The sequence below is a fragment of the Eucyclogobius newberryi genome, unplaced genomic scaffold (assembly GCF_026437365.1).
Source record: "Eucyclogobius newberryi isolate DKJ021-1_F unplaced genomic scaffold, fEucNew1.0.hap1 SCAF_9, whole genome shotgun sequence".
Lineage (NCBI taxonomy): Eukaryota > Metazoa > Chordata > Actinopteri > Gobiiformes > Gobiidae > Eucyclogobius > Eucyclogobius newberryi.
The window spans coordinates 7,812,554-7,868,515 of record NW_027316532.1 but is presented as its reverse complement, the minus strand read 5'-3'; the positions used below and the strand labels follow the sequence as shown (position 1 = coordinate 7,868,515).

Here is a 55,962-nt window from a genome sequence, read left to right as displayed (position 1 = left end):
GTGATAAAGTATACCCATCCGACACCTCCCAGTGCGAAACCAAACATGATTTTAGCTTACCGTCACACTCAAACTATTAATTATTTTAAAACCAAGTCTTATGAAATGTTCTTGTTAAGCCATAGAAATCACATGAGAATGAATTTGACAGAGATATGTTGATCATCTGTGTCCAAATAGAGGTTGGAGCAATACTGAAAGCTGGCTAAAATTGTAAATTCAGTTTTCTGGAGATTTGCTAAAATACAATGTTGAGTAGGTATTTTGTCTTTAGTTAACATTATTTACAATAGAGACAAAAGATTAGTGTAATTTCCCAAACTAAATATTTCTTTAGTGATACATTTAATTGTCCGTGTATGTTTTTTACGATTCTAGCAGCTCAACCGAGACTACACGTAACGTTTTTGCACATTACTAATGCGTTGTTAAAATACGACTATTATTGAGATAATGCAAAAAAACAAGAGATTCAATTTTGTCAAAAGTGCACACCCCATGTTTCTTTGATTCGTTTTTATGGATGATTCACATATTTTCATTCGTATAATGGAAGCTTTGAAATGGAAATGACCCGATTTGAATTTCCAATATTTTGTTGCATGATAGTATAAACATACAGCCTAATATGTTTTAATTGCTCTTTTTTTTCCACATTTACTCAAAAAGACAAATCTGACGGGCCTCCACAGACTGGGCCACTGCAAAACATAATATCCGAAAGATTTTAATCGATATATTGCGCATCCATCCATACTAAAAGAAGCAAATGTGTTTTTAGTGCTTTATTTTGCGACTGAAATACTTGCACTGTATTTCCATTTATGTGACTCAGTAGTTGCAATTTAATTTAAGTTAGATTTACACTCTAATGCAATCAAATACAACCTATAAATCAAATAACGAATGAAGCTTGTTGAATGTTTATAATAATAATAATCATCATCATAATCATCATCTTTAATTTCCTCTTTCATTTATTATTGTAAGTTGAGTTTACCATTCGTATACAGCAGAGGGCGCCATTTCATGCCAGTAACAGGACGCTCCAGTAAAGTTGGAACAGGCAGCGCTCGCCTCAACAGCAGCGGCACAAAAGCTCCTCATGTCGGCGCCTCTTGTCCCTCCATGAGCCCCAGAGACGTGGTTGAAGATTTCCACTGCCAAAAACAGCCATTTGAATCCAGAGACTTCTCTACGGATGATATTTTACTGACCTGAAAAAGGACAGGTGAGTAAACGGCCTCATTTACGCACGACATGCGCGCGCGCCACGAAAAAGCATGAACAACTTGCCATAATTCTATTGATTAATAAGAAAAATATCGTTTGTAGGCCTTGAGCGCATTTTTTATTTTTTCCTTTTTCTTTTTGCAATCGACACATGTATGCATCCGGGGCTCTAGTTGTAAATATGTTGTGGGTCATAGATATTCTAGATGTAACACCACCGAAAGTCAGGGTTGTCTAACTGCCCTCAAGTGGCCGCCATCGTGTACTGCACGTTCGCAGCATTTGGTTTGTTCACCCTCAAAACGGATTTAAACGTATAATTTATTAATAACTAGATTAAAATCAATGATAGCAATCGTATTATACCACTCACGTTTTATTTATTTTACGCACAGTCTTACTATTGTAAATCTTTATTTGGTTGTCTTTACTGGGGTTTTACTTTTACATTTTAATTCATTGAATACTAACACATTTGGAACAGTAAAGTGAGTGTACTGAACCTCACTTAAGAAAAGATTATACACTTTTCCTGTCTTCATTGTTCATAGTGTTAAAAGCAGCGGCCATCTTGGAACGGCCTGTCGCTAACGAAGCTCCTGACAACCATTTAATTGGCTTCTATTATCTCTATAGCAGTCAGGAGTCATAAAGTGAGGAACAGACTCAATGACTTCAAATCTTTTAAATTGTGTTGCTTTTTGTAGCTGTGAAATGAGTTGATTTGCATTGTAGTTATGTTTTAATATTATAGCTACAAAGCCCTATTCTATACTGATATTGAGCATGTGGGGGGAAAAAGCCAATATTTGCACCTCTTTTTTCTAGAGCTTGTGCAAGTGATGTTCAAATGTATCAGTAAATTGATAAAATGTGTGTGTAGCTATACATCCTGCAGAAGATGTAACCTGTTTAACCATGTATTATTCACTTTTTACTCATTCTCAGTAGTGCTCACAATGCTTAAAATTCTAATTAGAAATACAAAATGAAAATTAAAATACTCTTTAGGCCAAGGTTTTAGACAATAAATAAAGTAAAATAATAATTTCTTACTACTAGGTCTATACTAGTTCTCATAACTCTTCAAGGCTTTATAAGAACAGTTTCTTTCCATCTGCCGTTGGACTCATGAACACTTCTTAAACACTGTCACTTTAACCATAATTTAATCACTCACTGCACTGTTCACTTCTGCACTACATATGTAAACTCAACTGTAAATGTGTGTACATAGTAAGCCTTTTTTTTTTTTAATAAAATTCTTATTCTTATAGCTTATTGTTATTTTCATCCCATAGCTATTTTTTGTATCAATTAGAGGCTGATTCTTGATACTCCAGAGGCCAGACTAGCACTGATTCATGACTGGAGCAGATGCTGAGGTTTGGGTGGTCACCATGCACATCAGAGAGAAGATGGGATTATTTCCAACTGGTCTTGTTGCCAGTCCTCTACGGGAAGTTAACCACAGATGGATAGGAGCCAGTTTTGTGCCTTGACCAATTCCTCAATCTGCCCAAAGGTGTTCAACGGCTCAAGTTACTCACAACGCTGCTGGTGTGAGCGTCATGTGAGGCTCATTCTGCTTTTTGTCTTGAGAATCAAAACACCATCATTATAAAGTCAACTCGGCCAAAAATTGTTTTAGTAGTCAGCGATCATTTATTTGATTAGTCGACTAGTTAACTGATGGTTTTTACATCGAGAATATTATTGTATAACTTACTACTACTTATTACTGATTTAACTCAGAACTAGTTTATTATTTTTGGACATTTTGCTTGAATGATGCCACCGTCTTTGTTGTAAAAGGTATGTGTTTTAGAGTCTGTATAGTCCAGGATGATTACAAAATAAGGCTATTTTTTTTATAGTAAACACCGTGATGATCCTGTCCAATGTTTTTTTAATTAATACTTCAACATTACAATGGTAAAAGTAATATTAGATTTCAACATGTTTAGCACATATCATGCCACGGTCAGTTAATACTCTAAACCGTAACCGTTAATATGCCAAATCTCTAACTTGAACCCAGTGCTCGGCTTTCTTCCAACAGTCGACAACACATTGCTGCCCATTGCAAACCCAGATGGTCTCACTGGTGTTCTTGTCTCAGTGGGTCTTCTTGGATCATGTGGTCTGGACCTGTTGCCTGGAGACTGTCCCAGACCTGAACTATTTAATCTTATGAGTGCCCCCCCCCCCCTTCCTTCCATCCGTCCTCCTCCTCCTTTAGCCCTCTCTCTGTCTCCCTCAACTCAAATTCCACACTTGTCCTCCAGAGAGCTGAATACGTCACTATCCAGACCACAAAAGGCCCAAAGAAAACACAACTAGAATCTCACTGGACCTTACCTCTGTCCACTGATTCCTTTATACAAGCAGGAATTGATCAAGTTTAAAACCACTCGACATTCATCGACCGTTCTCCCGCACCCATCTTTATATTATTTATCTCTTTGTTATGATGAATTGTTCTAAAATGGTGCAACTAATCTGTGTAATTGATGCAAATATGTTCTGATTGTAGGGCTATAAGTTGATCTCTTTCTCCCCTCCGACGCCTCTTATTGGTCAGCCGCTGCACGTCTCTGAGTGAGTGACAGCTGGATTTAATTGTGAAGTGAGAACTTTCCACCCCTGTTTGATTGCTCCCTTTTACTGCCACTTTATGGTGAAAATATAAACAAATAGTCAAATCACACCTTTTTAAAAAAATTATATAATATGGAGAATAATGTCTGTTTTTTGTTTGTTTGTTTGTTTTTCTGTCGGTTCTTTGAATGTGGCAATAGTGACTGATTTGCTTTCTTTTTTGGTGCATAAGCTTGCTCAGGACACTCAATTGGACATTTTTTAAGGCATACCACCCCAGTTTCTGAATACAGCACACAACACCGGCATATTCTGTTCATTTAGTCCAAGGTCTGTTCAATTTGTCTAATTTCAAATCTAGTCCAAATACAATTTTCTAAATATTTTTAGCGTCAATTATGTCTGTCCAGTGCTTGATCGTCGGTTCAGTTTGTATCATTCATTTCTTTATGATGGCCTTTTTCCTTGTAGCCAGAAGTATGCTCCAGAGGTATGTATTTATTGTGTCTATGTTGTGAGTTTTGAGGCCCAAATACATAGTTCTGAAGTGCCGAAAACAACATTTTTCTGAGCATTAGGACAGTCCCAAAACACATGGTAAAGGTGAGCTACAGTTTCTCCAGCAGTGGGCACTTTGACATGGTGTTATAGTCTTCAAATGGCATTGTGAAAAACCCAGATTATCTAACGCAGTTACAGTATCAGCCAAACTAAATACAGCCAGTGTATTAGTGGTTGTAAAGGGCTTGTGTCGTTGCTTGTTCTGAATGAGCCCATGCTGCGTCTGCCTGTGCCTGTGTTGTCATAGTGTGTGTGAGAACAGCTGTCACCATAATTGAGACAAGGATCAGGTTCCACTTACAGCTTCCCGAGGGCATTCATTATTCAGCACAGGAACAACATTAAAACTCATCATATCCTCACTTAGGCAGGCTGTGTGCACAGTGCTGCCACCTGCTGGACGTAAAGACCAAATCTTACAGGCATTTGCCACAACTAAACACAATTATAGTTATAATGTTCCAAAAAATGTGCCTAGTTTTCCCCAATTTTAGAAAAGGTTACAGTATAATTTTACTCTCTGGTTGGACACAGGCAGCAGATTTGACATACTGTTACCTAGCAACCGCATTGTAAACATTGGCCAAATCTATAAAAACAGCTATTTTCCTAAAGTACTATGATGTAACTTGGAAAGTCGGGGACACATTTTAAGTGCAATTAAAAAAACAACAAGAAGTGGCTTAAAAGTTACGTACGGCGTCTTTAAATGGATGGTTAAATTGTGAGAAAAATGTGTGCAAATTGTCCCTGCATTTTGGACAGAATGTCACTTTGAGACATTTTTAAACTCCGCTCTACTTCCTGTAATTTGCTTCTTTCCCCCCCTTTTTCTATAAACATTTCCTTCACAAACTGCAACTTCACTAATGCAAAACTATGATATAAATATTTACCATAATTGCTATCCCACCAAATGAAGTAATACATAAACATGTAAACCTGTAATTTGCCCTTAAAGTGTTTTTAAAAAAAAATAAAAAATTCTGTAGCCACAGCTGCCCTGGGCCCAACCGACAGAAATATAAATACAAATCTTATCACCATTTGCTGACAAGTGTCTTGCCCGAAGACACAGCAACAGATTGAACCACCAACCCTGTGTTCAGGATTAGCTGGAATAGTAGTATTTTTCAGAAGTGGGGTGAATGTGGTTTTTGGCTCTGTTTCACAAACAGTTTTAGTGGTGAGAGCTTAAACTTTGAATGGCTCCATTCAGTGATGGCTGCCGTCTTCCCTCAGATGAACTCTAGAGTCTGAACAAGCTCCTCTTTGATGCTGCTCTGAGGGGCAATGTTTCAAGACCACACAGGAGCTTCATTATTGCTCATTGTTATATGCTACACCGAATCACCAAAGCAAGTTCTTAGCCTGTGAATTTTGTTCACTGACAATGACATGTTCTCATTCTGATCAGTGCCGGTACTTCTCATATCCACCACCAGATAGCGCCAGTACAGCCTATCCTTTCCTTTTTTCTTCTGCAGGTGTTTTCTCTTCATTTCCCACATAAAGGAGAGATCATATTCCCATCCTTTGGGAGTCACGTTCGTGTCATTGACCAATCATGAGGCACAGAATATTCCTGGCGTCCTTTTGTGTCAGACCATCACATGCTGTCATTTCCCCCTCACTTATAATTAGATGCTTTCCCTTGTGCTTTGTAGATGTGTTGTTTGATGGATAAACACATTCTCGTGCCCTTATAGAGTTCATCGTGTCACGAGTGTTGAATAAAAGGGTTGAGTTTAGGCTGAAGTGGGACGTCTGACCGAAAGTCAACTAAGGATAAGATAAATAGTTTCATTATGTTTCTATTTTCTAACCCTGAAAAACACTTTTAAACTGTTTTTGTTCTAAATTTCAGCTGCAGAATTGGCGTGTTTTTCTCAAAATTCAGAATGAAAATTTTTTAAGTTTAATTAACAGCATATATTTTCAAGCTCTCAAATTCAACAGTTTTATTTCAGAGTGTAAAAATGTCACGATGCCAAGATGCCAAGGTTTTTTGCTCACTTGGATCAACTGTTTAATGCCTTAATTTGTTCAAAAACACAACAATGCTTGCTGCAAAATTCTGCAGCTGAAATTACACAATAGAAAAAAATCAAGCATGTTTTTTCTGTGAATTCACCAGCATTTTAAATTCAAAATCTGAGACAAATTAAAAGGGCAAATACTTTGGGGTCCACCTTTTTCAGTAGCAGTGGGTACAGTACAGTACGGGTGACAAAAATGTAAATCTAAATATTTATAGCATTATCTTGATGGCAATATCCAGACAATATTTTAACAATGCATCACGAATGTGCTAAAGCGTACCTCAGATGTCTTTGTTGAAGTATTGCTCAAAACTTAAATTAACCATAAAATTAATCACAAAACGGAAAAATAAGGTGTCTAAAGATAGGGACATATATTATAATAGAGCGCTTTTCCACCTCCATTCACAACTCAAAAATCAGTTTACATTGTTCATTGTTTTGAATGATTATACAACGTAGCAGGCTTTATTATACATTATTGTAACTCCCATTGTTATTCGTCACAGTTTCCTCTACCTGCTTTTTCTGTTGTTATCGAAACCCACATTGTACAACCTGCTGACTGTTAATGCCCCGCCAATTTTGCAACCCTATTCTCCTCCTCCACTTGTTGGAAAAGGCTGATTCTTGCACAAGTCCCAAGGTGCATTTACTGTTACCGAACGCTCTTATTCAATGGGACAGCTAGCAGGGCGTGTGTTTCTGTTTGCCCGTGTAGGAGGTGGTGGATACACATTTCATTCATTATTGACGTGCCCATAGGGAGATCCCGGTCCTCTTTCTGAAGCCCATATAAGGACGTACGGTTTCCTACTTAATGCCGGCTACAGCCCTTTACTTCCTGTACTCTCCTCCCCCTCACTCTCTCACATACAGACACACTCCCACTGCTGCCGGTTAACAGGAAGTCATGTGGTCCATTTGATCACCTCTTCCCATATGACCACAATGGGAGGTCCAATTATGGGCATATAGTGAACTTCCTTATAGGAGCGGTGAGCAGGGTTAGAACCATAGAATGTCTATTTATAGCATATATTTTGATCCATGGACCAAAGTGCAGGTTTGGCTTCTGACACAAATAGTTGTTCCACTGACTTTGAAGGAGGGATCAAATATAGAGCGCTAAATTACTGAGTTTGCATGTTCTCCTCCTTCCTGTTTGCATGTATTGGTAGGTAGGTTTCTTCTGGGTATTTCCATCAAAACATGCACACAGGCACATCATGCTCCTCCAAACCATTGAGCTGTGCCCAAATGCATGTTGTTGTTGGTCCTTACGCCAGGTCTACACTGACTGTAAGGCAGATGCGGCTCGGGACGGGGGATGTTTTCAGGTCATTGGACAAGTGTTATCGCGGAAACCCTCTTGAATCTGCACTATGTTTGTCATGTACAGACCGCAGTGCGCCGTAGTTTGTATAACAGTCTGCAACCAACCCGCTCATAATACGCGCCAAACCAGCCTCGCGTTGAGGTGTACACACGGTGTTAGGCTGAACTGGCCCAAATGACCACTAGCAGTACTTTTTAATGTGCAATTGAAGAAAACTTACACCATCATAACCTTAGTGACAAATGGTTTGGTGTGAGAAAGGCTTTATGTTTATGTTCCAGGTGAAATAACAGTGGTGTGGCTCAGTCTAACCTCTGCTAAAAGCACAATTTTAAGTTAGTGTGCCCTTGATGAAGCAGTTTGGACACCCATGACATACAGGCTAAATATCCCTCTTGGTACTTACACTTATGTTTGATAGGGAGGAATCCTGTTGCATTAAAAGATGGGTCAAATGCATTACCAAACAGATCACAACTTAATACCGCTGCAGCGATCCCTGCTTTAAACCCTAATTTGTTGTGTCGTTTGGCAAAGCACTTCACCTCGCCGTTATCACCCTTGATTGAGAACAGGGGCACATGGTTCTTGAAATGCATTATTCAAGAGTACTTTAATATTAAATACAATACTTCAATGTGTTTTTGTCCTAGTGGTAAAGCAATGTGTAACTGTACATGAATATCTGTATAAAGTAAGTGATTGACTGTAAATTACACTGTAAAGCCATTGTTGCTTCCTTAGCTGTCAAAGTTTCCAGGAAAGTTTCATTATATTGAATGCGCCCACATCTTCCCACAAGTGTCCAATGTGCTTTTTCTTTGGCCCTGATCTAAAGCATGTGTTCACTTCAAACTGTACAGTCTTGGCTCCTGAAGCTATTTGTGTCCTCACTTTATCCTTTTCTCGCAAGCAAAACATCTAAATAGTTGTTTTCTTTGTATAGTTCATCGTCGAGACGGCTTCAGTTCTCGTGTGAAACATCCTGCCTCCCTCAAGTCACCCTCTGCCGGCTGTTAGCAGTCTAAATAATTGTAGGGATTTCCATATTTCTGTGTTCGCCTCTCACAGGAAACAGAGGATGGATAGGTTGGGTCTAATGCACATGTGCCTTAAGTGCGGTACAGTGAATGCACATGGTCAAGCTGCTCACACACCTGTTTCCTCAGGGCAAGAATTAAGGCTTAAAAATCTATGGCAACCAACCCAAGTGCTATAGGCTTTGTGCAATCATTTCAAAGCTAATGCTAATTTTTACTAAACATGAAATTTAGATTAAAGTTAAAACCCCACAATTGTTGTACGCATTTAAGTGAATTAGATAACTTCAGATTGTGGCACTCCCGTAAAATATTCATCTCAATTGTAAAGTCTTTAATATATTGTCCGTGACATCCTCCCTCAGCTCGCTGTTCACTGCCTGATCTGTGATTTATTGATTTTAGATGGTCTTAGCCAAAACCCCAGAGAGATAGAATTAGGCAGGAAACAGTGACACTAACACTGAGGTAGATGAGTATCGTTGTGCACAGATCCTCTGCGAAAAAAATAAAATAAAGTAGTATTAGCATAGAAGTCTCCAGTCATACAGGTGCTTTAGGGCAAGCGCTTCAGCCACGCCCCCTTTTGGTTGAAAACAAATGTTGTTGACCGATACAATAACATTTTATAGTTTTGCTCCAAAATATAACAAAATATTGATACTGGCGACCCAGCAGCCATTGACGGAGAAGTTGTGAATATTTGAATTAAATCTCGATATCCAATCATGATCGTTATATGAAAAAAACTGCTAGATATAGGGGTCGAGAGATGTCCGTTTAGCTTACCAGAATCCTTTTGGCAAAATGACTCCACACAGTGGCCGCAGGTGTCATATCCCAACATCTACAACAATCTAACTCAAACTTCAGGTTGTTTGTTTGACACCATCTTCCATTCCTCAGGATTTAATTAAAATATTCACCAACGTTTCTGTCCGTCTGTTAACTCTTGTTTGTTTTCACCCAAAAGGGGGCGGGGACGTGCTGGTGGCACTGGAAGTGACATGACCGGAGACGGCTTTCGCCAATGTTGCGTATCAGCTACTCTTACGCCAGTTTGCATTGTACAAAACCCCTTAAAAAAAAGAATACTTATACACATATGATGATTACTGCTCATTGCATTTGAGAGAAATGGGAAAAGCTTCTAACATATGCTGTAGGATTAACATTTTACTACATTTGTGGACATATATAGTTCAGTCAATGCATTTGTTTTTAATTCATAAATAGTTATAAACACATTTTTGTACAAAATAGTGAAAGTTACATATAAGGTAGTGGTTGTAGTAATAACCTAGTGACTATATTTGATCCATGTTTTGATCCAAGATGGCGCCACAGACGGATACCCAGGTGTTTCAGTGCGTACATACTGAGACCAAGTTTATTAGTGAATTCTTAATTTATATCAGGTGATTTGTGCATATATCACTGCAGATTTGGGAATTCTTTCATGCAATAGTTTTGAGCGCAATCATCAGGAAAGGTCACTTCTCTGTGCTATTCTTCTCCCAGTTTCAGTCTGAGGCCATGTTTTGCTGGTGGCCTTGTCTCGACACAAAGCATAAGTGGATGAGTTATTACCGGGGAATGAGGAGCAATTATCACTCTGTGTCGCCTCCTTTTGATATTTTATCAGCTGCTCACAACTGGGTCAGAGCAGATCGTGTGTCTAAGACCAGATTCTCACATGTCGGTTGGTGAGACTACCTGTGTCTCCTCGCTGAATATTTTACCTCCACCAGCTGCAGCCTTGTCATCCCTGAAAAACAAAATATGCAATTCATACAGAATAATTTCAGCATTGGAGTAGCACACAATATTGACCTACATAAAGAAGCATATTGCACGTAGACAATATCACAGCATCACTCTTATATAATAACGCCATATTGGAATAAGACTGATTTGATTGTACACGTTGTGCATTGAAATGATCCAATTTTCTTTCTTGTTTTTACTCAGTGGCTTAGTGGTTAGTGGTCTGCCTCACAACAAGAAGGTCCTGGGTTTGATTCCTTGATCAGGTAGAGTCTTTCTGCATGGGGTTTGAAGGTTTCCCTTGTTTCTGCACAATGTGAGATTCTGATTCAAATACCAGCATATAGTTTAAAGGAGACATTATGTTTTTTTCTCTACTACTTTGTAACAAACTGTAACATGCATGGATCATTGTTCTGAATTTTATTCATTGTAAACTGCAAAATGTATCTAAAACGGTAGAAATGGAACCTTGTTAAAAAGGCTCTTGTTGCATTTGACCATAGCAATCAGTCTATTTTCATGTCTTTATTTTGTTGTTGAAAGATGTTAAACCACATTCCTGAACCTTACGTGTATGAGTCAGAGTCAATTTAAAAATAAATAAATAAAAAATGCAAGTTAGTATCCAAGTGGGCGGAGATAGGGGCTGGAGTAAACGGACTGAGCACTCAAGCCTCAAATGCAAACAATACAGGAGTACTTAAAAGATGCAACAACTTTCAATACAGAACACAGTTATACAATTGCTAAAAGGTCAAAAAGGTTGATTTAGCCTATGTCCCCTTAAACCAACTGTACTTACTTCAGCCACAGGGGGTGCTTTTGCTCACTAAGTGCAAGGTGAAACTGCCATAGGACGTCAGACCTGTTGCAATTTTTAGAACAAACTGCTCCTATGTGCCATTCTCAAATTTCTGAAACCCTGTCCAACTTCTGTACAACTTGTACACATGTCTTAAAGTTCAATAAGTCATTATAGATTACAGTAATAAAGCAAAGTAATATATTTTCATCATTGCATTATGTAAAATATGAAAGAGAAACATAAGCGTAATTATTATTTTTGCCTTAACTATCCAAAGTCTCCTTAACACGTGCCTATTGTTTGCCTGGTAACAGTACTGTCTGCAAAGCTCTGTTGTCTCTATGTCTGTCTCTTGTTATTTGTTTTGTGCAGGTCTGAAATTCCTTGCACCTTGTTGTTTGCTCTTAGTGGTATGTCAGCCTCTGCTTCACAAACACCGGTCTATGGCAGTCAGCTCCTGGATGTCCCCCTGCCTCCGGACGAACCCACCCCACAACCGCTGCACATGCCTGGGATTCCTGCTCCAAGCCGCCCCTTCCTGCTTTGATTTGTTTCCAACCGTCTTCCCTGCTCCAACAGTGGCAGCACAAACTGTTTCCAAGCCCAGAAATAAGTTGGTTTTAATTGGCTCTTGAACACTACACTTTTAGCGGTGGGCGTTCCGAAATAGAATTATGTTTATTCATCCCGAGAGGAAATTATTTATGGCCACTATATACGTACATATTTGAAATCAAAGCTGCACAATGTAACTTTTCTTCTCGTAGCACTTACTGTATTATTGCGTTGTTTGTATTGTTCCACTGAATTGGGAAAAGGGAATTAAACGTATCAATTTGGCATTTTAAAATTATTTTTACTGCAAAAAGAACATGTTTTTTCTGCTTTTCTTCATGAAGATAGACAAGTTTAATAACAATAGCATGTCGATGGAGACGAACACAAAAGTTACTATCTGAAGCTCCTGCTCTCCCTGTAGGTGGTCTTTGCAGTAAAATCCTTTCAGATTGATAGACATTTGGGGCGACACTGCTCGGTATGCTGCTGGTTGAAATTGCAGACTGCGTTCCATTGGAGTTACACTGGTCTGAACCGCTGTGACCGACGCGTGCATACTTTCCTTGTGAGGTCCTTCTGCAGAGCGCCGAATGAACACAGCCCCACAGAGCACCAGTATAAACGGCATTTGAAGCCGGTGCATCGGGACGGGCCCAGTTTGAATCTGAATAATGCGGGCTAGTGTTAGGTGAGGTAATGTTTTGGCTTGGGGAGGATGACTTATTCATTGTGGCTTATGTGAACTTGAAAGAGTTGGAACAATACACGTCTTTATGCAGAGAGCTTTTAATGTGGAAAATACCTTTTGCTCAGTCTAAACTGTCTGAGGGTTGAAAGAGTTCAGGCAAATGGGAAGATTCTTGAAATCCAAGGGAAAATAATCTTGAAAAGAGTCAGAAGTCGGAGATTGACTGGTCACGTGGGTCATAAATCAAATTCTAATGGTTGAATGTTTCTAGTATTGAGAGGCTTCGAGCTGTTGAGATGGTCTATCTTAAAGGTGCACAGAGTCAGGTGTCTTGACTGGAGATCCAAAAATACACATAAATAAAACATCACAGATTTCTGCAGAATCAATAAGTGAAGCATAAAAGGCCATTACTCTGAGGTGAAAGACGTTTGAAGTTTTCTCAAATATAACATATCTATAGAGACAAGCCGTTAACAGACTCTCCACCAAACACGTTACATAGTGCTCCTTTAACTATATGCATAAAATGGATTGACAAGTAAGACAACAATTACATAATTTAGATTTAAACCATGCATCTGTTATTTATTTCGTTTGTTTGCTCCTGATGATAACAGGCCATTAGATCAGCTACGGCTTTTTCATTCTCTCCACTCACTCTTCTCTTTGGACAGTTCAGTGCCCCTCCAAACCCAAGATTAAAATAAGCCCTGTCATGGTTTGCTTTTCCATAGATACATATGTGTGCCTGGCTTATCACTGTTTGTAAAGCATTTGGTCGCTTTGCGCAAGATGCAACGGAAAACTAACTGGCAACTGCATTATTTGTTTTGTTAGTTATGATGACTCGTTTTAGCCCTACCAGTCTCAAAATGCTGAGTAGATATTGGTTGGAAAAATATTATATTAAGAGAATAAGAGTGGCACCTGATATTATTATTATTATTCCGCAGGACCAGTCCATGCAGAAAAGTTATGGTGACCTTTTGATAAATATGAGATATGGCAGTTGTGTTCCTCACTGTTAAAGGGACATATACAAAATTGCTTTTAACCATGTAATAATGATTTAATTCATTCATAACTAACTTTATTATGTGTGATTGATGCATGTTTGAGTATCTTAATTGTCCTGTATTTGAGGGGGGCTTATCCGGGGCCAGGTCGCAGGGGCAGCAGTCCAAGCAGGGACTCCCAGACTTCCTTCACCCCAGACACTTCCTCAGACTCCTCCGGGGGGATCCCGAGGTGGTCCCAGGCCAGCCGAGAGACATAGTCCGTCCTGCGTGTCCTGGGTCTTCCCCGGAGCCTCATCCCAGTGGGACATGCCCAAAACATCTCCCCAGGGAGGCGCTCAGGAGGCATCCGGAACAGAAGCTTGAGCCACCTCAGCTGGCTCCTCTCGACGTGGAGGAGCAGCGGCTCTACTCCGAGCTCCTCTTGTGTGACTGTGCTCCTCACCCCATCTCTAAGGGAGCGCCCAGCCACCAGGCGGAGGAAACTCATTTCGACCGCTTGTATCCGCGATCTTGTCCTTTCGGTCATTTCCCAAAGCTCATGACCATAGGTGAGAGTAGGAACGTAGATTGACCGGTAAATCGAGAGCTTTGGCTTTCTACTCAGCTCCTTCTTCACCACAACAGTCGATGCAGCGACTGCATCACTGCAGCCGCTGCACCGATCCGCCTGTCAATCTCACGTTCCATCCTTCCCTCACTCGTGAACAAGACCCCGAGATACTTGAACTCCTCCACTTGCAGCACAGACTTTCCAACCACCCGGAGAGGGCAAGCCATCCTTTTCCAGTTGAGAACCATAGCGTGGGATTTGGAGGTGCTGATTCTCATCCCAGCTGCAGTTGCAGGTCCTGGTTTATCATCGTCTGCAAACAGCAGATATGAGATCCTGTGGTTGTTGTTCAGTGCTTTGTGCATTTGTGGATGGAAAGATGTCAACTGGACATCCGTGCTGTGTTTTTTGTTGGCTTTCAGCAAGCGCCTGTCTAGATTGATTCGTGTCTATAGAACTCAATTCTACACATCTGCTGTGAGCTAGGTAACCGCAGTCATTTTGGCACAAATAATAGAAGTGCAGACCAATGTTGTGATGACGTTTAGGGTGACATACCAAAAAGAGGATATCATTCCATAGCAATTCCGACCCAAAGTTCAATGAATGAAGTCATTTTAGATCAATATCAGCATTTAAAATGGACGAAATGTTAAATAAAACTCTTTCTGCCGTAAATGAGAACTAAATACCCAGAGAAAAAAAAAAAACATTATTTATACTTTAAAGTGGTCTGTATTTGATGTAGTTATAGTAAGTATTTACAATGCCTTTATATGTAGAATTATAATATAATGTATGCACTTTTTGTTATATGCATGAGTACTGTGCATGTGTAAATTTACCCTCACACAGCTAAACCACTCCTCCACCCAGTGTTCTTATGAAATGTTTGGCGGTGCAAATGAGGACAGTGTTCCAGGTCAAATGAGGCGATGCCACTGTGTCTAGATTCAGAACAGGAGAAACAACTTAGGGACTGCCGTGTACAGAAAATGAGATGCCAGATTATAAGCATGTAAATGGTGAAGTTGACATGACAGAGTTTGGTCTGGTGACTTCAGAAAGATTAAAGTCTTTGATACAAAGACACAACATGCTGTTTTGTGAGAGACATTTAGCCTTAGTTACATTTGAATGGAATGTTCTTGAACTCCACACAAAAGCAATGATTGAGTACGAGCGGTAGAAGTTATGTTACAAAATTGTCTTATGGTTTAATTATTTAGTCAAATGCTCTTGTTTTTATTTGGCACTTTGAGACACGTTCAAATGTAAAGTGTGTGATAAAAGAACAGCAAATAAAATATAAAGACAATATCAATTTAAAGGTGCACTATGTCATTTTTCTGGTGGATGGTGGAGATGTCATTGCTTTGCCTGGAATGTTCCACAATATCTACATTGAGACAACCAAGAAAAGTTACTTATGCACAATTTTATTTTTTATTTTGTCTTTACACCTGATTTGCTCCCAACTCTGTAAGATGTCGTTGTCCAAGCTCAAATCCATTCGCTGCTAGTGCAAGAACACTTTCTTTTCTGTACAAATTGTTATTTTTGCCTGAAATCTTGTGATTTTGTGAGTGCAGTTCAGGTCAGATATTTGCCCAGTTCAATGAGATAGTTCATAGTTTTGAGAGCTTTTGGCAACACCACATCTCAACTAACCGATACAGATGACTTCAGTCAAGTAAGAAAATATTTAGTTGACTACAGCAAAGTTCATGAACGCGTTCATAATTGTGGTCAACGTGAACTGAACGCACTGTATTACTGCCGACGAACAATAATGTGAACGCGTTCTTTCTGGTGTCTGTGAACGGCACGTTCACTCTTTTTAATTTTGTTTCAATAAAGTGTCAGATTTCTAGAGACTTTCAGGCGAAAAACACCAGATCCTATGCCTGTCAAATGTGAGAGCTCCGAAGTTGTAGAGGCCAACAGCGCAGACAAAGATTTTGCGTGTCGCACTGTGCATGCGCATCAAAACAAAAAGCAGCACGGACGCGACAGCAACAGAGCAGCAAGGAGTCGCCCTACGACCAGTTAAGTGAGTTTTATGATAAGGTCGGTGAGGATGGGAACAATCTAACATTTCTGTGCAAATTTTGCCTCTGGGGAAGTCTGTCCCTTTAATGTGAATGTAAATCCTGGGTAAGGATTCAAAATTTTATATGAAGATGAAATCTGACACATAGTTTCAGCATTGAACTAATAAAATAATTGCTGCCTGTGGTTGTAGTTGGGCTGTGGAAATAATTTAGAAACTTTATAGCATAATATTGAAAAAAAAATTTTTTTTTTTTTTTTTGAGCTGTGAACTTAGTTCAAAATTTTGAATTATGAACTGAACTAGTTCATTTAAAAAAAATGTGAACTATGAACTGAACTAGTTCATGTAGAAAGGGAACTTTTCCTTTCTTTACAACTTCTCAAATCGAAACGGTAATGATTGTGTCTTAATCAAAGTAGCGCCTGCTCCGTTTCAAACTTGAACTATCGGCCCATGAACAAAGCCTGAATGCCTTAGGTACGTCATAAACCTCTTTAACAATACTCAAAACAAACTCTCTTACCGACTTCTCCGCAGTGACGCTTACGTTTGGGTGACGTCAGAAGTGCTATTCTCTTGTAAATGATTTATAGCTCTGTGATGACTCTGTGTGCTCAAGTGCTCTTCAACTATATATTGTTCTTGCATGAACACAGCAAAGGTTAACTATTGGAAGTGAAAGTTAATTAGAAATCTTTTTATTGCCGATGTGGATCTGGCTTTTAGCCGCTGGGGCAACAGGTCTGTCAGGACTCAAGAGCAATGCCCGGAACACGCTGGAGGATTTTATTTCCATTGTGTTTAAGATTGTGGAAAACCCAGACATGGGAGAACATGCAAACTCCAGACAGAAAGGCCCCATATGCACCGCGTGGGAATCGATCCAAGGTCCTTCTTACTGAGAGGCAAAAATTACAAGTGTAGTCTTGGCATATGTTTTATGTTGATTCTGTGGTACAACATCCTCTTGTTGTTCTTTCTATAAAGATATAGAAATAAAGATTACATGGAATTAATCAAAGCATAGATTAACTAGCCCATATCTTACAGAAATGTGCTTGTAATGATTAGAATTTGTAATAAATAAATTGTAATAATACAATTATTGTGTGTTTCTGTTACATTTTTGAATGCACACCGAGCAATTCATCCAGGGCTACGAGTGTTCTCCTGTAGACCATAATAATTACACTGCGATGTGGCTCGGTGGTAAAGAGTCTGCACATATGCAGCACTACTCACAGCTTTGATGTTGTGAGTTCCAATCATTTATAATGCTATAACTAATATATCTGCTTCATATTAGTTAATGAGTTGTGTGTTTTATTGTGCAGTGAGCTGTGCATGTATAACCCCTGCTTTATAACTCTTGGTCCTGTTCGAGTCCTTTTTTAGTCAGTGCAGTTTTCCTGTGGCCTGTGTATAATCTCTGCAGTGTGGGCCTCCTGCAGAGCCACACACAGCCACACACAGCCACACGTGTTTGAGCTCCTGCGTGTTCTCGACATGTGACTCATGCACACACATTTCCTAAGAACTCCGGGAGCAGAGGGAAACACACAAGAACAGTGTGATCCAGGTCAAATTGCCCACTATAACAGAGAGATGTGCAGCTAGAAAACGTGCTGATAGTGTTACGGCTTATGTGTTACATGCTATTTTAACATCTCTTCCTGGCCAGTGCAAGAGAATGGAAAATTTTGGGCGGGAAATATTACCAGCAAGGACAAGTTGTTCAACACAAATAAAGATAAACAGAACAGGAGGGTGACAAAAACAAAAAGAATAAGTGTCCAATCTGTAAGGTAAATGTGTCCGTTTTGTAAATGTCCAATGTTGTTTCAGACCAGTCCTTGCACAGTCCCTGTCATCCAGCTCTATGTTACATCCATGTTATTGCTTTTTTTTTGCTGCAGCCAAATGTGCATTCCACAGGTATCCACCATCATTTCCATTGCAGGTGTTCAAGTCAGAGATACAGTTTTGAAGTAAAATGTAATTTCAGTGTTGAAGACAGATTGTCGTGCCTCAGTCCAATGTTTATGAATAATAAAAGACCCTTTTCAAATGCTCAGTCACTTTTCAGTACACTATTGACTGTTGAGCCACATTTCGAGTGGCCTGAGTCCCCTAGATCGGATCACTTCTGAACGTCTGTTGTTGGCGGTCTGCCTTTCCAGCCAGAGGTCCTGGCTCACAGGGGTACAATAGAGCAGCTGACATCCCACAAACATAACTTATGCTTCTTGATACATCACATTTCAATTGTACCTGAAGAGTACTTTGAATCATTAGAGCAACCTCTGCAGTTTGACAATTGTTTTTAATTGTAATTCAAAATTTGTGTGGCTGAGATGGGGCTAAAGCTAAAGTTAAAACATAACTACTTCTGGTTTATGCTGAGGCTACCGCTAGCTTTGTTTCACTAAGTCTGTTGGTTCACCAAATTAAGTCATCATCACTGGTTGTTTTTTGTTTATCTGCTTTTTTCCATTTCGTGTTCACCTGCGTCTGTGTTCTTTCTTTCAAGGAAATGTGTTAATTTGGCTTGGTTTGAATGATGGTTGGTTTAGGTTACAGACATTTGACTTTCTGTTTCAATTTACTCATCAGTTTCATCAGGCAAGCGCAGATAAAGTGTAATGTAAAAAATTATATGTTTTGAGTTAATGTGGTGGGACTCTTGGTTCTGCAGAGACTGTCCCTGGGTGAAGTAGTTTGACCACACTGCTGTCCTGTCCTTTGGGCCTGGGTTATAGACACAGGGAGTGTTAAGGGGGGTTAGAGTTTGATTTCATTTTCTTGACTCGTTTTTTTGACAGAATTGTTTTTTTGGGGGGATTAACATTTGCTCTGAAACATGTCTTATTCTTTGTATATATGTAGGTGTGTACTTTCATTGGCTTGTGTTACTCTACTCTGGTAACAAAAGCTGATGGTGAACATTAGGGCTGCAAGATATAGCACATTGAAATCAAAATTGCAATTTAAATAGTGACACATTTGACACATTAAAAAACAGAATTTAAAAACTGTTAAAAAATAAATAAATAAATAAATAAATGCTTTTATAGAGTTTAGACCTCTAGACACAAATTTAGCCTTTCTCCCTTATTACCATTCTCTCAAATGTTAATGCCCCTGGGTTTAAAATGCGCATTTTCAACACTATCCAATTAAAACATATCTACAAATCTTTTCGCATTGTTTGGCAGAAAAAAAATTAAAAAAACAAAATCGTTCAGCCCTAATTAACATTTCATTTATTAATTAATTTCAGTTTTTGTGTGCACGTTAACTACATCACAATTGCGATAACACTAAGCCTACATTTGGCACTAATCTAGACAAGACAAAGGACTAAACCAGGAGCAGAACAGGACCCGCCTCTAAACTGGAGCGAGACAGTTCGGGATGATTAACTCCTCAAGAATTCCAACCATTCACCTGCTCCTGTGGCAAAGGTCGACCTCAGCACACAGGAAACTTGCCCACGTATCGTTTTCTTGTCTTTTCTTGCAGTTCCTGGGAAGTGCCTTTCAAATGCATTGGTGTAATTCCTAAACGATGACTGTCAGTTCAACCTGACCCAGGAGTTATGTTTGCACACTCCCTATTTTATTACAAGCAATATCTTTAGTGTAATGAATTCATGATCTATCATAAAGAGCTGCACTGTAGATAACAAGAAGCGCCAGAAGGTGTATGGACAGGAAATGTTACTGTGCTATTACTTTGGGTCATTCAGTCCATGTACTGTATGCTTATGATTGCAAGTCAATATGAAAGTGATTACAACTTTTAAGATCACAAACTATAGTCATATTAATCGTATAGTCAATTTATGCAAATGTATTTTATTATTTTATCCACTCGAACAAATTACTGTATTTGCCCTGTAAGATTATTTTTTGTTTTGTTTTCTTGTCAGCATTTTTTTCACTTCTCTGTCCCGCTTCACCATAATTGAATGTCTCGTATGTAATGCAGTGGGTTTGGCTGATAAAGGATGCTTATTGCACTGGAAATATAACATTTTTGATATTATTTTGACATCTGTTGGCTTAACATGTAGTTAGCATGTTACCTTCACTGGAGATATAACGGTTTATGAGGTCAATGGAAGCTAGACTGCTCACACCCCCTTTGGATTGCTTAAATAGACCAGTTCTTCAGACAATGGGAAACCATTTGCTCCATAGCGATCTACTCCAAAATGAACCAGTGGAAACATGGTTTTTGGGGAAAATTTAGCATCACAGGAATTAGCTTGTGTTTTATTTTTGCAGCTTATAACTCTTGTAACTGCACGTTTGAATTATGCATGTATTTGCATCCAGTTTAGACACATTGTGCTGACCAGCTATTACGAAGCCCTTACTTTACATTTGCACAACTTGCTTTTACCGGTACTTTTTCAATGAACCACGTCCCCTCTTGTTCGCAAACTTCTATCCTGCACTTTGGGCTGACGTGGGCTGCAGCGCATGTTTACCTTGCCGCCTCCTCTCCAACACTACGTCAGCCGCCCCTGTTGTCAAATGTACTGGATAAATAAACAGGAGGTGACTGTCTGATTAACTTTAGTGGGTGTAAGAGAGTCCCCCTCAGTCACAGTGATTTGTCTCTCTTTCTGTCTTTGTCTGTGTAGAGCTGAGTGTAAATAAAGTCCACCACAGTTTAGAGCTTCAGATGCAAGAGTCGGGGACAAGGGGGTCAAAGGTCATACTGGGCTCTGTTCCCAAGGACTGGTGCAACAGATAAGAAGCAGCAAAAGAGAATTGCGGCATCTTTCAACTGAATCTAAATTTAACCACTGGATTTTAAAAGTCCAAAAGTCAAGTCAAAATATTGATTTCACAGAGACAGCCTTTTTTTTTAGTTTTTCAATCTATATTTAGTTTTGTTTTGGTCAGTTTGCTCTCTCTTCATATAAACTTCATATAAATCATATAAGTCATATGTGAAAACAACGATATATAATATTATATTATAAATATATTTTTACTAATCCATGTTAAAATGTCCCATGGGACATGGGATTTATAAAACATTTAACCCTCAAAAAAGAAGGCGCAATTGGAATTTTGCATACATTTTCAGTAAAATCTGGTTTACTCAAAAAGGAACCAAGATTAAAATTCCCTCTGTATAGTTTCTCTCTCTAATATGTCAACAAATTTAAGTAGGAACTTTAGACCTGGCTCTATCCACTTTTCCCCAATATGTGCATATTTTGGCAATTTTTACACATAGAATGCCTCAAATTAATATCTCTAAATGTAAGATTTTTTCCTATTCACTTCCAGTGTCTCGCCTCAAATGTATTGGTCTTGAAAGTTTAAATGCGTGAAATGTGGTAAAGACAGAGACGTTAAAGGGACAATTGTTAAGTTTGTCAGCACCACTAATCAATTTAACTAACCGAGACAGGCATCTTGCTCTCTGCTGTATATGTGCTGTGACCTTACCCTCTAGGCCATTCGGCTGCTCTGTATAGTTTTTGTTTTTTGACCTCACTCCTCCACAGACTCATTTGCAAATTAATCGCTCACTGGGGTTACAGGGTTTAGGCACGTTAACTTTGCCCCAAAATCAAACAGCCCGGACACTCTTCTTCTGAGTTCAGAGGAAGCTCAGGGGCCAGAGGTCAAGGGTCACCACTGACTATGTTACCAGGACTGAACCGTTTTAGATAAGCCGCACTGAGGAGCCTCTATCTCCCCCGCCACCTTCCCCTCTTTCTGTGATTAGATCTACCACTGTGAAATCAATAGTCCCCCACAGTCTTCGAACACACCATGATGCATTCAAGGAGACTTAATCCACCTCCTGACATCTGCGCATCTCACTCTCCCCTGTGCATTTCAATGTCACTAATTAGCAGCGCATGTGTCGTAAAACGTGCGTCCGCCTGTGATGTTGAATACAGCGCCATTAGCACAACGGTCCAGCATTGTTTTTAGCCGTGGCTCCGACCAGGGACACATGGTCATTAGAGGATGGGGTTTTGCTGTAGGAAGTGGAGTTACGGTTGCGATTATTAACTTTGACCCTGCAAGATATTCAAACACAATGTGAGGTTAGTTTGAATGACAAAACTCAAGCCACTCATAGCCACTCAAAGCCACTCAAAGCCACTCAAAGGGGGATAATTAAAGTGCTTGTGACAAATGTTCCCATCAACGTTTGATGGGACAGTATCTGTGGTAAATACTTACGCAGTTTTATATCAGTCAAGTGTCCGTTTGTGGAAAAGAAGTTGAAAAGACAAGAAAGAAATACAGAAGTAGCACCGAGCTCTCTATGTCATCACTACATGCATAAGTGTAATATGCAATATTTGCTCGGGTTCGCCTCCAGATCTGCCAACCCGTGCCAACCTGACCGCTAAAAGAAAGCAATTTATGTATCATTTCTATCCACTTAGCGATCATATGCACTTGTTGAAATGTAATAATTGCTTTTTGGTCACCCAGTGTAGCGTGTCAGTTAACCTTTTTTTATGGTTGAGCGACAGGTTTGCCTTCTATTGTTTTTAATTTGCAGTTAAGAAACTATATAACAACATTTTAGCATGTTTATTGACTTCTAAAGTTAACTCCTCATCCCCCACCGCCCCTCCCGAGCTCTCCGATCCTCCTCCTCTCTCACCCTGACTGCACCAACATCCCGACTCAAAACTTTTGGCGACAGAGCATTCTCCCGAACAGCACCCCGACTCTGGAACTCCCTCCCCCAACCTGTCCGCCACTCTCCCTCACTCACAACATTCAAATCCCGCCTAAAAACATACCTCTTCACCCAAGCTTATGACCTCCCCTACCCCTAGCCTCCTCTACCCCATTGCCTACTCTTCTACCCCCTGTTACATCCCCATCTTTTTCTCTCTACTTCTTCTGTCTTGTTCATTTTATCTGTATATTAATGTGTTCTGTACGTGTTGTCCCCCCCTGTCTGTAAATACCCCCCCTTTTTTATATATGTTCAGCGTCTTTGGGTCACTGAAAAGCGCTATATAAATAAAAGTTATTATTATTATTATTATTATTATTATTATTATTATTATTAACTCTGTGCTCGGTGTTTGAGTGTATAATTTGTAGATATGACAAATTTCAACAATTGAATGAGCAATATGTTTATATTAGAGGATTAATATCGAGCCAAAGCACGTATATATTGCTATTAACCCTTTGTACTGATTATAAAAGGTTAGTTAATTCTTAATTTAGTAAGTATATTCAGTAAAAGTGAATTGATCAGCCATATTCAGATCTGTCTCGTAATCGTTTGTCTTTGTTCTCGGTTTTAAATACTGACCAATAGTCACATAAAAACTACAGAATAAGAAGAAATATAGCCGCAAGCGGCAATGATCGGCCCTCGCCACGCCGCCGCCATGCCGCCGCCACGCCGCCGCCACGCCGCAAGAGGAGGGGGCGCTAACGCGCCCCAATTGTCCTTTTATTACGCCTACTGCTGAATCTGTGACGCTGTCACATCTTCTCCCCTTTGTTTTACCATCAAAAAGCAATTTTATTTTGAATTCTTGGCAAAATGTGCGGCTTTGCCGCACAGACACCGTGACTCTTTGAATAAAAATGTGGATAACTTTTGATGGTCCACCCCTGAAGATGAGTCTCACCAAATTTCAGGTTAATAGGGCTGACGCCCTAAGAGGAGTTTGTGAAAGTCTAAAGTATAAACATGTTCTGGCGATTTCCCCATTGGAATAACATGGAAGGTTTCGGTCATCGTTACGGCAAAGCCATAACAATTATGATATGGGTCTCATTGACTTTTTTGATGGGGATGCCAAAATTGAGTTGTGTGTCAAATTTCATATAATTTTGCAAAACTAAATATTTAACCTCCATATAAAATCTGTAGGGGGCGCTGTGGCTCCAAATTAATTTATTTCACTTCAAGTAGGTTTAGGGCAAAGAGTTTAACAACTGATTCTAATTTGACACAATTCGGACTTTATCTGCGCAAACGGCAGAAATGTTAAATTTGGGAGATTTCTGAAATTCTTGCTACAGTTTGTGGCTTCGCCGCACAGAGACCGTGACAGGTATCAATGTAATTTGGATAACTTTTGATGTCCCACTCCTCAGTAGCATTTTCACCAAATTTCAGCTTTTTAGGGCCAACGCCCTGGGAGGAGTTCGTAAAAGTACGACGTTTGGAAAAACTCCGAAGTCATGTTTAGCCATTTTTGAAGCAATATGGCCGACATTTGGTTGGGCGGACGGCGTTGCCGTGATAATATTTTTTACTTCTCTTGTCACCATCTACCTCTGCGCCAAATTTCATGATTCTACGATCAGATTTTTTTTGGGTCATTTCCCATCTCTCAATGCATTTTTGGTACATTTGGGGGCGCTGACGCGCCAATTTTTTTTATTTTAGAAAAGGGAAATAGCCAGAATGTAGAGAGGCACGATTTTTAGAGGTGTGCAAATTTTTGTGACTTTTCGTCAATGTTCACTGGGTGAAAAATAGGGGGGTTGGTCCCGAGAAGAAGAAAGAAGAAAGAATATTAAAGCCGCAAGCGGCATCCAACGGCCCTCGCGGGCCGCCGGCCTTCCGACTCTGCGCTTTCGACTTCTTCGATAAAGATGGCGCCCTTATTGTGTTGAATTAAAAAAGAACTTGACAGACGGCGACACATTGGACATGGCCAATCCAGTGCAAATGAACACCTGTGTCAGTCAAATTTGCTGCGCCGCCGCACAGAGACCGTAGCACTTGGAATATAAATATGGATAACTTTTGATGCCCCGCTTGTGTAGATGATATTTCCCAAAGTAAAGCTTGATCGAGCTATTGCCCACGGAGGAGTTTGTTAAAGTGTGAAGCGTAAATGTGAACATTTCAAAGATTTGGCGTTTTCCCATTTGTGACAGTATATTTGCAGCTCCACGGCACAGAGACCGTACCACTTAATATCAAAATATGGATAATTTTTGATGCCCCGTTTGTGTAGATGATTTTCCCCAAATATGAGCTTGATCGGGCAATCGCCCTAGGAGGAGTTCGTTAAAGTGTGAAGCGTAAAAATGTGGTCATTTTAGAGATTTCGCTGTTTTCCCATTTCGGACATATATTTGCGGGTCAGCCACACAGAGACCGTAGCACTTAGAATCAAAATATGGATCAGTTTTGATGCCCCGTTTGTGTAGATGATATTCTTCAAATATGAGCTTGATCGGGCAATCGCCCTAGGAGGAGTTTGTTAAAGTTTGAAGCGTAATGTGGTGATTTGAGCAATTCTACGATTTTCCCATAAGGATAACATGGGATGTTTCTGTCATCGCTACGGTTACGCCGTACAAAATATGACTTTTGCTGTCATAATTTTATGATCAGGATGGCAATTTAGAATTTAGTGCAAAATGTCATGTTATTTGGAAAAAACTTTATTGTTTATAGGCCACTCTGAAGGCCAAATAGTCCAAATTCTGGGTAACGTTTGTGGCTCCGTCGCACAGAAACCGTAAAAGTTATCCTTAAAATTTGGATAACTTTAGATGCCCCACATGTCTAGAGGACGTACATCGATTTAGAAGTCGGTGGGCAAAACGCACTAGGAGGAGTTTGTTAAAGTGTAAAACATAAAAATGTGGTAATTTGAGAGATTTTGCTGTTTACCCATTTGTGACATATATTTGCGGGTCAGCCACACAGAGACCGTAGCACTTAGAATCAAAATATGGATAACTTTTGATGCCTCGCTTGTGTAGATGATTTTCCCCAAATATGAACTTGATCGGACAATCGCCCTAGGAGGAGTTTGTTAAAGTGTGAAGCGTAAAAATGTGGTCATTTTAGAGATTCCGCTGTTTTCCCATTTGTGACATATATTTGCGGGTCAGCCACACAGAGACCGTAGCACTTAAAACAAAAATATGGATAACTTTTGATGCCCCGTTTGTGTAGATGATTTTCCCCAAACATGAGTTTGATCGGACAATCGCCCTGGGAGGAGTTCATTAAAGTGTGAAGCATAAAAATGTGGTCATTTTAGAGATATCGCGGTTTTCCCATTTCTGACATATATTTGCGGGTCCGCCACACAGAGACTGTAGCACTTAGAATCAAAATATGGATACGTTTTGATGCCCCACTTGTGTAGATGATATTCTCCAAATATGAACTTGATCGGACAATCGCCCTAGGAGGAGTTCATTAAAGTGTGAAGCGTAAAAATGTGGTGATTTGAGCGATTCTGCGATTTTTCCATAAGGATAACATGGGATGTTTCTGTCATCGCTACGGTTACGCTGTACAAAATATGACTTTGGCTCTCATACTTTTATGATCAGGATGGCAAATTAGAATTTTTTTCAAAATATCATGTCATTTGGAAAAACTATATTGTTTATAGGCCACTCTGAAGGCCAAATAGTCAGAATTCTGGGAAACGTTTACGGCTCCGTCGCACAGAGACCGTAAATGTTATCCTTAAAATTTGGATAACTTTAGATGCCCCACTTGTCTAGAGGACGTACACCGATTTTGAGGTTGGTGGGCAAAACGCACTAGGAGGAGTTCGTTAAAGTGTAAAACATAAAAATGTGGTAATTTGAGAGATTTTGCGGTTTTCCCATAGGGATAACATGGGAGGTTTCTGTCATCGCTACGACTACGCCGTAAAAATTTAGGCATTTTTGTGATTGGCTTTTGTGATCGGGACGGCAAAATAGAATTTTGGGTAAAGTTTAGACAATTTTGGTAAAACTAATTTTTGACCTTCAATGTTAATTTAAAGGTCACTCTGTAGGGGGCGCCATCGCGGCCAAACTAGAAAGTTTAACAACTGATTCAAATTTGGTCCTAATCGGACTGGTTTTGATCAAAAGGGAGCAATTTTTAGATCTGCAATATTCCAAAATAAGTTGTCCAACTTTGCGGCCGCGCCGCACACAGACCGTAAAAGGTATCTCAAAAAATTGAATAACTTTAGATGCCCCACTTGTCCAGAGGACGTACGCCGATTTTGAAGTCGGTGGGCAAAACGCCCTAGGAGGAGTTCGTCAAAGTTTGACGTGAACAAAATGGCTAACACAGCTTGTTTTCATTTTCAAAGGAAGATGGCGGGCATAGGGTAAGTCTGGAGGCGTGGCCACAATGATATTTTTTTTTTTGTCCTCACGAGAGGAATGTGTGTCCCGAATTTCGTAGCTCTACGACAAAGTTGACCTCGGGGCGTCTCCCATAGGCGCAATGTATTTTGACTTTTGTCGGTGGCGCTGTCGCGCCATTTTTTAACGAAAAAAAAAATGGCCCAGAAAAAATCAAATTTTTCGCCGATTCTGAATTTTGGGCAAAGTTTGGTGAGTTTTTGAGCATGTTCAGGGGGTCAAATTAGAGCTCAAAAAGCAGAAGAACAAGAAAAATAATAATAAATATAGCCGCAAGCGGCAATGATCGGTCCTCGCCACGCCGCCGCCACACCGCCGCCACGCCGCAAGAGGAGGGGGCGCTAACGCGCCCCAATTGTCCTTTTATTACGCCTACTGCTGAATCTGTGACGCTGTCACATCTTCTCCCCTTTGTTTTACCATCAAAAAGCTATTTTATTTTGAATTCTTGGCAAAATGTGCGGCTTTGCCGCACAGACACCGTGACTCTTTGAATAAAAATGTGGATAACTTTTGATGGTCCACCCCTGAAGATGAGTCCCACCAAATTTCAGGTTAATAGGGCTGACGCCCTGGGAGGAGTTTGTGAAAGTCTAAAGTGTAAACATGTTCTGGCGATTTCCCCATTGGAATAACATGAAAGGTTTCGGTCATCGTTACGGCAACGCCATAACAATTATGACATGGGTCTCATTGACTTTTTTGATGGGGATGCTAAAATTGAGTTGTGTGTAAAATTTCATATAATTTCGCAAAACTAAACATTTAACCTCCATATAAAATCTGTAGGGGGCGCTGTGGCGCCAAATGAATTTATTTCACTTCAAGTAGGTTTAGGGCAAAGAGTTTAACAACTGATTCTAATTTGACGCAATTCGGACTTTATCTGCGCAAACGGCAGAAATTTTAAATATGGGAGATTTCTGAAATTCTAGCTACAGTTTGCGGCTTCGCCGCACAGAGACCGTGAGAGGTATCAATGTAATTTGAATAACTTTTGATGTCCCACTCCTCAGTAGCATTTTCACCAAATTTCAGCTTTTTAGGGCCAACGCCCTGGGAGGAGTTCGTAAAAGTACGACGTTTGGAAAAACTCCGAAGTCATGTTTAGCCATTTTTTAAGCAATATGGCCGACATTTGGTTGGGCGGACGGCGTTGCCGTAATAATATTTTTTACTTCTCTTGTCACCATCTACCTCTGCGCCAAATTTCATGATTCTACGATCAGATTTTTTTTGGGTCATTTCCCATCTCTCAATGCATTTTTGGTACATTTGGGGGCGCTGACGCGCCAATTTTTTTATTTTAGAAAAGGGAAATAGCCAGAATGTAGAGAGGCACGATTTTTAGAGGTGTGAACATTTTTGTGACTTTTCGTCAATGTTCACTGGGTGAAAAATAGGGGGGTTGGTCCCGAGAAGAAGAAGAAGAAGAAGAAAGAATAATATTCCGATGCGAAAACAATGTTTCCCATTTTTCAAATATCATAAACTATACATTTTCGGAAAGCGCTCGCGCTTTCCTACCTCATGGTGTGGGTCCCTGGTCACTGACGGGTACTTTCGTTAATTTTGAGTGGGCTCCGCCCACTTTGTGTTTTTGGCCCTCTATACAGTAATAATGTTCAATTTTTGCATTACATGCTTATATGCACGGAACATGCAAGAGATGGGGAACGTATTCGTGAGCTACTTAGCGCAAATGAGTGCTTTATATGGGGATGACGACCGCGAAGCGGTCGTCATCTCAATGTAAAGTGCTCGTTTAGTGCGCACTTTTGCACGGGCTTCGCCCGTTTACAACGGTAATGTTCCATTTTCCTACTACTAATTAGTATGCACGGGGCGTGCATGAGTGAAGGAGTGCGTTAGTGATAGTTTGGAAGTGGGCGAGCGCTTCGCGCTCGATTTCGTGCGCACTACGTGCGCACTTTCGCAGCCGTGCTTCGCACGGCCTTACAAGATTAATAGGCCTCTCGCCAGCTTGTGGCGCTCGGGCCTAAAAATAATAATATTTTTAGCAAAAACAATATAGCCGTTTCCACTATAACAACAAATTATACATCGTTTGAAAGCTCTAAGCCTTCCCCATGCCGCCATGGGGTGGAATCATCATTACGAGCGCTTACGCGCTCGTCACTCCCCATTCCGTCGGGATGCCCCGCCCACTCCCCATAGACTTCCATTGATTTGAGCAGATACAAGCATGGCCCATGCCTGCGGCATGGATTCTCGCGTACAGGACAATGCCAGGAGGATTTTTGGAGGAATGCAGCGCTTCGCGCTGCTGTTGTCAACAATTTGACGTGAACAAAATGGCTAACACAGCGTGTTTTCATTTTCAAAGGAAGATGGCGGCCATAGGGTAAGTCTGGGGGCGTGGCCACAATAATATTTGTTTTTTGTCCTCACAAGAGGAATGCGTGTTCCGAATTTCGTAGCTTTACGACAAAGTTGACCTCGGGGCGTCTCCCATAGGCGCAATGTATTTTGACTTTTGTCGGTGGCGCTGTCGCGCCATTTTTTTAGGAAAAAAAAAATGGCCCAGAAAAAACAAAATTTTTCGCCGATTCTGAATTTTGGGCAAAGTTTGGTAAGTTTTTGAGCATGTTCACGGGGTCAAATTAGAGTTCAAAGCGATGAAGAACAAGAAAAATAATAATAATATTTTTAGCAAAAACAATATAGCCGTTTCCACTATAACAACAAATTATACATCGTTTGAAAGCTCTAAGCCTTCCCGATGCCGCCATGGGGTGGAATCATCATTACGAGCGTTTACGCGCTCGTCACTCCCTATTCCGTCGGGATGCCCCGCCCACTCCCCATAGACTTCCATTGATTTGAGCAGATACAAGCATGGCCCATGCCTGCGGCATGGATTCTCGCGTACGGGACGATGCCAGGAGGGTTTTTGGAGGAATGCAGCGCTTCGCGCTGCTGTTGTCAACAATTAGTGAATGGGCGTCAACAATTAGTGAATGGGCTACGCCCATTCACTAATTGTTGACTATTTCTGTCATAGCAGGAGTAAGTATGCATGATCCATGCATAAAACCTAATCTAACTCCATGGAGAATTTTCCGATGTTTTGTTTTTTTCCAGAGAATTATACAGGTGACTTTCACTAACCAAGTGTCAGAGGCAAGATGCTGGTGCCAGGTTATTGCACGAATGCTAATAGTTCCCTGAGGAGGTTGGTGTAAATACTAGAAATTCAGATAAAATGTATGTAGACCACAAATCATATACAGAATAACACATTTTACATTGGGTTAGATAATACAAATACTCTTCTGAACTCAACATACATCCATTCATAAGCACGTACATACAACTCTCCACTCCGCTTTACTTATCATGCACCAAGGCTCAAAATATTCACAAAAACACATCTACATGCCTTCTGATCATTCAATATAACCATCCCTAATGACAAACCTGTTATCAGCCACTTCTTTGTCAGACATGGAAACATTTGAAAACCTGTAAACCCTGTTGTCAAATGTTTCTAATGAGGGAAAGCCTGAATAAGCGTGTCTGCATCATCACCACTATCAGATGCACTCTCAGATGCACTCTGATGTTTTACACAAGCCACTGGATCCGTGTTATATGATGGTGTTGTGTAAAAGGCTCCATGACTTTGCAGTTCTCAAAAGTAAATACGCTCATCTTATCAAACAAGATGTGCTGATTCAGTATTTGTGGTTGTTTTTAGCAGTGTATTGTAGCACAGCTGTACAGTTTATATATAAAACTAGTGTGGGAGTGGTTTTCATATTTCATAAACTGTGAACAAAACAACAAAACAAAACAGGTTATTCCCAAGTCCTTCAGACTAGTGTCAAAATGAGCCACCTAAATAAAAATTGGGAATGAACAAGGACTAAACTTGAAAATAAACCAAGTCTACATCAGGACTAAACAAGGACTAGAACAGGACCAAACCAAGTCTACATCAGGACTAAACAAGGACTAGAACAGGACCAAACCAAGTCTACATCAGGACTAAACAAGGACTAGAACAGGACCAAACCAAGTCTACATCAGGACTAACCAAGGACTAGAACAGGACCAAACCAAGTCTACATCAGGACTAAACAAGGACTAGAACAGGACCAAACCAAGTCTACATCAGGACTAACCAAGGACTAGAACAGGACCAAACCAAGTCTACATCAGGACTAAACAAGGACTAGAACAGGACCAAACCAAGTCTACATCAGGACTAACCAAGGACTAGAACAGGACCAAACCAAGTCTACATCAGGACTAAACAAGGACTAGAACAGGACCAAACCAAGTCTACATCAGGACTAAACAAGGACTAGAACAGGACCAAACCAAGTCTACATCAGGACTAAACAAGGACTAGAACAGGACCAAACCAAGTCTACATCAGGACTAAACAAGGACTAGAACAGGACCAAACCAAGTCTACATCAGGACTAACCAAGGACTAGAACAGGACCAAACCAAGTCTACATCAGGACTAACCAAGGACTAGAACAGGACCAAACCAAGTCTACATCAGGACTAAACAAGGACTAGAACAGGACCAAACCAAGTCTACATCAGGACTAAACAAGGACTAGAATAGGATCAAACCAAGTCTACATCAGGACTAAACAAGGACTAGAACAGGACCAAACCAAGTCTACATCAGGACTAAACAAGGACTAGAACAGGACCAAACCAAGTCTACATCAGGACTAACCAAGGACTAGAACAGGACCAAACCAAGTCTACATCAGGACTAAACAAGGACTAGAACAGGACCAAACCAAGTCTACATCAGGACTAATCATATATATACAGTATATATATATATATATATATATATATATATATATATATATATATATATATATATATATCTCATAATAAATAAATAATCATGCGTGTGTAGTCAATTGTACGTGGAATACGTCCTCATGTAACTAGCCCTATTCTTAGAACAAAACGACTAAATTTGGACCCGGAATCTTGCTCATGTAAAAACTATTGAAACTCGTCAAGGTGGAAACTCAACCCTTTTTCATTGCTGTCAACATCGTCATGCATCTCTTTGTTTTGCATTGTGACCCAAGACGTACAGCTACGTATGAACTTTAGTGGGTGTGCCGTTCGCTCGTAAAACTGGGGAAAAGGTGAGAGCCAGGAATGCCATTACAAATCTGTCAACTCTGGGAAACGACTGCAGCTAATGTTTACCCTAAAGCTTCTCAAACTCGTGCTGGTGGAAACATATGACTTGTCAATGCCTCTTCTGTGCACTCTGTCCCACGTTGCCGTAACCCAAAGTCCGTGCAAAACCAACACAGCGTGATCGGAGTACGCTCAGAGCAGAATGACAGGAATTTTCAGTTCAGCCTTTTGTCTTTTCACATATTTGAAATTGAAAAAGCTGGTTATATGCAGTAGGAGGCTCCCACCTGGCACGTTTCGGAAAAGCAGCACGAGCAGGATTGATGCTCTCGATTAGTCATGGGAATGGAATGGGGAGTTGGATTTGGTGCGAGCTGGACGACTTGTCTGTATTAGAAATGTGAAATCTCTCTGGGTGGAGTCTGCATGTCCTGGCTATATTTGTGCGCGCTGTGTAGCTTCCTCGCACGACTGCTTTACTTTGGAGCGAATCAGACAAGATGATTGCATGATGATGCAAATTAAAGGGAAACCAAATGGCAAAAAGCAGACATACGGTAAACAGAAAATAAAGTCTCACCAAACACTGACATGATCTTCTGATAAACCGGTGTATTTCCAGGCGTGTGTGTAATCGTAGAGACTCTACAAAATGGTGCTATTTATATTGGTAAAATTATTGATAAGTAGTCAATGTCTATGCACATTTTACTGCTCAAGGCTGTTTTACCCATGACCAAATATTTTTAATGGATTAGCTTGTCTTGGCAATGTAAACTGTCCCAATGTATCAAATTATAAGACTCTTTGCCATGTTTTGATGCAGGAAAGGACCAAATAGGGCCAAATAGTTTCTTTCTTTTAATTTTTTTTTTCTACAAATGTTTTTTCCTTAATGCAGTGCCTGTGAATTGTGTTTACTGACAACGGCAAAAAACCTTTTCTGATTCTGATTCTTAGGTGGTACTTGGTGTGAGGAATGCTTTTGTGTCATTTCGCTTTGCAGTTCGTCTTCGAAGCCTGCGGTTTTGAATGTTGCTGTCGGCAATGTCACATGAAGAGCGCTCAATGATTTGCATATTATCTGCACTTGTCACGACTGAACTATTGCAGTTTAAAATATTTGTACCATACAATAAGTAATGCAATTTGGACGTATAGAAGTTTGTATTTTGCACTGCACAAAGCTGACAATAATTTGTATCTTTAGTCTTTACTTAATCATACCCACACTTATCCATATCCACCGTCTTAACACACCACCAAAATATCTCTACTCTTTTTTGTTCATCCTCACGAGACATAGCTTTCTTTTATTTCCTATTAACATTTGGTCGTGTTGCTTGATTATCACACAAACCGGAGAAGTCCCTAAGCAACATTCTTGAGAAAAAAAAGTGGGATTATGCAAAATGTCAAGCTGCTGCAGTATTTTTCCTGGGAAATCTCTCTTCTCAGAAACAATGAGGCCCTGCCATGTGATAGCTGTGTGAGAACAGACCATTCCTCACTACGACGGCTGCACATGCTGGCTTTTTCGAGGCACAATGTTGAGAACGAAAGGGCGTAGGTGCAAAAATGAGATTTAAAATGCATATGTATGTTCCACGCATAAGCAAAGTGTTAATTTCCTATGTGCATGTTGTTGTGCAATTAAATGTCATTGCATTCTATTGAGAAATGGATTAAAAACATCTTTTATGATCACTTTCCTTACAAATTGTTTAAAAAGATTTAGACAATTATACGTTAAAGAGGAAATATGAAAAATCAACATGATTGTTTAACCTTGTTACAACGGCGTTTTCTCATCTTTAGTTTACACAAAGTTGTATATTGATTGATTCATGCTTGTTTGAATAATTTTGTGTCGTAACATTTTTAGAATTGTCAGTCAGGCTAATGTTAAACCAATAGAGATTTTAAGATATAAAATACTAGACTTCGCGTTAAAATATTAAAACATGACGTGGTTTAGTGATAAATGTATATCTATGGACGTTCAGCACACTTCCGACAAACATGGCGGCAGTTTTTTGACGTTCCATCTTAAGCTCTGTTGTCCTGCACCTTAAACTACCCCCTATCCCCACCCACATCTCTGTACTTACTGATTATTTGAAACCTGTTTGTAACAAGGAAATGCCACTATGACGTTCTACAGTTTTGCTTTAGTTAGTTTAGTTAGTTTGCTGGCGATTATTCATTACAAAATAAGTGTAAAAATCAGCATCTGTCAATATCTTTTAGAATAAGTTGAAAGCGTAAACATTGTCCTAAGGTTTTAAGAATGTCTCTTATACCCTTTAGTGGCTCTGTTCTTGTTGTGGTGAAGGGAGTTCTGCCTCGGGGTACAGGAAGTGTTGGCGGGACAGCTCACTTTTCCTCCTCAGGGGAATTTTGGACCAACACAGGACTTTGGTGCATGGCTGCTGGTGCTGGTTGTTGGGGTGGCTGGGGGGAGTGGGTCTCTGGATGAGGGAGTGAGTCTTGGGTGGAGACAGAGTAAATGATCCTGCTCCTTTCATGTGTTGAAGGAAGAAGGGCCCACCTCGTGCACACAGGCGTTTCTCACAAGAGCTCATTTCTCTGCTGCACAGTAAAGAAAGGGGAGCAGTTATGATATGCTTTCTTTACATGGACAAAATACAAATGTACAAATGTATGCGTGACATCTAATCTTTTTGAAATATGCTAAAATAATTCATTAGTACATTTTTGTATTAATTGCTGATAAGGAGCAGGGATGTTTTTTTTTATTTTTTACAATTTCATCCAGTGTAAATTTGGCGTTTTGGAAAGAGTAATTGGGGTAAAACTGTTACCTGCTATTGCTAAAAATAAGTAAGAAGTAAGTTCAAAGGTATGTAAATTTAGAATGATCCAAATTTAAATCAAAATAATCACTCACTGTGCTTGCTTGTCCTAAGTCTGGATAAATGGTACTGTGCTGAACCTCTAGTTGGACATCTATGTTTATGAGGGGAAAAGCTGGAGACACACGTCTGTGACGCTCTGGACGCACGTTTAATCTAGACACAAATTCACCTCTCTCCTACTTGTGCACTGACTGCTATTCAGAAGAAAGACTGCTGCTCTTGAGGAAGTTCCTGATGCAAATTTTGCTGAAAGTTCTGTTTTTCCAACGTTGGCGTCTGGCGCGGCCATGAGAGATGCATGAACTCATAAAACGCGCCAAAGCTGCAAAGCAGGACCGCCTGGACATGCGTCTACCATAGACCTTAAAGCCTTTGACCCTGCAATTTGAACCAATTCAAGTGTGTCAGTATATGCTGGGACGTATATGTAGCACTGCTGCTTTGTATGTTTTACCTGTATTGTATTACACAACTGTTTTATGTACAGAGCAGGGTTCACCAGCTGCTTTGAACTCCAGCAAACTTGCTTCAAATGTAACTGTACTTTCTGTGACTGTCAATTTGCATAAAGGACAATTTTATGAATAGCTTAGCTAAGTTAATATAAATAAATACAATTTTGATACTGGAACTGGCTATTGTTTATGATAAACGTACCTTTATGTCTCAATCGATATTTTGGTCTTGAGCCATCTCTCAAGTGCCATTGTTGTTTATTTTCAAGTTGTTTTTTTTATTTTAATTTGAGCTACTGATAATGTGAGCATTGTGGCGTTGATGGCAAGATTCTTGGTTTGCTTTTCCATAATTTCCATTCCAGCAAACCAGTGTAGGGGTATTGAAAAGTACTGCATGGCAACAATATACAGAAAATTACATTTTGCCCAACTATTACTTAGATCAAAACAGAAATAGCTGCTGATCACTGACTAATCTAAAGGAAGCTCTTATGTTCACACTTTGAATACAATTTTAGTATACCAAGGCTCATAAAGCATATTTAGAATTCAGCTCTAAACATGGTCTTTCGAAATAGTTTATGTAAAAATATGTTTGTATATACATATATTTGTTGTTTACTTGGTGTTGAAGGACCTTAAACTGTAAACTCACAACTGTAAATGTCCTCTAACTGACAGAGTAACCCGGTTTGGACACATGCATGCTAACGCTTGTGCTAACGCTGCTGTAGGTCTGCTGTTGACTGTCTACATTGGCCCCGCTCTCAGACAAGTGTCGCGCTCAGAGCAGACACCCCGACGGAGCCTTCACAAGCTCTTCGTCACACTCTGTATAACCTCAGGGCTTTTCCTGGAGCCCAGCACGCCTCTGTTCCCCTCACAAACTCCCTGCCCTGTTTCCTACGAATCCGACGTGATGACAGGAGAGTTATTACTTCGCAACATCAGCAACACGCCCGGGAGACAACTGTTTCTCAGACAAATGTACAACTGTATTTCCAGAGGAGCCGAGACAAAATATGTAATGTTTAAGTTTGCAATGAGTGGAAGTGGAACTAAGTGGATCTGTGTGCACAATATGGCTGCATACATTAGAAAGATCACAATAATATTCTAAGAGGCAAAACATGCACCACTCCATATAAGCAGCATAAGTCAGTTTGGCGGAATTCATTTTAAGTTTAAGGACACCACTTTGTGCACACAGAAGATCAACGCAAACTAGTGACAAAAAACACACTAACACATACACTTGTGTACATTTATATGCTACTATACATATAAGTACACATGTGTTTGCTGTAACGTTAATACAAAGATACCAAGTAATACAAAAAAACAGCGACAGAGATCGATGACCACCCCAATGAGTACCAGTGTCCCGGGCAACTGCATTTGCAAGCCAAAACCAGACCGTCCTGAAGTATGCCGATCCATCCCGGAACCAGTACACAACCACACTGTAATACTGGGGAGACCATCTTCATCCTGCGCAGAACATTTCACTCGATTGTCCAAAAAAAGCACAGAGATTGTCATCAAACCTCTTATCCAGCACGAAAGCCGAGTTCGGGACCTCAGCACCCCACAGCGCTATACATACACTTTTTATAGCGCAAATTTGATCATATCGTCTTTAATTGTTAATAAGACCATCCAGTTAATTTAGTGGTAATTTCTTTTACAGAACCTTCCAAGAGAGCCTCTCAATATACTATTTTTAGGCCCATATGTTTTTTTAGACACAATAGTATAGTGTGAAGTGGGGAGGAGAGAGGGAAGGACATTGGAGCAAATTGTCGAGACCCGGATTTGAACTCATGATGCTGCGAGTTGCTCACATACACATTATAATTTTGCAAATGGAAATCAATTGTTTTAAAGGTTGAATGGACGATTTTTTTGTTATTTCCTCGTGGCTGGACTGCCAATTAGTCCTGCTACGTATCAATCATAAAACGCACCTACAGCTCACCTGCAGCCGCGTCCGGCTCGTCCACATGAGCAGCACGGTTCCGCGTGTCTAAGCGCATTGATCTATCATAATATAGTTCCCTCAGTGTACGGGACAAAATTAGGACGGAGAAAGACTGTTCGGGCTGTCTTATAAAAGACAGAAATCTACGGGAGACGAGAGATGCGATGCGCTCCGTCGCCCTAATAAACAAACGCACGTGTTTGTTGTATCAGTCCGCACGGGGGAGTGCGCTTGCGCACTTCCGCCTGCGTTCTCAAATCGCCGAAAAAACGTTGATTGCGCCTTTAGGTTACAATGATGTCCATATAAATAAATAATACTGATAAGTTTGTGTTATTTTTTGGGAAAGGCCTCTGGTGTAAAACTTTACCATAGTGTCCATGTAAAATAAGCCTTGAAAATGACTTGACATTTGACCCAAAAATACTTTTAGTAGGGCTGTGGTCGACTAAAGATGGGCAAGGCAAGTTTTTTTCTAGAGCACATTTCATACACAAGGCAATTCAAAGTGCTTCACACAGCAGGAAAAATGCATTAAAATCACAAAGAAATTACAGAAACAGAAATACAATAAAATTAACTAAATTAAAAAAACAAAACACCTCGCTACAGAGGGTAATGTGTTTTCGCAGTCCAACTCCTTTTTAAATTAGTCCAACTGATTGTCTAAACTAATGAAATCACAAAACGGTTTAAGACATAAAAGAGAAGAGTGCAAATAAAATTCTTTCAGTCATATGCACAGCTAAACAAAACTGTTGTTAGCTTGGATTTGAACTTTGTCAGAGAAGAAGCCTGTCTCACATCTTGATGAAAACTGTTCCAGATTTTAGCTCCACAAAACTGAAACGCAGATTCCCCATGTTTAGTCCTGACATGCCCTCTGCATCGATTAATCGACTAAACTAAAGTTGCATTGACTAAAGCTCACTATTTATTAGGCTATTTTGGATAAACACCCATGTACACACAGAAGTAACCAATACAGCAGCCTCTATAGAGTCAAGCCAAAAAGTGTACGCTTAATATAGGCCCGCTATGTAAGTATGACATGCAAATTCTTTCTGCGTGTTTACAGTTAGTTCTTCCTCCAGGATTTTCCAGAAGTGCTTGATATTTGGGCCAAGAATGTATTTACAGAAGTTAGCAGCCATGTCACTGCTCCGTTTTATCTTGTTGTAAGTATGAGGGAAATGCAAAAACAGTTATGATGATCCTTTTTGACGGCATCCGAAAAATGAATGTAATGTCTGTCTGGAGCCAATGTTCACACAAACTTTCACTGTTTGCTGATTGTATCTTATATTTGTGGATTATTACCATATTATAAAAAATGTAAATTGCTCTGCATTTGTAAGGTTAGCTAAACTTAACTTAACTTGAGCTACACTTGTGCAACAAATTATATGGTATATCTAAGCACTGCGCCTCAGTTAACCCACACCTCTGCAGAATATCAGTTACAGGTTCAGTGTCATGATGCCGCCTGCAGCCAACAATGTGGGCATGAACACAAAGACAACTCTACTTTTCTTATAACAAGGACTTGACTTGCACTGATCCAAATTACTTTTACTACATCGTGCATGACAGCATTCTATATTTACTCTCGCAGGTGCTGGGACAAAGGCCTGCATCTGGTCATCATATGTAAGGCCAAGTTTCACATCCTGTTCTGGAAAAGCCAAAGAGCAATATTGACCAAACTGTGAGTTTGAGGAAAAAGTAGATGTGTGACTTTTTCAAGCAATAAAACACATGAATGAATGATATGAAAATGTTAAAGATACTACGTTTAATGCCATAATATTCTACAAACATCTCCAGCATTTAACAAGACATGTAGTACACCGTTCTTTAAAAGACACTTTAAACAAAAGTATTTGTTCAGCTTGATATTAAAGCATCCTTTAAAGACTCCTTTCACTTTACTCCATTAAACATGGCCCTCCGGGTCCTCCATAATTTCTCCAAATCATTTTTAGACCTTTGAACTTATCCGTCACCATTTTCTAGGGAGTTTTAACAGATTTTTCCTGCATATAATGTTGATAAAAAACTTTTAGAACGTATTGTCCCAGCTCTACCCACTGGAGGTACACATGCAGCACCAGTCTAGAACAAGTGGTGTTGTGCAGTTATTATTATGTGTATCTGTGAAAAAGAGCCTCTCTGTCTGTGACTCAGCCCTAAAGGAAGCTCATGCATTTTACTCTGGTTTGTTCTTCTCAGGCCAGCTCACTTCACAGCCACTCCTCAAAGCGCTTAACGGTCTATTAAAACCTGAGGAGGTGGGAATCACTGCTGCAGTCGCTCCACTCGGGGGAAATTAGTGCTTTTAGTCAGACTGCAATCTCTGTGTTAAAGAGCATGTAATTGTCTGGGACGGGACGGATTGGGTTTCTCAAGTTTAAAAGAGTGCTTTGATCTTATGGGTGGACAATATGGACAAAAAGTAGGCTATGCAATCAATCAACTTTGAATCTAGAGCGAGATTCAGTCATTTCAAGTTGCCAATGATCAGCTTGGATCTTTTTATTGGAGAAGTTCACTACCACTGTCAGAAAAGAATGTGGTTTAGTGCAGAGTTTAGACTTTGTAGGAAGAACTTGGACTATTATATTCTTTATGTTCTGGAAGATAATTATTGAGAGACCTTTTTATTTGCATTTAACGATATACATTGAATACAATTTAATACAAAATTGTGGTTGATAGTAAGGGGGAAAATTATAATTTCCCAATATTCCCAATACTAAAAGAACTGACTATCACTCTATAACATTGTTTTCTGTTTTGTTTTTGTTGTTCTGAAATTAGTAAGAATACACAATATTCAAAATGGCCATATCTTCTAAAGTAACTCAAAACTATTTCAGTATTTTCTTGTGGTTACTATTTATACTATATATTTTTAGTACATGATAAGGTGGTTTTATTATGCTGCTACACCTACCACTTTAAATATAGCAAATGTGACTAATAACATGACGCATAAGTGACTAATAAACAAAGGTTGCAACATAATATCTGTTTAACCTCACACACCTGATATTTTATACAAATATTTATACGCCTATAATATTGCATGTCAAGTGGAAACACAGTGACTGCATGTGCATTGTGACATCCAGCTCTCCAAAGACATGCCTAAATTTCTGATTGCTAATATAAGTCACCTTCATTCCTTCATTATTAGCTTCTTTCCTGCCCCACCCTTCATTAGCTCCCATACCACACTTACACCCACCACTCTCCCTGTACATCTCCCTCACGCTCTTAAAGCAGACATGCATTTGTTTGTGTAGGGAGGCCTGTCTCTTTCCTCTGCACGGCTGGCTGGACACCCCGGCTCCCTGATACCATCGTCCCGTCCCAGATTAGCGCTCATGGGGGCGCCGTTAGCCCTGTCAAAGCCCCCTTAAACTGCCGCCCTGGTGCCTCTGTCCCTCCCTCCCGCACAATGCAACAGCCATCCTGCCGAGCGTGCCCCGGCGCTGATAGCTCTTGCATTGTCTCCATGCCTGTTGAAGCTTATGGGGGCTTATGGGAGGGCACCAGGTTTGTTGCCGGGTAGATTTGCAACTGTGGGGAAGATAATGGGCCCACACTCTAAACCGTTTTGGGACGTGGAGGTGATAAAGACTGATTTATAGGCGACAGTCTGGACTTCTGGTTATCAGCCACTGAATATCTTGGCTGTAACTTTAAACAAAAAACAAAGGTAACTAATGTGCGTCTGGTGTGCTGATTATTTTTTGAATGTTTAATTTAAAGGGGTCATATTATGCAAAAGCAATAGTAGTGTGCTTTTAACCTTGTTACAACAGTGTTTCCTCATCATTAGTTTACTCAAAGGTGTATTTTTATTGATTTCTGCATGTTCGAGTATTCCTGTATCGCACTGCAAAAGAGTGCGATAAGAGTGTGCAGAAAATGCCTGTTTTCACCTACCCCCTATCACCGGCCACATCCCTGTACTGAGTTGTGATTATTTGAAAAATTAAGACTCTAGAGTTCTACACTGTCACAAAAATAAAAACATGACATGTACATGACAGTCTGCTGCTCGTTACAGTGAAATGTCACTATGACGAGGTGGGGCTTATCAGTTTTGAACAGGAAGTACACTGACCGGTTTCTATTATTGAGCTTTAGATCAATTGAAATGAACAAAATATAAATCAATAACCTACTTATGTTTGCAAAGGCGGTTAGCGCTGTTGCCACCCAAGAAGGAGATCATGGATTTGATTCCCGGACCAGTCCAACATCACATGATCTCTCTGGGTGGAGTCTGCATGTCCTCCCTGTGTTACCGTGGGTTCTCTCCGGGTTCTCCGGCTTCCTCCCATCGTCCAAAGACATGCATGTGTTAGGCAAAATTGGCAACTCTAAATTGGCCCAATGGACAGGTGTTGAAAATTTGCATATTCTGCTATAACACTTAAAACATTGCATCTGGTTCGTCCAATGTAAATGCTATGTCCTTAAATAAATAATAGTTCTTGATATATTCTTCACATACTGTATCAAGTTCAGACTTCAGAGGTGACCAAAATGTTCAGGTTCAGGGAACCATGCATTTTGCTTTAAAAAAAGTACCAGTTCTTAAGCAGCATAAGTAGAAAGTCATCCAAGAAATGATTCAAGTTAGAGTAAAACATATTTGGGGAATCTACTATAAAGTAAAAGTAACATCTGATTTATGATTTGAAGTTTGTGTAATTGGATGGGTAAAATGGTAAATAATCCACATGATCTGGTATTTTCAACCATAAAAATTAGAAACAAATGAATCAGATCTGAAGGAGCGGTGCAAGAAGCATTTAACATTGTCAACATAAAGCTTTGTTAAACTGTAAACCTTAATCAATAAGAGAACTGTTACACTGTCAACTATACTACTCAGGTAAGAGTAAAAGTATGGTGTCTGGAAACTACTCGGAGAAGTAAAATTGTATTAAAAAGTTATTTGGGTAAATGTCAAGTGCATTAAATGTAACTGAATAATACCCACCTTTGCTCAGGTTCAAGTTCCTTTTTCAGTGAATGGTTGTACTTTCATCCCCGGGTAATGGTCAAACACATGTAGTACTGTGAGAGCATTGATAAAAGTAGTTTTTGAAGTATTTGTGAGCTTTGATGTGGCTCGGTGCAGGTGGGCCCCTCAGCGCTAACAGACTTTATGACACTGCAGTGTTGTCCTGTGGTGAGTAATAGGGCTTAGATCTGCTGCCAAAGCCTCTCACTCAGACCTGTTTAAGTCCTCAGAACAGAGCTCAATGTGGAGATGTCTGCATGCATCAACAAAACCATCACGTTTTGTGAGTTTGTTTGTTTTATAGATTGCAGCTGCATTAGAAATGGTTGTAGGGTTGTCAAGAAGATCATACTGAACAGCTACCGAATATAATACATACAAAGAAGTGGAAGGTTTCCTGGAATAGTTTTTGAATAATCTTGATCTCTATCATAACTGATGTTATATAATGTTTTTCGGCATTAATTGTTGTTATACTGGTGAGTGCTTGTCTTCTGATCCCAAGTTTCACACTTTCGACATAAACATCCTTGGTTGAGCGGTCAGTGACCCACAGGTTGGAGGCTCAATTCCAGCTGCCTCAGGTGAATGCTGCCGTTGTGTCCTTGGGCCTCGCCGCTAGTGTCTGTTGTTGTTGTTGTTGTTTTATGGTGGTTGGCATCTGTGTACGCTGATGTGCGAATGGGTGAGTGGTTCTTTGATGTAAAGTGCTCTGAGTGCCTTGAAGGTAGAAAAGTGCAGTATAAATGTGACCATTTAACTTTTAAAAAACTTACAAAACTTTTTGTGTGGTGATGACACTAAAGGTTGTAATGTAGCAGTAAGTAGATAACACATTTAACATACTGTAGTTTAAATGTGTTATCACAAGTCTACATTATTTTTCAGTTTTTGGAGACATGCTGTGTGATTATTGCTGATAAGAACGTCTATACTGTTGTTTCCATCAGTGTGCGCCAGGGCAGATGTGGCTACATAAGAGCTCATCTTTGCTGCCTGGTGTGAATAATGCATTCAATCACAAAGGATCTATAATAAAGCCATTAGAGTTAGTTCATTTGAAAACTATTCAAATAGTTCTTCTCTGACTACTGCGCTTCTATAGCAGCAGACAAAGATGCTCCTCCTAATCCATTCCAGTCATTCTTTAGTTGTTATTCGGACACTTATCTCATTATTGAAGCATATTTGTGTCTAGCTCTTTAGTTAGGCAGAATTATTGGTTATAATTGATCACATGTGAATATACGGCTGTTGACATTCTAAGCCGATGCATGCTTTACATAACTGGAGTTCCTCTGTGTTTACCACCACATGTCTCCTACAGCTCTTTAGCCTTTACCTTACCACCAGGATTACTGTACTTTTTTTGCACTTGGACAGCTGTTGAACTAAAAACATAAACAAGCTTTTCACGGGTCTGTCTACAAATCTATTGTGTGGAATAAACAAAGAGAAATTATAGGTGCAATAGTGTTGTGGTCATCTAATATCTTCTCCAGTGCATTATGTCATTGTGTGCGCCCACCTTTACTACACAACTGTAAACTTGTTTCCACTGGTTTGTTTTGGAGCAGATTGGTACGTTTGACCCTCTTCAGTGCTGATATAACAGAAGACAATCATTTCTGACCAAACGCTGACTTGATCTGGTGATAAACTTCTGTATTTTGAGCCGGCACGTTTCATAAAAGCTCGCACACATTTGCAGCAATTATTTCCTCTTTATCTACATACTGTATTTGTGTTATGATCAAATTTATTTTTATATCCAGTGTTTATTGCTTCTAACATTGTCCAAGCCCAATGCATTACAGAGGTGTTAAAAGAGAAGTGAAGTCAATTTAAGTAAAGCTTATGATAAACTGGAAGTAGTTTCTTGTAGTAGATTGACCTAATGATTAAATTAATATAAATTTGGTCAAATTTAAAATTGAATTCTAAAGAAAACATTTGGATATATTTGGCTGACAGGTGTAAAAATAATCCATCAGAAATGTTGTGCACCTTTTAAACAACTTTAAGTATCCAGTAGGAAATATAGGACACCAATGTGTTGCACAAAAATTAGGATAATTTTGGTTTATTACAATGTCCAAAAATGAAGACGATTATCAAATACTCCTGTAACCTTTTTAAATTAAGAAATATACTGTTGCATTTGCTCTTTTGATAATAATTTAATAACAATTTAATAATGACCACATATATCACCAATACACTTTAAAGATCCTGCATTATTTAAATCCGTACATGCTTAGTGTGTGACTATTACGTCCCTGTCCTTAGTCCCCAGCGTGTCCATAAACAACAATGGAGTAGTAAACCTCCTCCTTGTGTGTTTTAGTGCCCATTATGTGAGTAATTTGTCCTTTTTGTGGAGTGCCATTGGCGGCAGTATCTTCAGACGTCACACTCGCCCGGATACGTCAGAGCTTTGGTAAACGTTCCAATGGCCGCTGGTCTGTTCAGTCTGTGCAGTCAGCCCTGTGCTGCGTGAAACAACTCTGTAGACGCCAGCAGTGATGAGAGGGTCAGGAGGCGACTAGGGTACTGCATGCTAGTTATAGTGGGTTTGGAATCGGAAGGTCAAGAAGTCTAGTTTTATCTTGTCTGTGGATCATGGTCCAAGCACACAAACATTTGACGTTGTAGGAGCTCTTGGGAACAAACGTTGCAATAAAAGTCTGAAACAGCCACAAAAATATTACGCATTACAAAAGCTGTTTTGACTAGTGGTGGGCGATACCACAGATTTTTGATTCGATACAATACCAAGTAATACTTCTTTGTTTGTTTGTTTGTTTGTTTGTTTTTTTTGTTTGTTTAACTATTTGCGTTCTGTTGCTGTGCGTCGGTGCTCTTGTCAATCCACACATTTTGTTTTAGCATGTTTTTCTTTGCTTGAGGACAGGCCTACACGTGCTTATTTTATTGTGTTGTACTAAACTTAATGAGTTATTTTTACCACTGACACTCGTACAATTTTGTTCAAAATTTCCTCTTTCATTCGTGTCATGTGCATATTCTCCAGGACCAGATTCAGACTCGTCTCGTGAAGGGTCCATATAGTTGCTACATTGAAGGTTAAATGGTAAAATGCCCTACTCTATAACCACATTGTTTACATACTGTAATTTTTTCTAGAGCTCTATTTTGTTATCTTAACCTCTCTAAAGCCTTGTATTTGACTTACTTTGCACAAGCACAACAACTTAATAAAAACAAAGAATACAACTTTAGCAATCATAGCATGCAGGAGTGCTACTTGGATATAATAAGGTAATGGCAATGACTTAATCTGCTGGCCACGCTGAAACTAGGGCGTTTTAACCATTACTTTGTGCCTTAGCTCACTGCTTTTTTTTAAACTTTAATCCAGCTCTTAAATAAGTTTCTTTTTGCAGAATGACCGCAGACAGGATGTTGAAAATGAATGTAAAAATAGAACCGCATGGTATTAAGGTCTTGCAGGGTCATCACTTATAGCTCTGTCTAGCTAGTGAACAAAAGAGTTGCAGAAGGTGGCGCTCCAGTGGTCTATTTTTGCGGCGGCCGGCCCATATTAAATCATTTAGTCGCAACAGTCTGTGGAGCTTCCTGTGGAGGAAGAGGAAGGAAGAGTGGGCGGTGGATCAGAGGGTTTGGTCCTGTGCGCCTGTCTCCTGACGGCCATGTTTGACCCCCCTGCTCCTCCTCTGTGCTTCCTGCTGCAGAAAGAAGCTGCAAATCACTGGAGCATGTGTGAGACCTGTACATTTGTTTCAACCTTTGTTGGTAGAAATTGGTTTATAGAATTGGATATGAATGCAATTGAGAACAGCACATTTACAACCCAAAACATGCGTAATATACTAGGGCTTTCAACTAATTTTCATATTTTGATAATTATAATCATTGTCTGGACTATACAGACTCTTAAACACATTCAATAAGACCTTTTACAACATAAACAATAGAAATTGAAATACACTTTATATGTAAATATTCTCTAGCTAGAAGCCCTCAGTCTGCATATTTTAACCTTATTTGGTTGAAAATATATTTACAAAATCAACATGTGCAATAGAAAGGCCGTTTGACTATTTTACTAATTGAAAAAATAACTGCTGACTGGTCAACTACTAAAATTTATCAGTACTTGCAGCCCTACAGTAAACTAATATTCTAGACGAGAGTCCCCTGACCGGCTGCCCAGGGACATGGATTGCAAGATGGGTCCAAATCAGAGAATACATTACCCTATAAAGAACAATAAAAAAGTAAAAACAGAAACGTCCCAATAATTAGAGCAATTGTGCACACAACCTGGTACATGATATAAACATTTTATCTCAATCATTTCAACGAGTCTAAAATAATTGAATCCTTTGTATACTGTGCAGATTATTGTTTACATGCATGATTTGTGATTTGTGATGATTGATGAACTAAAACAAATATTGTTCCGGAATACCATCCATCTATTAGCTTTAAAAAATGTTTTTTAAGTGGTTGCTAGTTTTCCTGTTAATTTTTTTTCTAACCACTTTGTGAATAAACCAGGCTAAACACATGATCATGTTTTGTAGCGAGGATGTGGTGTTTCTCCCGTGTGGTCGCTTCAGTAGCCAAATTATCCCAGATTTGTCATAGTTTGCGATGTTTTGAGGCTAAAGCTAACTCCCCCATGGAAAAGGCATTGGCGCCAACCTACGAAAAGATGTAAAGAGTCCACGTGACTACACTTTTTGAAGACACCTTTACAGCAGGGTAATGAATGGCAATGAAAATGAAATAACATGTAAATTACAATAAACCATCAACACTGATCAGATTAAACGTTTGCCACCCTCGCCTGGTCCGAGTGTGCTTTAGTTTAGATGGTGTATGGTAGGTTGCACCCTAAATCTGCTAAATCTGAATATCTGGTCTACTCTCCACCTTCTAATATCCTCTAAAGTGTCTGGAGATGTTTGTCAGAAAAAACACTTTATTATAAAACCCTGTGCGTATAACTTTGACTGATATTGACAATTAAAATTATGTGATAATGATAAAATAGTGAAAACATGTTGTACTCTAATGTTAACTAATGTAAATTAATTCATAATATTCATCATAAACACCCAAAAATCATTGGTTTAACGACACTCTCTTGCTTAATATATGGGTTAATGATGAATAGAATACACAATCTTAATAAAGATTTTGAATCGTTATGAGATGATGGTTAAATCATTCCCCAAAAGGAAATGCAGAAATACATTTGTACCTTCAATAATGTGAGGTTTTACTCACTACAGTCCGTCAATTTGGAGCTTTGTAATCTGTTCTTGCATCTACCCTCGATCATTTGTAAATCCCGGAGCACAAAAAGAATCCACAATCTCTGAAACTCTGATAAAGTTTGTTAATTGCGTCTGATGCGGTTTGTTTCGATGCAAATTCTCCGCCGCCATCACTGGAGTTTGATGGTGCATGCTGGGATAGAGCTTTATACTTCACTTAATGATTATTCCATTACTAAATTAGTCAGTAACAGTAAAGTTCTTGCTTCTGTAAGTTTAAACATCTGATAGCCTGCTGCCATCATTCTATACTTTGTAGTGCTTTTGAATAATGACTTGATTCAAATATTATACCAGATGTCCTTCCTTTACCATGAAAAAGTGAACTGTCTAATCTGTGTTTTGTGCCAACACTGAAATGTCACCTTATCATTCCCAAAGGCTGCATTTCCCATTCTCTCCTTGCACTGCTTTGTACACAAAACCGAGAAGCGAGCTTTCCCAGAAGTGTCAGTTTGCTTCATGTGAACTCTGTCTGAAGTGCGTAAACGCTGTGGTCAAACCCAACGGCCTGTTTCACAATTCCCACTTCCAGGATACGAGCTCTTCATTCACCGGCGCATTACGTCACAGAGAGGTTTCCCAGACCGTTTGACATGCACAGAGCAGCAGAAACAGAGCAGAGCAAAGAGTGCTCAGACTTTTGCTTCTGCTTTCAACACACACCTTTCTAGTGAAGAAAAGGGAACTAGAGCAATACTGTTTGTTTTTTACTGACAGAGGTGTAGATAGGGCTGAACTATTTTTTTCATTGCCATTTTTCTGGCAAGTAATGCAAGATTCAGTTTACTATGCACATTTGAAAGCATTAAGAGTTGAGAAAGCACTGAAATACTGTATGAATCCCATGCATTTCAGAACACGTACTCTTTGTCAGATTTAATACCTAAAGGTTCACTGTGTAACTTTTCAGGTGGAGGGTAAATCCTTCACCAGAGGTTCTCAAACTTTTCAGGCCGGGACCCCCAAAATAACCATGAAATCAACTCAAGACCCCTACAGCAAAATTAAATAGCTATCTGCAATAATTTCAAATTTCAAACCATTTTAAATTAGGTTTAATTGTATTGATTTTGTAGTTTAGTGTGTTATCTGACCCAATTTCATATATATTTTTATGATACAGTATCATAATTTTAATGTTACAACACCCAGCTCATACTTGCTTGTGACCCTCCCGGTGGTCCTGACCCCCACTTTGGGAACCACTGGCCTACCCATTTTTTTTTTTATTCCACAGAGAATAACATTTGACCAGTGGTGGAAGAAGTACTTTTTCTCAAGTATAAATAAAGGTATGACATATAGAAATCTCCTGGAGTAAAAGTATTGAAGTAAATGTTTAAAATGCTCTCAAATGAAGTGTAAAGGTAAAATATATTTAAATGTACTTTAGTGAAGTACAGATACCTAAAAAATTGCACCTAAGTATAGTACTTACTTACTTTAGTACTTACTTTTTGAACACTACTGCATTTGACTAGATTAAAATTCAAAACACCTTTAATTGAATCATGCATGGGGGATAGGTTTAATGCCCTACAGTGGAACATCGCAGCTAAAGTAATAACAATAACAATAATAATTTTGTTCTCTGCATAGGACAAATAACTATTCAAAGTGCAAGTTCTGTTTCACTTGCTCTCACTGTGCTAGTGGAGGTTACTGTGTGTGGTAATAACAAAGTTTCTTTGTGTACTCAGAAGTGTTTAACTGACTTTGCGCAGCTCTTGTTCTGTACTGCAGTGTCGTGTTGAAACACTGACAGTAAAAGGGAGTGGACTTCACTTCTGCAGAAAAGGCGGCCGCTGCAGAGAACTCCCATTCACAGAACAGGACATCATGATATTATGCAGTCACCACTTGTTACAGTTACAAATGTGCTGCTGTGGAGGACGCAGTGACCACTTAGAAATACATCTTGAAAACTGCCATTATGAGAACCTTTGGTAAACTGACATAACTATGAGCATACAGTAGATATATTACCATATTACCACACCAGAAGTTGTGTTTTCTGTCAATTACTACTTTTTCGACTAATCTTGCCTTTTTTGTGTGGTCTTTCCTCGCTGAGAAGGAAGGTCTGGACAGGGAATGCTCTGGGACATTTAACCATTTGTTTAATTACTGTGAGCGTTGTTAATTTGCCTATTTATTTTTGACCAATGGCGTTTCATTGTTTGATTCTATAACTTTCTGTTGGTTAAATCAACAATTTTTGGACATCCCACTGAGGCAACTGCTGCTGGGAGTTTTGGTGTTACAAACATACATTTCATTTCATTGAATATATACCTGTACTGTAGCATGAAACATCGTTTTACCAAAACCTTACCATACATGATCATATTTCTTTTGAAACAGCCATAATTGGATTTGAGAATGGTTCATAGCAAATGTAAAATGGACTGTAGAGATATTTTGAATAAATGAACATTGAATAAATGGATAAAAATCACAGATATGATTTTTCACACAGGATTAAAATGATCTTAGGACCTCTAAGTTTGCAGAAATATAGTATGGCAAATTTGAAGGGATTTTTACAGACATTTTCACAGACATGGACAATTAGCACGGGACAAGAGACACAGACGAGATTCGTAATTATTACAATTTACCTGAGGTCTCCAGATAAAATTAATCCTGTTCGAACAGAGCTTTAGTAAATATGTATTCTGGCATTAGCATTGTGTTTGTTGCGTCTCTGATGTTGTGTTTGTAATAATGAGGCCATAACGCTGAACTCTGGCTCTCTCCAGGTGTAACCTCACATACCATCCCTCTGCATGTGTCCTATTTACCACTGCACTCATTAGAGGTGACGGCTGCTGCGTGCACTTCTGTTCCGGACACTCAGTGCTACCAACACACACAGCACACAATGTAACGTAGAACAAACATGCCTTCATTTCATACAGATAACATGATTTAATTGAGCCAACACACCCTTTATATCGAGCTATAAAAGGCACAGCACCACTTGTATCAACCGATTACATATATTTTTAGATAACGACTGGCAATCCTTTTGTTATTTAAAAATGCATTTCGATTCGATATTTAGCTATAATGAGGCTCTAATTTTCTTTTTTGTAGGTCTGATCCCGCTGCGCGAAGCATGTCATCCAAAAATGCAAGCGGTTTGGCCCAGGCTCGACGCACAGTGCAGCAGCTCCGGGCAGAGGCCAGGATCGACAGGATAAAGGTTTTTAAACGAATTGCGTCAATATTATAAGCATGCATTTCTTTTCACTTTAAAGATATGGCTTCTCCTGAGTGTGAATAGGGCAGATTTCCCTTTCTTTATCCTTTTCTTTCTCATCTCACTATATATTGCCAGACCACCTGAATAAACTGGAAAATAATTGTACTTCTCCATCTCTTTTAAGTGTTGGGAAATGAATAATGCATGATGCGTATCTTGAAAGCCAAATAAAAATCTAAGGAACACAATATTATTGTTATTCATATTAAAGCAAATGAACAAATGTACTTTCCCCTATAAAGTGTTGAAAAATCAATACTTTGTGAAAAAAAGGAGGCCACTGCTCACTGTTCTCTTGGTGAAACATTTTATCGGCCACAATCTCAGAAGAAAGAGCCGTGTGCGTGGCGATGTGCTGCTCTGGATGAGAGCTGATTGGCTGTGCGATGGTAGTCCACCCCTGTTTCGCTCCACCGCCTGAAAAAGCTCTACGAAAGTCATACATGTGTCAAAAAAATGAACGCATGTGAATACAAGCAATGTGTGGGTACCTCATTTTAAAACAGTGAAAGGAGGAAGCAGGTTTTACGACCTTTGCCCGATTTGTATTTAATATAAAATCCCTTTTCATCATGCAGTGTTTTGTAAATGTAGATAATTGAGATTTTTTTTTGTGACTAAAAAACATAACCTATGCACTTTGCAAAGCATTTTGTTGAGTAATAACTAAGAGAGGAGCCAGGATCACCACTTTTTGTCCAATCAGGTACATTGTTTGCTAAGAATCATAGGAATACTGCCCACCAGACACTATCCTGGACATGCCCCTTTTTTGCCCTACGCAGTTCTGCCAAAATAATGGTCGTGTCAGGGTGTGATATCAAAAGTGAAAATACTGCACAAAGTAGGTAGAGATCCATAATAACTTCCTAGGAACAAGTGCACGAGACTATGGTGCAATATCAGAGTAGACTGCTAAACATAGCACGTACTGCAGTATCTTGTCAAACGACTGGCGAAAACCTAATCAAGCTTCAGGTATAATGTAGTTTTGGGCGACTGTTTAACCCCATACACTGCACGAGTCGCCCCTTTTCTTCCTGGAACAAGCTCAACCACAACGACTAAAACAACACAACATCCTTTTTCACACTTCAAAATCACTTCCTATTATTGACCCAATCAAAGTGCTCTTTTTCTTCTGTTCTGCAGTGAAAGCGAGAGACAACCGTAACCCTTAATTGCATTTCGGCCCCTCTCTCCGCAGGTATCCAAGGCCTCGTCCGACCTCATGCGTTACTGCGGGGAGCACGCCAAATACGACCCTCTGCTCATGGGCGTCCCAGCTTCAGAAAACCCCTTCAAAGACAAGAAACCCTGCATCCTTCTATAGGCACAAACCCACGAGGCCACAGCACTTAGCAGAGGACGCTCAACACTGTTTAGAAGAAGCAAGTTAGGACTTTTGTCTCGCTACATTGTTCTCTGGAGGGATCAAGAGGAACTGGGGGAAAAGGGGCAGCGTTTTGGGCTTTTTATCCCAGCATGCAAATTCCCAGCCAGTCATGCGTCACCTTAAATCTGCAAGCTGGAGGAAACTGCTTGTATGTTGTTGATAGTAAACAGAGATATGACAATATCCAGTTAAATCCAAGCAAAGTAACCGAACAGGCTTTTTATTCAGGATCACTGGAAACACAATCTGTATAGTGTGGAAAGAGGTGTGAGATGTTCCTGCTGCAGGTGACAATACAATGTACCATTCACAGGGTCAAGCCAGTGTCAATATAAAACATGTTACAATGCAGTTTAGTGGTAATAATGTAAGTGAATAGCTTTTAGTTAGTCGTTTCATAAATTCAGTATACCTATTTTGCCTTGTTTTCCTAGTACAGTTCTCTCTTTTTTTGTCATTTTTTCCATTAACCCTAATGTCTGTTACTATGTCAGTCCAGTCCTTGATCGTTGGGGAGGTTTGTGTCATCCATACATTCCAAAATTATCCGTTTATTGTGTCCATGGCAGGAGTTTTAAGTACATAGTTCTAAAATTGAGAGGGCAATGTCAAAAACAGTCTGCAGTAAATTGTTCATTTCAGTCCAATATTTTTGAGCTACAGGACAGTGCCAGAACACGTGATAGTGATGTGCCTCTCGGCTGACACAGATTCTCTAATGTCAGTATTTCCTAGTACATTTCTAATAGATACTTCAGACATTTGTGGGTATAAAATATTATCCCATTTGAAGAAATATGGTATTCAAAAACATGAATTATTCCATGTACCGATATTTCTATTTTTGTTTTAATTAGTCCCAACTTCCGTAATTTCATCACATGGCGCTCCATTTAGACAAGTGACTACCTTTGGAGAACTGTTTTGAGACAATGGTTGAATCAATCTCCAGAAAAATAAATCAATTCAGATTTGATTGATTGATTTGCTGTGATCCTTTTGCAGTTGCATGAATTCCCGTCAATCTGGAGCTTTGTAAATCTGAAAAAGCTCCCGTTGTGCAATTCACAAAACTGTAAATCCATCACGTTATTGACGCAAATGAAGCAAAACATGTCACGTGAACCTGCTTCATTCAAGAACATCTTTGTATATAAAAAGCATACTCCACTAATGCAAAGACGTTTGATACATTTAATCAAAAGGGTCTTAAAAGTACAAGCCTTTTTAATCAATGCATCCTGTTTGTACATTTGCAGAAAAGTTAACTACATTAATCCATCGAGTATGATATAGCAATTGCATGCATTGTTTGTGTATGCAGCCTGTTGTTGTTGTTGCTGTTGTTGTTGTTGTTGTTGTTGTTTACAGACAATCAAGTAATGAGGTAAAAGTATATGCACACATTCACTAAGGTCTTTAATATATTGTGTTTATTTAGACTTTTTTTTAAGTCAACTGCACATTTGTAAGCATTGTGATTTTACCATTCCACTCTTATATTAGTGATATTAAGATAAGATAAGATATTCCTTTATTGTCCCACATGGGGAAATTTCATTGGTGCAACGCAGGTAGATACAAAGGTAGATACAGAAGAACAGATCACTTATAGGAAGTCTGAAAAACACTTTCAGTAGAAGATCTCCTATAAATAAATAAAAACTCCCATAGACAAATAAATAAATAAATACCATTGCATGTGATCCCGACAGTAATTGCACATGAATATGTGTCACGACAGCACATAGATTGCACATGAATTTCACAGTAAACTTTGTAAAAAAAGAACTGTATAATTTTTACTTAAGTAAAAATCATGTACTTTTTTTATACAAAAATGCTGCTTATGTCATCTCTTGAGTGTATGATTATAAGAAAAGTCATAAAAGTTTATAAAATATGTTAATCTTCAACTCTTTTTAGCCATTGCACTTCTTAGAAATGTTTAATATGACCAGGGCCATATTAAACATTTTCGACTTTTTCACCCTTGCATTTACAACCAGCGACGTTACATATGCATTATGTACTTCTCAGCCTGCGTATAGGTGTGGTGTTACCTCCACATGTGTTCCAGGTCACTTGCTTTGGCCTACATTGATAGATCCCCTGGGCTTTGTGGAGACCGATTGTGTTTCCTGAATGTCCGGTGAAGAAGCTTTGGGCTAATCCAGGCTCTATCTGTACAATATCTCACCAGCCGCTGCTCCTCTGTGAACGAGCTGTAGAGTCACTAAAAGGGTCATAACAGCTGTAGGCGTGAAGAGCTCAGCTTTCACACTTTTACTAAAGACTGTGGTCCAGTTTCAGATATAGGGCTCTAGGTCGTAGGCACAAGATGCTAGGATTTAGAGTTGCGTGATTGTGTGACTCTTCACTCCAACAATCTAGTTAAAGACTAGTTACATCATGCATATACTCAATTGCAGGTGTTTCATTGCTCCCAAAACCATTGAAAAAAATGTGTTCTTACTGTGAGCAGAACCGCCTCTCCACAGATCTGAACTTTGGCGCATCACCTGCTTGTCTCCATGGAGATAGATAAAGTCAATGCATTACTGTTGAACAATCCAGGCCAACAATAATAACATAATAGCAACAATAATGTTAATAATATTACCATAGAGAGAAGCAGGTGGCAAACCCTCAACCAGAAAATGTACATATTGCACCTGTTTTGCCCCACAGAGGGTCTTGGGGTCAAAATGAGACTGCAGTGTGCTGTGTGTGCTTATTCTAGAGAATGCTGGTTGTTGTTAGCTTTACTGTGACAGCAAAACGCGCTCTGCAATCTGAAAGAAATGCGGTGAACTAAGATGCTTGGCCATATAACCGGCTTGTTAAACCTTAAAATATAGTCATCATTACAGAGTTTTTGCACAAATAAATATTGCACGCTGCAAAATCTATCATTGACAATACATGGTGTGAATTATGCAGACTACTACAGCCTGTCAGCACCTACAGTATACCATTGTTTAATACATATGTCTTCCAAGATTATATGTAAAATCACAGTATTGTTTATTTTCTG

General features: G+C 39.5%; 1 protein-coding gene across 2 annotated transcripts; it reads left to right on the top strand.

Annotated features, from left to right (window-relative positions):
- Positions 1 to 1,066: 1,066 nt before the first annotated feature.
- Positions 1,067 to 53,798, top strand: gng12b (guanine nucleotide binding protein (G protein), gamma 12b). Of its 2 annotated transcripts, none has more exons than XM_072438460.1 (3): positions 1,067 to 1,231; positions 51,361 to 51,469; positions 52,737 to 53,798. In XM_072438460.1, the coding sequence occupies exons 2-3, from the start codon at positions 51,383 to 51,385 to the stop codon at positions 52,860 to 52,862; spliced, it is 213 nt and encodes a 70-aa protein (XP_072294561.1). In that variant the 5' UTR covers positions 1,067 to 1,231; positions 51,361 to 51,382; the 3' UTR covers positions 52,863 to 53,798. The 2 variants fall into 2 exon arrangements, with proteins under 2 accessions (XP_072294561.1, XP_072294562.1); XM_072438461.1 differs by lacking the exon at positions 1,067 to 1,231 and adding an exon at positions 32,461 to 32,568.
- Positions 53,799 to 55,962: the final 2,164 nt, after the last annotated feature.

Coding starts and splice junctions, on each gene's coding strand:
- gng12b (XM_072438460.1), top strand. CDS start 51,383: ATGTCATCCAAAAATGCAAGCGGTTTGGCCCAGGCTCGACGCACAGTG. Junction 51,470..52,736: donor CCAGGATCGACAGGATAAAG/GTTTTTAAACGA, acceptor CTCTCTCCGCAG/GTATCCAAGGCCTCGTCCGA.